We start from the raw sequence: 72,089 nt of genomic DNA, 5'->3' as shown, positions 1-72,089 counted from the left end.
TCCCCGTCTGGCACTTCTCAAACACCCTTATTCTAACCAGGGTTGGGGTCAATTCCATTTCAATTCCAGTCAATTTGAAAAAGTAAACAACAATTGTTTCATTGAAAAGCATTGAGGAGAATAGGAATTGGAATTTTAGTGTACTTCCTGAAATGAAATGGAATTGACCCCAACCCCGACTCTTACGCACCATGTCAGCTCTACAGCTACAGCAGATCTGTTCCAATATCCACACTAGCTTCCCATTTAGAATGAAGCAATGTATCGGCCGTGCATTTTGATCAGTATGATAGTGTGGTCAATGAAACACATGAAAGAGAGTGAGTGTTATAGCTGGAACAGTTGTTTTAGTCACTCAGAGAGATAAAGCACCAAGACAGTGACAGGGCGCTGAGAAGGAGAGGTAGAAACATCTCAGTCCACCTGTACTGTTACGTGACATGCTGGCTCTAAAAGCGCAGGGAGAGTGTTATAGCTAGCTGAAATAGTTCCTTTAGCCACCGACAGCACAAAGACAGTGACAGAGCACTGAGAAGGAGAGGTAGAAACATCAGTCTGAGACATAGTGCCATGGGCCTCCACTCGTTCAACCATCAGGCCATGACTTAAGAGACGGCGTTACTCAAATCCCCCCATTCTTCATGTGTTGTTACCATCCATTACTGACAGAGCAGAGATTAACATTGGAGCTGGAATCAAGCAGACTGGGTGGAAATTACACGGCCCTGCAGTGACTTTTATGAATGGAGGTTTGAACGCAGATAAGGAATTGTACAATTAGATTCTGAGGAGGAGAAGAGTAAAACACGTCTCTCTCTGTCCTGCCTCCTCCTCCTCCTCTCTCTGTCTCCTCCATTGCTCCCTTTCTCTCACACACGCACACACACACACACACACGCAAACACACACGCAAACACACACGCACACACTCTCCCTCTCTGCTCATATAAAGGAAGCCAGCATTGACTAGTGTAACAGTAAAACTGTAGGAGTGAGTAGTGCTGGCCTGTAAAGTGCTTTTCCCCCATAATGACCTCAGAGACCACGATACACCGGTCCATCTCCAGCTAATGGAGGAAATGCAATTAACCACAACTCAGGCACCTGAGAGGCTGGATCGAGTGTGTGTGTGTGTGTTTAGTTGCTAGGCAACCATAGCCTATCAATGGAGGAGTGTGTAGCTGGAGTGGTTATCTGCTGTGCTCTAGGCACTGGTCTCAGCCTGTATCGATGCTGTCTCCACTATCCCTCCCCCCTCACAACCACCACACCCCCCCACCCCCACCAAGAAGGTACAGCATTACAGCGCCTGTTGCTAGGCAACTGCATACTCCTCTGCCAGCGTGAGTGGTAATTGGCTGGTGGCACAGCGGCGTGTGCTGCCAATGCCAGATCCAGCCAGCTGCACTAGCCTCCTCGTGTTTCATCACTCACCCCGTTGCTAGGAGACCGAGTCAGGCATCCATGCCTCCCGGGACTATAATTGACCGGTGTGTGAGGGAGTGGGCCAGACCTAAATCTGCCTCTCTTGTTTTTAAGGCTAGAGGAAAGGAGAGCAGAGAGGAGAGGGAAGGATGGGGCTAGGGGAGGGAGAGGAGAGAGGAGAGAGGAGATGGGAGGATGGGGCTAGAGGAGAGGAGAGGAGAGGAGAGGAGAGGAGAGGAGAGGAGAGGAGAGGAGAGGAGAGGAGAGGAGAGGAGAGGAGAGGAGAGGAGAGGAGAGGAGAGGAGAGGAGAGGAGGTCCTCTGTAGCTCAGCTGGTAGAGCACAGCGCTTGTAACGCCAAGGTAGTGGGTTCGATCCCCGGGACCACCCATACACAAAAATGTATGCACGCATGACTGTAAGTCGCTTTGGATAAAAGCGTCTGCTAAATGGCATATTATATTATTATTATATATTATGAGAGGAGAGGAGAGGAGAGGAGAGGAGAGGAGAGGAGAGGAGAGGAGAGGAGAGGAGAGGAGAGGAGAGGAGAGGAGAGGAGAGGAGAGGAGAGGAGAGGAGAGGAGAGGATGGGGATAGAGGAAATGTGAACCTGTGATGGGGGATAAGTTGGATGTGAGTGATAGGTACTCTGTTACACACCTTGTACCTCTGTTATCCACCACTCAGCTAGCCTCTGAAGATAAAATGGTCTCTGTTATTCACCACTCAGCTAACCTCTGATGATAAAATGGTCTCTGTTATTCACCACTCAGCTAGCCTCTGATGATAAAACGGTCTCTGTTATCCACCACTCAGCTATCCTCTGAATATAAAAATGGCCTCTGATTTTTAAAGTAGTTGAGTAGTGAATTCCTTATGGACAACCTCAGAGTAACACTAAAGAAGGCTGGCCCAAGCAGGAAGAGGGGGATAGTCCTCCTAAAAACATCTTCAAGCAGGAAGAGGGGGATAGTCCTCCTAAAAACATCTTCAAGCAGGAAGAGGGGGCTAGTCCTCCTAAACACATCTTTAAGGAGGAAGAGGGGGCTAGTCCTCCTAAACACATCTTTAAGGAGGAAGAGGGGGCTAGTCCTCCTAAAAACATCTTCAAGCAGGAAGAGGGGGCTAGTCCTCCTAAACACATCTTTAAGGAGGAAGAGGGGGATAGTCCTCCTAAAAACATCTTCAAGGAGGAAGAGGGGGATAGTCCTCCTAAAAACATCTTTAAGGAGGAAGAGGGGGATAGTCCTCCTAAAAACATCTTCAACAGCTGACACACGTCATCCCATTTGTTTTATTTTATCCGTTCTCCAGCAGCTCGGTTGGTGAGATAGCAGGCAGGTCATTATAAAAGCACTGTAAACCACAAAATGCTTCCTTCCTCTCTTAATTGCATTCTGAAAGCTGATGAAGCAAGTGTAATGTGGATTTGATGGAGTTCTTGAAGAGATATAAAATGTGTGACAAATGCTGGTACAAACCGTGCCTTATTAAACCATCCAAACACACTGGGGAGCTATTATATAGATTATATTATATTATATAGATGATATTATATATAGTGTTGTTATCATATAGACTAGTACAAACCAACATACACTGACATACATGTGATCTACCACTTAAAAGCATTGGCCTCATTTTATGTTTTTACATTGCATAACTCCTCTACAGCAAAACAACCACAAACGGACACATTTCTGATTCACATTGGACAATGAAGTTATGTGAATCTGTTCAGTTGTTATGATCATATCTGAGGAAGTTGCAATGGGAAGACTGTATTTAGTCTGATGTCTTTATGAGACTGTATTTAGTCTGATGTCTGAGACTGTATTTAGTCTGAGGTCTTTATGAGACTGTATTTAGTCTGATGTCTTTATGAGACTGTATTTAGTCTGAGGTCTTTATGAGACTGTATTTAGTCTGAGGTCTTTATGAGACTGTATTTAGTCTGAGGTCTTTATGAGACTGTATTTAGTCTGATGTCTTTATGAGACTGTATTTAGTCTGATGTCTTTATGAGACTGTATTTAGTCTGAGGTCTTTATGAGACTGTATTTAGTCTGAGGTCTTTATGAGACTGTATTTAGTCTGAGGTCTTTATGAGACTGTATTTAGTCTGAGGTCTTTATGAGACTGTATTTAGTCTGATGTCTTTATGAGACTGTATTTAGTCTGATGTCTGTGTTATGCGATCTAGTTGGGATGATTGGTGGATGTGTGTGACATCTCCTTGGAGAGGGAGGCAGCTGGCAGGGTGTAAATATAGAGGTACTTCCCATTAAGCAACACCACTGGCCTAATTATCACACATACACACATGCACGCACGCACACACTCACTCACACACACACACACACACACACCTCCCACCAGTATCTCTGCCCCTGTCCTCCTCCTCCTCCTCCTCTCAGTTTCTGCCCATTCAGCAGGATAAGAGACTACTGGGAACCCCTCCGCATCCATGAAAAACACATTACATACACACACACACCTAACATATCTCGCTATCTCACTCCCACACACACACACGCCTATCACACACACAAATGCACACACAGACGCATACACACACAGGGGCGGACTGGAACCAGAAATCAGCCCTGGCATTTCTAACACACCGGACCATTTTTTTCCTTGAGGCCCCAACACCAGACAATATTTTTCTTCGAGGCCCCCACACCGGCAATGTTTTTCCATGAGGCACCCATTATTTGACAAATGATCATTTTGCACAAAAAAACCTAAGTCAGACAGGACCAATGGGCAAGAAATGGACCAGCCCTTCTGGCATTTGCCCAAAATGCCAGATGGCCAGTCCACCGCTGCAGACACACACCCCCTCCTAAATGGAAGTCTCCTATCAACATAGCTGCACGTGAAACACAGTACGATGGAAATATGGAGTGGATGCTTGCTATAACCATCCATATGATTGGTGGATAACTGTTAAACATGCGTGTGATTGGTGGATGAGTGATAAACAGCTTTGTTTGTTTCCGTCCTCAGGTGAGAAGCCCTACAAGTGCTCATGGGAGGGCTGTGAATGGCGGTTCGCCCGGAGCGATGAACTGACAAGACACTACCGCAAACACACTGGCGCAAAGCCTTTCAAGTGTAACCACTGTGACAGGTATGTCAAAACACACTCGCATCACACACACACACACACACACAGGCAGCAACACAAGCCTGTTAAGTGTATCGACTATGATGCATTACACAAGCTCACTGTTTGGCAAGGTAGTTACAGTACTTAACAGACTGATGTTGCCAGCCCTAGTAAGCAACACTGTAGTAAAGGGCATATAATACTCATGTCAAGTTGAGACCATAAAGATTGGAAAGGTACCCGTCATGTTGGGAAGACTTGAAGGCCTTAAAATAGGCCTAAAAAAGCCTACATAAAAAATTACCATTTTAAACTTTACTCAGAAATTCAGTGCAGGGTCACGTCTAGATTCCTGTGTGTCTCCCTTCTGCTCCCAACTGTTTGATTAGATTTTATTAGGATCTCTTTTAGCCCACCAAGGGCTAGTCTTCCAGAGTCCTTAAGAAATGTAAAAACATACAGAAATGTAGAAGAACAACAGAAGCTAAGTAAAAACACAAACACAGATCCACTGTCCAACTGTTCAGTGCCCTCAGGTTATACTGTTGTCTATAGAAGCCTATATTACCATGGCAACTGTTCAGAGCCCTCAGGTTATACTGTTGTCTATAGAAGCCTATATTACCATGGCAACTGTTCAGAGCCCTCAGGTTATACTGTTGTCTATAGAAGCCTATATTACCATGGCAACTGTTCAGAGCCCTCAGGTTATACTGTTGTCTATAGAAGCCTATATTACCATGACAACTGTTCAGAGCCCTCATGTTATACTAATGTCTATAGGAGCCTATATTACCATGTCAACTGTTCAGAGCCCTCAGGTTATACTGTTGTCTATAGGAGCCTATATTACCATGACAACTGTTCAGAGCCCTCAGGTTATACTGTTGTCTATAGAAGCCTATATTACCATGGCAACTGTTCAGAGCCCTCAGGTTATACTGTTGTCTATAGAAGCCTATATTACCATGACAACTGTTCAGAGCCCTCAGGTTATACTGTTGTCTATAGAAGCCTATATTACCATGACAACTGTTCAGAGCCCTCAGGTTATACTAATGTCTATAGGAGCCTATATTACCATGGCAACTGTTCAGAGCCCTCAGGTTATACTGTTGTCTATAGGAGCCTATATTACCATGACAACTGTTCAGAGCCCTCAGGTTATACTGTTGTCTGTAGAAGCCTATATTACCATGACAACTGTTCAGAGCCCTCAGGTTATACTGTTGTTTATAGGAGCCTATATTTCCATGACAACTGTTCAGAGCCCTCAGGTTATACTGTTGTCTATAGGAGCCTATATTACCATGGCAACTGTTCAGAGCCCTCAGGTTATACTGTTGTCTCAAGCAGCCTATATTACCATGACAACTGTTCAGAGCCCTCAGGTTATACTGTTGTCTCAAGGAGCCTATATTACCATGACAACTGTTCAGAGCCCTCAGGTTATACTGTTGTTTAGAGGAGCCTATGTTACCATGACAACTGTTCAGAGCCCTCAGGTTATACTGTTGTCTCAAGCAGCCTATATTACCATGACAACTGTTCAGAGCCCTCAGGTTATACTGTTGTCTCAAGGAGCCTATATTACCATGACAACTGTTCAGAGCCCTCAGGTGATACTGTTGTCTATATAAGCCTATATTACCATGACAACTGTTCAGAGCCCTCAGGTTATACTGTTGTCTCAAGCAGCCTATATTACCATGACAACTGTTCAGAGCCCTCAGGTTATACTGTTGTTTATAGGAGCCTATATTACCATGACAACTGTTCAGAGCCCTCAGGTTATACTGTTGTCTATAGAAGCCTATATTACCATGACAACTGTTCAGAGCCCTCAGGTTATACTGTTGTCTATAGGAGCCTATATTACCATGACAACTGTTCAGAGCCCTCAGGTTATACTGTTGTCTATAGGAGCCTATATTACCATGGCAACTGTTCAGAGCCCTCAGGTTATACTGTTGTCTCAAGCAGCCTATATTACCATGACAACTGTTCAGAGCCCTCAGGTTATACTGTTGTCTATAGACGCCTATATTACCATGACAACTGTTCAGAGCCCTCAGGTTATACTAATGTCTATAGGAGCCTATATTACCATGGCAACTGTTCAGAGCCCTCAGGGATATACTGTTGTCTATAGGAGCCTATATTACCATGACAACTGTTCAGAACCCTCAGGTTGTACTGTTGTTTATAGGAGCCTATGTTACCATGACAACTGTTCAGAGCCCTCAGGTTATACTGTTGTCTCAAGCAGCCTATATTACCATGACAACTGTTCAGAGCCCTCAGGTTATACTGTTGTCTCAAGGAGCCTATATTACCATGACAACTGTTCAGAGCCCTCAGGTTATACTGTTGTCTCAAGGAGCCTATATTACCATGACAACTGTTCAGAGCCCTCAGGTTATACTGTTGTTTAGAGGAGCCTATGTTACCATGACAACTGTTCAGAGCCCTCAGGTTATACTGTTGTCTCAAGCAGCCTATATTACCATGACAACTGTTCAGAGCCCTCAGGTTATACTGTTGTCTCAAGGAGCCTATATTACCATGACAACTGTTCAGAGCCCTCAGGTGATACTGTTGTCTCAAGGAGCCTATATTACCATGACAACTGTTCAGAGCCCTCAGGTTATACTGTTGTCTCAAGCAGCCTATATTACCATGACAACTGTTCAGAGCCCTCAGGTTATACTGTTGTTTATAGGAGCCTATATTTCCATGACAACTGTTCAGAGCCCTCAGGTTATACTGTTGTTTATAGGAGCCTATATTTCCATGACAACTGTTCAGAGCCCTCAGGTTATACTGTGGATGGAGGGAGGGAACGAGGGATGGAGGGATGGTAGGGTGGAGGGCGGGTGGCATGACAGACCTGTGGTGTGCCAGCTGGTGTTGTGGCCCCTCGTCATGACTCATACCACCATCTGGTCTGACCATAACCCCCTTCACTCCCCACCCCCCTCGCTCCTGTCCAACAGGTATGACAGTGAGGCAGATGACTGGTGGCTCATCTCAGTGTGTCACCTCACCTCCCTGTCCTGTGTGTCTCCAACATCTCCATGAATCCAGACGTATGAGCCAGACAGGGACCTGTGTGTCTCCAACATCTCCATTCATCCAGATAGCTTCTGTTTTTTTCTGTTCTGTTCTGACTGGTGATACAAGGAGGGTAGATGGATCTAGTCATGTAAGGTTTAAATCTAACTAGAATTAGAATGACTTCAGTATGTATTCTAATTCAATGAAGCACCCAGGCAAGTTACAATGTTATCACAGTGAATGGATACGAAGACTGCTTCAAATTGCAATGTAACGCTAAATAGCGATATATATATATATATGTAACGCATGAATCTTTCCTTATTTGTAGCAAATAGGAAAGTAATGCACGAGTAAAGAGTAAGGAGTTATGAATATGATCAAATAATATATTTGGTACATAATGTGATTTCATGTTTTACTCTGTTGACTTTGGTCTCGTACAAATATAGTAGCTCAATTTCAATATGTTATACTAGTTTAGTTCTAATTTAGAGCAAATGTTGTTTGTGTGCATTTCTTATACATGCAGACAGTTCAACTAATTGTGCCTTAATGTTAGAGCAAATGTTGTTTGTGTTGGTTTTCCATCACTGGTTCAACAAATCAATCTGCAGCTTCCATTCCTATTCATAACGCAGCTGCAGTCATTACCGGCCCTGTTGAAAATGTTGATTTAAATGTTGATTATGAATTAGTCATACATGTTTAATTGCATGTGCATCAGAATTGCCTTGACGCACATTGACTAGCTAACAGCAGCAGTTAGACTGATGACTCAACAATAGTTCCTCCTGCCATGGCAACAAGCTAACAACATCATTTCTGTCTATTCTACAGATGTTTCTCACGATCGGACCACTTGGCGCTACACATGAAAAGGCATATCTGAGGAGGTGGAGGGAGAAGAGCGGGAGAGGAGGAGGACAGAGAAAAGAGGAGAGGTGGAGAGGGGAGGTGAACATCATGGCTGTCTCTGTTGTGTTCAAAAGGGAACTGAGAGAGTTCAATCAAAAGCTTGGTTGCATCAGATCAAGGATTGGATCAGCCTTGGGAGACATGGGAGTGAAAGACAAACGGATAGTGTCCGTGGGGCTGCATTGGGCACATAATCATGGCTTTTGTGTGCAGCAGACAAACAGACAGTCTGGTCTAATGTTGTTCCCCGAGCAGCTCTGCCTCACCCGAGTCCTGGAATTCTGATACTGCCAGATTGTGATTCTGCCTCGAGACAGTAACACAGGACTGACAGACGCTTGTGTCGTATAGAGAGTAAAAGGGTTGTCGTCCCGTTTTCTGTTGCTCTCTCGAAGGTTATCTTAGAGTTTGGACAACTGCAAGCCAGCCCTGTCAAACTCCTATTGTAAGGGGTCAAAGGTCAACCAGAAGACATTGACCCAGTCCCTGGTCAGACACCTGATGACCACAATGAACTATAATATTCATACTCCTCCTATTCTCCAGATGCACTCCTCTCTGGCTCCTCTCTGGCTCCACTGTCTCCCTCTGTCTCCCCTCTGTCTCTTCTCTGTCTCCCCTCTGTCTCCTCTCTGTCTCCTCTCTGTCTCCCTTCTGTCTCCCTCTGTCTCCTCTCTGTCTCCTCTCTGTCTCCTCCCTGTCTCCTCTCTTTCCTCTCTGTTTCCTCTCTGTCTCCTCTCTGTCTCCCTCTGTCTCCCCTCTGTCTCCCTCTGTCTCCCCTCTGTCTCACCTCTGTCTCCTCTCTGTCTCTCCTCTGTCTCCTCTCTCTCCCCTCTGTCTCCCTTCTGTCTCCCTCTGTCTCCTCTCTGTCTCCTCTCTGTCTCCTCCCCGTCTCCTCCCTGTCTCCTCTCTTTCCTCTCTGTCTCCCTCTGTCTCCTCTCTGTCTCCCTCTCTCTCCCCTCTGTCTTCTCTCTGTTTCCTCTCTGTCTCCTCTCTGTCTCCCCTCTGTCTCCTCTCCTTCTCCTCTCCATCTCCCCTCTGTCTCCTCTCTGACTCCTCTCTGTCTCCTCTCTGTCTCCCCTCTGTCTCCTCTCTGTCTCCTCTCTGTCTCTTCACTGACTCCCTCTGTCTCCTCTCTGCCTCCTCTCTGTCTTCCCTCTGTCTCCTCTCTGTCTCCTGTCTGTTTCCTGTAAAACAATCAAAATGTTTTACAGGAATGGACTCCGCTCTGTCTCCTCTCTGAGTTCCCCTCCACAGCTGCGCAGCGACACTTTTGAAACTTTTGTAAAAAATGTTATTTGTAAACCCTTCAGTCTTGAACTGGAAAGTCTTGAAACTCACCAAACGTTGGCTTCGACACATACTGTTCTGGTATGGACTGCCATATGCACAGGCGAAAGACAAGTAGCGAAACAGCTACCGAAGCACAGACTGCAAAGGATATCGTAAATGATGTGTACAGGTTACTTAATTTATTTTCTAAAATCTCTTCCCTTTCGCTATATGTTTTGCTAAGAACAATTCATTTTGGAGCAAACAGATCCTGAACAGCACCCCGCCATCAAAACCCAAGCCTATGAAAGCTTCAACATGCTTGAAATGATACCTTGGTCTATGGGAGTACTTGGCCAAACCCCCTACAGAACTACAGAGTGCAACTACCAGTCAAAAGACAAAACTAGAGCCGTTCAGATATCTTTAGCCAGAGTCAAAAGCATACAGAGAGAGACTTTGTCGGCCTCTCACATATCCAACAGACTTCTGCTCGTGTCTACAGTTCATTTCAATAGGCCAAGATGCTTCTACTCAAGGTGGGATGTGGGAAATGTATTTTGATGAAGGAGGATTCTTCTTCTTACAGTTCATGTACACTCAAGGTTTCTTGGAGGGTGGGTGAGAGGGTGGCTCTTTCTAGAGCGAGTAATTGTGAATGTACTGTTGTCTGTCTGTGCATGGCATTAGCACCCAGAAAGGACTTGGTCAGTGGGATTGTTGTGCAGTCATATAGGTGGGACTGGTAAGCACAAGCCAGGCAGTGTGATTCACTTTCATTTGTAGTCTTCTCTTCCCCATTATCATCACCGTCGTCTTTCCTCACCCTGAACTGTCTAGGAATTGGCAGATGCAGAAATGCACACATCACTTGGCGAAAAAGACAGACAAACATTAGCTCGTTGTTGAATTTTTTTGCTAGCCCCTTGCCAATTGCCATCTAGACATCTGCTCTGTTAGCTGTTAGCATCATTCAGCGCTAGCCCCCCAGAGCTGCCCACTGACTTGGCTGACATTGGCCAATGGGAGGGCACGTTGACAGCAGGGTCATCGAGGTAATGAGGAGTGAATTCTGCTCTCTCAGCAGTGCTGGTCAGCGCCGGTCAGCCCTCTAATGGGACGCAATGGAGTGAGACTTCACCACTACTCTATTGCTCTCTCTCCCTCTCTCTCTCCCTCTCTCTCTCGCTCCCTCCCTCTCTGTCTCCTCTCTGTGGTCATACTACTGAGAGGTCACATACATTGCCCCACTGACCACTGACCGACACGTCCCGAATCCCAGCCCTGGCATTAGTTTGCTAGAAAGTGTCAGCCTCCTGTCCTGCTACTCGCAAATACCAAGGAATAAAAACTCTGGGGTCATGTTCAGTAGGGAGGAAATGAATCGGAGTGAAACAAGCTACCACCTGAACATACCGCATGGACGTTTTAAAACCTTTTGCTACAGTGTTCCTGGATGAACACAAACCAGACCTCCAGCCCCATCTAGCTTAGCCGGGCACAAACACACGCAGGGAGGTTGAATGCATTGCACACGTGGTCTCAATGATTTGTATAAACTACTAGGAAGGGACCAAAAGAGGAGCCTGGTAATAATGTTCTGTGTATGTCAAACCTATACCACACTCTCCATTGAGGTTTACTGTCCAATATCCTTGTGTTTGATTTGTTCCAATAAACCAGCATGAAGGAACAAAAAATGCACAGACAATGGCGGTTGATCAGAATCAGAACCAGGTTTATTGTAGGAAACACAGCAAGAAACAACCAACAGTCAGACATCAAAAGGTTTACAGTAGTTGGGCCTGTGATTAATGTATCCTCCATTTGCAGCTCGCTGTGTTCAGACCTTTCAGTATTCTAGGGTGAAACCGTCAAGACAACAACTTAACTAAATGGCCTTATGTAGGTTTTGTAGTTGGGGACTTTCTCTGCAAATACTGGCTACCAGTTGATTACTGAAATGTTGATTGTGGTATAATCTTTTAAAATCGTTCAACAAGATTCACTGTGCACCTGAACAGAGATCCCTTTGGGGCGGCTTATCCAAAGTGGAGACAAAACTAAGATTCATTCATCCCCTCATCGCTTCAGTCGGTATAATTCAGCACTACAATATGTTACGACATGTGTTTTAGTTGTGGGTAGCTATACTCTGCATCTGGATGTATGACAGGTGTTTACTGATCCACTCATCCTCAACTTAAAGCCCTCTCCCATGTCAGCTGTCTGTCCACCTGTCCTGTAAACACAACTTTGGATGTTGCGTCCCAAACCGTCTCCCTGAAATATGACGATGCACACACCAGTGTTGATGAATTTCCTGTTTCCTGTTTGTGATCAGAGACACGTCAGTAATTTAGTAAAAAACATTCACAGAGAACTACTGAAACCAACTGAGAAAACACTTCACATTTGCTTTGTGTGTCTGCAGTCTACAAGTCCTTTTTACTTGTCTTTGTGTATCAGAACTTGGTTATACAACAATTGCTTTCACTGCTTTGTGTGGGAGTAAATGAAAATGTATTGTATACCATCTTTAGTGAAACAGCACTTCAAAGATGTTCCCTTTTTCTACCAGCACCCCCCTCCCATATTCCTAACAACTGTTTTCCTCTGTCATCCTTTCTCTCTCTCTCTCTCTCTCTCTCTCTCTCTCTCTCTCTCTCTCTCTCTCTCTCTCTCTCTCTCTCTCTCTCTCTCTCTCTCTCGCTCTCTCTCTCTCTCTCTCTCTCTCTCTCGCTCTCTCTCTCTCTCTCTCTCTCGTCTTCTCTCATTCTCCTTTTCTTTGCTGTACAAAGTGTTTTCTAAGTTATTATTTGTATGATGTTAGTATGACAATGTTCTTTATTATGGAAAAAGGAAAGATTTATTTTTGTTACTGGTTTGTTTCATAATTCTTTTTTAAAATTGGTATTGTAATATCTCTATGCAAGAACTGTTCAGTGAATCATTTGTATTTAAGAATGTAATATGTGTAATAAATAGTAGAATCAGACTGGCCAGTGGTCTGTCTTTTCTTGGCTAGTCCCTGTAAATACATAGTAGAATCAGACTGGCTAGTTGTCTGTCTTTTCTTGGTTAGTCCCTGTAAATACATAGTAGAATCAGACTGGCTAGTTGTCTGTCTTTTCTTGGTTAGTCCCTGTAAATACATAGTAGAATCAGACTGGCCAGTGGTCTCTCTTTTCTTGGCTAGTCCCTGTAAATACATAGTAGAATCAGACTGGCCAGTGGTCTCTCTTTTCTTGGCTAGTCCCTGTAAATACATAGTAGAATCAGACTGGCCAGTGGTCTGTCTTTTCTTGGCTAGTCCCTGTAAATACATAGTAGAATCAGACTGGCCAGTGGTCTCTCTTTTCTTGGCTAGTCCCTGTAAATACATAGTAGAAACAGACTGGCCAGTGGTCTCTCTTTTCTTGGCTAGTCCCTGTAAATACATAGTAGAATCAGACTGGCCAGTGGTCTCTCTTTTCTTGGCTAGTCCCTGTAAATACATAGTAGAATCAGACTGGCCAGTGGTCTCTCTTTTCTTGGCTAGTCCCTGTAAATACATAGTAGAATCAGACTGGCCAGTGGTCTGTCTTTTCTTGGCTAGTCCCTGTAAATACATAGTAGAATCAGACTGGCCAGTGGTCTCTCTTTTCTTGGCTAGTCCCTGTAAATACATAGTAGAATCAGACTGGCCAGTGGTCTCTCTTTTCTTGGCTAGTCCCTGTAAATACATAGTAGAATCAGACTGGCCAGTGGTCTCTCTTTTCTTGGCTAGTCCCTGTAAATACATAGTAGAATCAGACTGGCCAGTGGTCTGTCTTTTCTCGGCTAGTCCCTGTAAATACATAGTAGAATCAGACTGGCCAGTGGTCTCTCTTTTCTTGGCTAGTCCCTGTAAATACATAGTAGAATCAGACTGGCCAGTGGTCTCTCTTTTCTTGGCTAGTCCCTGTAAATACATAGTAGAATCAGACTGGCCAGTGGTCTGTCTTTTCTTGGCTAGTCCCTGTAAATACATAGTAGAATCAGACTGGCCAGTGGTCTGTCTTTTCTTGGCTAGTCCCTGTAAATACATAGTAGAATCAGACTGGCCAGTGGTCTCTCTTTTCTTGGTTAGTCCCTGTAAATACATAGTAGAATCAGACTGGCCAGTGGTCTCTCTTTTCTTGGCTAGTCCCTGTAAATACATAGTAGAAACAGACCGGTCAGTGAAATAAAAGTGCTGAAAACATGTTGTCTCACTATTTAAAAAGAAGATGGAGAACAAGCTATGGGATGAAAGATACTGGAGTTTTGGCATGGACACAGCTGACTAGTGATAGCTAACACTACCTACAGTAGCAAAGGTATATATATAAAATGTAATCCCTTTTTTTATATATACACTACCGTTCAAAAGTTTGTGGTCACTTAGAAATGTCCTTGTTTTCGAAAGAAAAGCAGTTTTTTTGTCCATTAAAATAACATCGAATTGATCAGAAATACAGTGTAGACATTGTTAATGTTGTAAATGGCTATTGTAGCTGGAAACGGCTGATTTTTAATGGAATATCTACATAGGCGTACAGAGGCCCATTATCAGCAACCATCAGTCCTGTGTTCCAATGGCACGTTGTGTTTTCTAATCCAAGTTTATCATTTTAAAAGGCTAATTGATCATTAGAAAACCCTTTTTCAATTATGTTAGCACAGCTGAAAACTGTTGTGCTGATTAAAGAAGAAAAAAAGAAAAAGAAAAAGAAAAAGCAATATCTCAGACTGCCCATCTTAATCTTTTCTTTTTATTGGCCAGTCTGAGATATGGCTTTTTCTTTGCAACTCTGCCTAGAAGGTCAGCATCCCGGAGTCACCTCTTCACTGTTGACGTTGAGAATGGTGTTTTGCGGGTACTATTTAATGAAGCTGCCAGTTGAGGACCTGTGAGGCGCCTGTTTCTCAAACTAAACATTCTAATGTATTTGTCCTCTTGCTCAGTTGTGCACCGAGGCCTCCCACTCCTCTTTCTATTCTGGTTAGAGCCAGTTTGCGCTATTCTGTGAAGGGAGTAGTACACAGCATTGTACGAGATCTTCAGTTTCTTGGCAATTTCTCGCATGGAATAGGCTTAATTTCTCAGAACAAGAATAGACTGACGAGTTTCAGAAGAAAGTTATTTGTTTCTGGCCATTTTGAGCCTGTAATCAAACCCACAATTGCAGATACTCAACTAGTCTCAAGAAGGCCTGTTTTATTGCTTCTTTAATCAGCACAACAGTTTTCAGCTGTGCTAACATAATTGCAAAAGGGTTTCCTAATGATCAATTAGCCTTTTAAAATGATAAACTTGGATTAGCAAACACAACGTGCCATTGGAACACAGGACTGAAGGTTGCTGATAATGGGCCTCTGTACGCCTATGTAGTTATTCCATAAAAAATCTGCAGTTTCCAGCTACAATAGCAATTTACAACATTAACAATGTCCACACTGTATTTCTGATCAATTTGATGTTATTTTAATGGACAACAAAATTGCTTTTCTGTCGAAAACAAGGACACATTTCTAAGTGACCGCAAACTTTTGAACGGTAGTGTATATTTAATCGATACTTGGAGTCAAAATTCTAAAGGCACTCACACATCTGAGCTATCTTTGTTGCAGGTGCATGGTAACAGTTGAACAACATGAGAGAAAAAAGAAGTCAAAAATAGATATAACATCGTCGAAAAATAGTATTGTGATATGTAACTGTATCAATGTTTTTTTTTTCAGCACTAAAGGAAAGTTCAATTCAGTTCATTCCAAAAAAGGTAAATGGACAGAAAAAAAAAAAAGATCATCCAATAGGAAATGCAGGAGAGTCCATCAAAGAGGGACAATATCACAATCAGCAGTCAGCACCTTGGTGATGAGAGGACTATGTCCATGGTGATGAGAGGACTATGTCCATGGTGATGAGAGGACTATGTCCATGGTGATGAGAGGACTATGTCCATGGTGATGAGAGGACTATGTCCATGGTGATGAGAGGACTATGTCCATGGTGATGAGAGGACTATGTGAGAGGACAGGAATTCACTTTTAATAATCCAAAGGAACAGGTTTTCTATGGACAATTACTGAATTAGGCCTATTGACTGACAAACATTTCAAGTCATGCTTTCTCTTCTTCCCCTTCTCTGATAATTGGCGTTCGCACAAATTTAATGTGAATGCTGCCACCTACTTAAAGGGAGAATCCACTCAAAAACGATATTTTGGTATTTGCACCATCATGATGATGCGGCCAATGACACTTTGCTTCTTCAAAGTCCAATATCTTGAAAACTTGACTGCTGACATTCAAAACATTTTGGGACTGTATTAACAGTGGACTAATAATACAAATAAAATAAAAACTTTTTCCAGTGGAGTTCTCCTTTAACATTAGAATAATTCAATTATACAAGCTATGCTGCAATGTTCTGCTCGGTCAATGCACCTCACTCCAGCACAAGCGGCTCCTAAGATCTCATGCTTTCTCACACCCATAGAGAATGATAGAGGCCTCTAGTGGCCAAAATGCTGTATTAGCATGGGCAGCACCATTGAGGGCTTCCACCATTTTAATGTAGTCAACTGGGTGGGACTTCCAACTTCACTGGATGATCCCTCCTGGTGACCATTTTGGAGTCATGTCTAACCCGTAAATCAGGAGGGTTCAGCCAATCGTGAAGAAGAAAATATACTACGGTACTTTAAAATGGAGAAAATCTCGATGGCGCTGCCCATGCTGTCACGGACGCTATATTGGCACAGATACAAAGATGAGTCTTCTGTCTATCTCTATGCTCACACCTTGGTGGCCATTTTGGTCCCTCTTCCTAATCACGTTCTCTCCCTGCTTAAAGTGGCAGGTTCATGATTTGACTAATCAACCGTCAATATGGGAATAGGCCTACATGCACTCTTATATCAGTTCATATAATTTCACATTCAATATGGAGACGTTGCAGTCCACTGTCTTTTTGAGGCAACGGAAATGTATTTTTTTCTACTTTCAACCCAACCCCCCCAAGACACAGACTGAGACCCATGATGGATTAATTACAACTGTTACTAACCAAGGTGATGACATATCTTCCATTTCTTCTCCTTTTGACTGTGACTAAATGATAAAAGGGTACTCAAATAACTAAATCGTTAATTAGGGTGCAATTAACGTGCTAGTTAATGAGCCTATAGAGTGTATTAATTCTACTTATGTCTGGCAGTGAGCTACTCCATAAGGTTTTCTCATTTAATGCCCTTAATTGAAATGGGCACCCTCATCAAGCAGCCTCCATGTATCTGTCAGACTTAATGTGCCTCTACATTACAGACAATCACCACCCACCCCCCTCGTACCTACTGCCCATTGTACCTACAGTAGATCTATCTATTGGACAGGTTATGAAATTAGAAATTAGAGACTCATTTTTCAACCACTGTCCCTCATATCCCATGAGTAGTTTTTAATATTGAGGGATACCCCTATCGTGTCAGAAGTTTCTTAGTGATGAATGACAATGAGTGCTTTTATGTTAAAAAAGAGGGGACAAGGTTTGAATATTGCTGTCCATCAATGATTCCCAACCAAATGTAATGAGCATGAGGAATTTTTACAAAACCAATGGATGTATGTTGCCATAAGAGTTGTACAAGGTTGGTAGAATCTTATTCAGAATGATTCACAGCTGTAATGGCTGCCAAAAGGGCTTCCAACAAGTAGTAACTCTGGGGTGTGAAGACAAACGCAATCAAGAAATATTTTGTATTTATTTTTTATTCATTAGGAAAATGTTCTATATGTTTCTTTTTTCTATAGGTTCTGTAGATCTGTAGGAAAAAAATCTAATCCCTTTTTAGATTTAATTTTAAGGCAGCAAAATGTGAAGACTGTGCAAGCGGTGTGTAGACTTTCACTAGGCACTGTAGATGTGAGAGATATCCCAAGACACAACAAACATTGCCCCGGGCTGGACAAGACAACCCGTGAGATAAAACAGTTTGTTCCAGTTGAGAATGCATCAATGTAATTTTCCCACCAACAATTTTCTCCCTGCCTCACAGAACGGAACAGTCAGATCCTCAATGACAAACACAGAAGCTTTCACAGAAGTGTGTTTCACCACCCAGTTTACCCTGCGGTCCTTCTGCAGTTCTCTAATAGTGTCTGACAGCTTGGGGAAACAAGCTAATCCATCGAGGCATGGAGAGAAACGGAGGTGGATTCCATCTCCAGCTTATTGAATTCGATGCTGGGGATTCCTAATTGGCAGAACTGCATTATCTATAAGTAGCTACATTATTTTTTGACCCTAATGCTTTGGTGTTCTTGTAAAGAAGATGGCTATAGCATAACATTGTCCGAAGGGAGAAGTCAGTCTGATGTCAGGGCTGTACATCAGGTAATGCCCACCTAAACCCCAGAACACCAGACCAGATTTGTTATTCAGATTGGTCAATAGGCTACATGATGAAATTTTTCCTAGTTTGATCGATGCGATGAGTTGATTGAAGGAGTGTTTTATTGATGAAGGAGTGTTTTATTGATGAAGGAGTGTTTTTTACATGGACCTTGGTGTGTGTTCTTCCCTTTCCCTCGTCTATCTGCCAGGCAGTATAAAATGTGACAGGGAAAAAAAGCTAGCTAGCTAGTGTTTACCTCTCTCCCAGTCTTTCCTAACCTGCGGGCATATTGGCTCGTCTGTGACTCATCCTCTGTCTAGACCGGACTATTCAACACACCAACACCCCAGGACTGTATTGGAAATGTTGACATCGATTCAAAACAGGCTGCCTAATCACAGTTCTCAGCCACTGAGAAAACGCAGCTAAAACATCTACGTGACAAATTAAACTAATCCCTACATAGTGCACTACTTTGGGGGGAAAGGATGCCATTTAGTCTGCAGTGTGCACTGTGGGAAATTCTGAATGACCAGAATGAGTAGGGTGACCGTGGTAGAAACAAGCTAGAGTAATAGTTTAAAAAATCACTACAACTCTACAAAGATCCCTGGTTTAAGAAAAAACAGCCCTGACACAAACCCTATTGGCTGTACAACAGAACAATCATTAAGAGGTGCCAGGTGTCTGTAGGCTGTTGGCAGTGCCAACGGTTTAGGTGACATTATTGTCACATCTGGCAGTGTTTACCAGCCTACCAAGAGGGAGGTGGAGTGGAGATTTCCCCTCCCTGTAGCTCCTTCCATGTTACAGCTTCATTATGTTCTGACACTAGTGTCTGGTGTTTAATATGCTCTGACACTGGTGTCTGGTGTTCATTATGCTCTGACACTAGTGTCTGGTGTTTAATATGCTCTGACACTGGTGTCTGGTGTTTAATATGCTCTGACACTGGTGTCTGGTGTTCAATATGCTCTGACACTGGTGTCTGGTGTTCAATATGCTCTGACACTGGTGTCTGGTGTTCAATATGCTCTGACACTGGTGTCTGGTGTTCAATATGCTCTGACACTGGTGTCTGGTGTTTAATATGCTCTGACACTGGTGTCTGGTGTTCAGTATTCTCCAACACTGGTGTCTGGTGTTCAGTATGCTCTGACACGGGTGTCTGGTGTTCATTATGCTCTGACACTGGTGTCTGGTGTTTAATATGCTCTGACACTGGTGTCTGGTGTTCAATATGCTCTGACACTGGTGTCTGGTGTTTAATATGCTCTGACACTGGTGTCTGGTGTTTAATATGCTCTGACACTGGTGTCTGGTGTTTAATATGCTCTGACACTGGTGTCTGGTGCCGAGATGATTCGCTAGTGAAGAGTACCAATAGGCCTGTAGGGAAAAATAAAGATTGCATTATTGAAAAGGATGATGTACATGAATAAGCCTTCTAATAAATGTATTGCTTTAAAAACATGCAACAAATATACGTACAAGAACAAACTTCTTGGCAATCGCATTGTATTGAGTATCAGTAGTCTATTAAGTGTTTGGTTTGCTAGAAGGGTGGATTTTGCCTGTCTGTGGCCACCAGCTTAGGAGGTCGGTGAGACGGTCACCCTCCTCACCTCACAGCTTTGGATTTCATCACCGACTCCAATGGATTATTTTGTGCACCGCTCGGGGCAACGGGAGCTCTTAGATATGTCCAGTTATTGAGAATATGTCAGCGTGGCCCTCTGTAATTAAAGCCTAATCATCCCGGTGAATTCCGAGTGTGATCCTCATCAACGTTTCATTAGTCTCCACCTGGCTCTCCGACGCCCCTCACCAGCCCACCTCATTCTGCTGCTTTAAAGCAGCAATTTGTAACTTTTTGGGTGACCCGACCAAATTCACATAGAAACGTGAGTTATAGATCAATCATTATCATTGACAGCAAGTCTCTCTGTGCTATTTCTATGCTTCCCTTTCATACGTTTTGTTTTGACTTTCGGTTTTGTATACCAGCTTTAAACAGCTGAAAATACAATATTTTTGGTTATTGAAAATATATTTCACAGCGGTTTAGATGGTACAATGATTCTCTACATTATACATGTTTTGTCACATAAACTTAAATTAGACAAACTATTAGAATTTTAGCAACCAGGAAATGGCGGAGCATTTCTGCATATTGCGCCTTTAATACTGGGTTATACTAGTGTTCATGAACCTGGACCATCTGACCCCATAGAAAGGCAATGGTGTGGAGTGTTAGCACACATACACTCACACACACATCTGAACCATTTGAGAGGTCCTGAGGAGAAAAGCTGAATTTATGAGGTGAGAAATCAAAGGGAACACCTGGAACATGCTTTGAGAGATTGTTTGTGACATGAGGGACAACAGGCTATGCGCTGCATGGGGTTGACTGACAGCCTAGACAGAGTAGCCACCTGAATGTGCAGTAAGAGATGGTAGCCACCTGGATGTGCACTAGGAGATGGTAGCCACCTGGATGTGCAGTAGGAGATGGTAGACACCTGGATGTGCAGTAGCAGATGTTAGACACCTGGATGTGCAGTAGGAGATGGTAGCCACCTGGATGTGCAGTAGGAGATGGTAGCCACCTGGATGTGCAGTAGGCGAGGGTAGCCACCTGGATGTGCAGTAAGAGATGGTAGACACCTGGATGTGCAGTAGGAGATGGTAGACACCTGGATGTGCAGTAGGAGATGGTAGACACCTGGATGTGCACTAGGAGATGGTAGCCACCTGGATGTGCAGTAGGAGATGGTAGCCACCTGGATGTGCAGTAGGAGATGGTAGCCACCTGGATGTGCAGTAGGCGAGGGTAGCCACCTGGATGTGCAGTAAGAGATGGTAGCCACCTGGATGTGCAGTAGTAGATGGTAGACACCTGGATGTGCAGTAGGAGATGGTAGACACCTGGATGTGCAGTAGGAGATGGTAGACACCTGGATGTGCAGTAGGAGATGGTAGACACCTGGATGTGCAGTAGGAAAGCCGGTGGGTTGGTGGATGAAGACAAGGCAGTGCTGCTGCTCTGTGGGGCCGTCTGGCCATCATGCATTATGTAGGACCCTGTCTCCATCTCACTACCTCTCCCTCTCTCTCTCTCTGTCTCTCTGCAGTAAGAATAGATCAGCTCTCAGGTCTTTTTCTCATGATGCTCCTCCCACCACCTCTGTCTTGACTCTTTCCCAGGTGTAGCAGGCTACGGATGCTAGGCCTACCTCAAGAGCTAGATCATTCTCCTCTGAATTCTTCTATCGTAATTAGGTAAAGCATGCATGCATGTGTGTGTGTGTGTGTGTGTGTGTGTGTGTGTGTGTGTGTGTGTGTGTGTGCACGCCAAATGCAGCGAATGTGGAAAATTTGACAAGAATTTATGGAGATTTCAAGCATCATCCAAACAATCTTGCACTTGGATGTTAGTTTTTTTTTAAGGTAAACATTTCCTTTTCTGTAGGCTCCCCTTTTTACAATGAGTGTACTTTGCGCAATAGGCAAAGTCTATATCAGCAGAGATATAAAGATGGGGCATGGAGCCGGACTGGCTTCATGCTGAAGGGTACAGTATTGCTGAGTGTTGGCGTGAAGGCTACAGGGAGTTCACACACAAACGCCGTCCTGGAGCAGTTGCACAGTGGGGGCTCATCAGAGAAACACTCCAGTCTTCCACTCATTGCCAGCTCAAGGTCAGTCACTGTTTTCTGAATGTGTGTACGTGCGTGGGGGTGTATAGACTATATGGCTCAATCTATCTATTTTTTATTTATTTTTAAAGCTACTGACCCCCTTAATAAAGATGATTGTCATAAATTGGTTTGAAGTGTAAGTTTCCCTTAGGATTTGCACCAGCTGCCAAAGCTCAGGGTTAATTTCTTTTAAAACACAACTCATTTTGTGTCTGCAATAAAGGGATGTTTTTTATGGCTTGTGTAAGTTAGAGAGGAAGATTAGACAGATAAAGCAAATTAAATGGGCATCTTGAGCATTATAAAAGGAACAGAAACTCAATAACCCCAGCACAGCATTTCCCACATTACAACATCAGGGCTTTCTCTGTTGGAATACCAAAACATGCCTCCTTCCTCCCTCAATGTGATCACCAATCAGAGATTAGATAAGTGAAAGTATCTAGCCAATAATCACAATATAACACTCTCTTGGGTATTGCTTTAGTGGAGACCTAAATAAAAACCTATCCCTTTCTTTCAAAAGGGAAGAAGGATGTATGTATTTTTTTATGTATTCCAACAAGGCCCAGATTGTGGCAGCTTCCTATTGCTGATTTGCAGCTTGAGTGTGGCAGCAGGTCTATACAGCATGCTCAGAGACAGTGTTCTACTGCCCCCACAGGTCTATAAAGCATGCTCAGAGACAGTGTTCTACTGCCCCCACAGGTCTATACAGCACGCTCAGAGACAGTGTTCTACTGCCCCCACAGGTCTATACAGCACGCTCAGCGACAGTGTTCTACTGCCCCCACAGGTCTATACAGCACGCTCAGAGACAGTGTTCTACTGCCCCCACAGGTCTATACAGCACGCTCAGAGACAGTGTTCTACTGCCCCCACAGGTCTATACAGCACGCTCAGCGACAGTGTTCTACTGCCCCCACAGGTCTATACAGCACGCTCAGAGACAGTGTTCTACTGCCCCCATAGGTCTATACAGCATGCTCAGAGACAGTGTTCTACTGCCCCCACAGGTCTATACAGCATGCTCAGAGACAGTGTTCTACTGCCCCCACAGGTCTATACAGCACGCTCAGAGACAGTGTTCTACTGCCCCCACAGGTCTATACAGATATGCTTAACACCCACGGCCATCCTACAATCTAAACTAGATGCCCTCAATCTCACACAAATTATCAACGAACCTACCAGGTACAACCCTAAATCCGTAAACATGGGTACCCTCATAGATATCTTCCTGACTAACTTACCCTCTAAATACACCTCCGCTGTCTTCAACCAGGATCTCAGCGATCACTGCCTTATTGCCTGCGTCCGTAACGGGTCCGCGGTCAAACGACCACCCCTCATCACTGTCAAACGCTCCCAAAAACACTTCAGCGAGCAGGCCTTCCTAATTGACCTGGCCCAGGTATCCTGGATGGATATAGATCTCATTCCGTCAGTAGAGGATGCCTGGTTGTTCTTTAAAAGTAATTTCCTCTCAATCTTAAATAAACATGCCCCATTCAAAAAATACAGAACTAAGAACAGATATAGCCCCTGGTTCTCCTCAGACTTGACTGCCCTTGACCAGCACAAAAACATCCTGTGGCGTACTGCATTAGCATCAAATAGCCCCGCGATATGCAACTTTTCAGGGAAGTTAGGAACCAATATACACAAGCAGTTAGGAAAGCAAAGGCTAACTTTTTCAAACAGAAATTTGCATCCTGTAGCACTAACTACAAAAAGTTTTGGGACACTGTAAAGTCCATGGAAAATAAGAGCACTTCCTCCCAGCTGCCCACTGCACTGAGGCTAGGAAACACTATCACCACCGATAAATCTACAATAATCGAGAATTTCAACAAGCATTTTGCTACGGCTGGCCATGCTTTCCACCTGGCTACCACTACCCCGGCCACCAGCTCTGCACCCTCCGCTGCAACTTGCCCATGCCCCCCCGCTTCTCCTTCACACAAATCCAGACAGCTGATGTTCTGAAAGAGCTGCAAAATCTGGACCCCTACAAATCATCTGGGCTAGACAATCTGGACCCTTTCTTTCTAAAACTAGCCGCCGAAATTGTCGCAACCCCTATTACTAGCCTGTTCAACCTCTCTTTCGTAACGTCTGAGATCCCCAGAGATTGGAAAGCTGTCGCGGTCATCCCCCTCTTCAAAGGGGGTGACACTCTAGATCCAAACTGTTACAGACCCATATTCATCCTGCCCTGCCTTTCAAAAGTTTTTGAAAGCCAAGTTAACAAACAGATCACCGACCATTTCGAATCCCACCGTACCTTCTGCGCTATGCAATCCGGTTTCCGAGCTGGTCATGGGTGCACTTCAGCCACGCTCAAGGTCCTAAACGATATTATAACCGCGATCGATAATAGACAGTACTGTGCAGCCGTTTTCATTGACCTGGCCAAGGCTTTCGACTCTGTCAACCACCGCATTCTTATTGGCAGACTAAATAGCCTTGGTTTCTCAAATGACTGCCTCGCCTGGTTCACCAACTACTTCTCTGATAGAGTTCAATGTGTCAAATCGGAGGGCCTGTTGTCTGGACCTATGGCAGTCTCTATGGGGGTGCCACAGGGTTCAATTCTTGGGCCGACTCTTTTCTCTGTGTATATCAATGACGTCGCTCTTGCTGCTGGTGACTCTCAGATCCACCTCTACGCAGACGACACCATTTTGTATACATCTGGCCCTTCATTGGACACTGTGTTAACAAACCTCCAAACGAGCTTCAATGCCATACAACACTCCTTCAGTAGCCTCCAACTGCTCTTAAACACTAGTAAAACTAAATGCATGCTCTTCAACCGAACGCTGCTTGCACCCGCCCACCCGACTAGAATCACTACTCTCGACGGGTCTGACCTAGAGTATGTGGACAACTACAAATATCTAGGTGTCTGGTTAGACTGTAAACTCTCCTTCCAGACTCACATTAAGAATCTCCAATCCAAAGTTAAATCTAGAATCGGTTTCCTATTTCGCAACAAAGCCTCCTTCACTCATGCTGCCAAACATGCCCTCGTAAAACTGACTATCCTACCGATCCTTGACTTCGGCGATGTCATTTACAAAATAGCCTCCAACACTCTACTCAGCAAATTGGATGTAGTCTATCACAGTGCCATCCGTTTTGTCTCCAAAGCCCCATATACTACCCACCACTGTGACCTGTACGCTCTTGTTGGCTGGTCCTCACTACATATTCGTCGTCAAACCCACTGGCTCCAGGCCATCTATAAATCACTGCTAGGCAAATCCCCGCCTTATCTTAGCTCATTGGTCACCATAGCAACACCCACCCGTAAAATGCGCTCCAGCAGGTATATCTCACTGGTCATCCCCAAAGCCAACACCTCCTTTGGCCGCCATTCCTTCCAGTTCTCTGCTGCCAATGACTGGAACAAATTGCAAAAATATCTGAAGCTGGAGACACTTATCTCCCTCACTAACTTTAAGCATCAGTTGTCAGAGCACCTTACCGATCACTGCACCTGTACACAGCCCATCTGAAATTAGCCCGCCCAACTACCTCATCCCTATATTGTTATTTATTTAGCTCATTTGTACCCCAGTATCTCTATTTGCACATCATCTCTTGCACATCTATCATTCCAGTGTTAATACTAATTGTAATTATTTTGCACTATAGCCTATTTATTGCCTTACCTCCATAACTTGCTACATTTGCACACACTGTATATATATTTATTTCTGTTGTATTTTTGACTTTGTTTTGTTTTACCCCATATGTAACTCTGTGTTGTTGTTTTTATCGCACTGCTTTGCTTTATCTTGGCCAGGTCGCAGTTGTAAATGAGAACTTGTTCTCAACTGGCTTACCTGGTTAAATAAAGGTGAAATAAAAAAATATATAAAAAATATAAAAAAAATGCTCAGAGACAGTGTTCTACTGCCCCCACCTGGGACTCCCTAAAAACACGCCCCTTCGATACAGTTACGACTGGAAGTGACTTTTCATGGCAGGTTAGGATGAAAAGTCCTAACCTAATTATCCTAACCTGCTACGTTAATTATCCTAACCTGCTGCGTAAGTTCTCTTAACCTGCTATGAAAAAGTAACTTCTGGTTGTAGCTGTAACGAAGTGGCTTGTTTTTAGGGAATCTCGCCCCCACCTGGGCTAAGAAGCTGGTTCCCCTTCTTTTGGAATCAGATGGCAAAGCACAGTCTTTGGTTTCATTTAAGAATTTCCAACAGCCTCACAAAAATGTGTTCCTCACAAAAATTCTTAAATATATCTGGCCCATGGTTAGGAAACATTTGGAATAGATCTCTTGATTTATCACTAGGGTCTCCCGAGTGGCGCAGTGGTCTAAGGCAGTGCAGGCTGTGCCACTAGTTCGAATCGCTCCAGATTCTACAATAAGTTCTGCTGGAAATACAATTCTGTTTTTAGCCTACTGCTCATGCTTCCTAATGTATAACAAAGATGTTGTAGTATCTGTTTATAAGATGTCTTTGATTGACAGCTGTTCATATTCTCGGCTGACACTTTTATTTAGGACTACATTTCGTACACTTCCGCTAATGTTCGTACTTGTCGGGTTGCTTCGTTTAGCATTTCGGCATTTTTCGTTCAGATTCGAGCCCTGTCGATAGAAATGATTTTCGTCGTCTCCCTCGTTCTCCGTGTTGTTGTTCATCTCCGTGACGCGACAGAGGTGTAGCCTGACGCGGTCTCTTACGTGTCGGTCTGAATAAAAGTGGAGCTCGGAGGACCCGGGAGTGACGAAGCGAGTCTGTGTCGGGTAAGCATCCGATGCGGAGAAGGGGATAGAAAAAAGCCCTGGTGTGTTGGAGAAATCGGTCCAAATCTAACAAAGAGATCATGGCGGCGGTTTTGCAGAGCTACACGATGTTGAGTCAGTCTACAAAGCTAGCCGGCCAGCTATGTGAGAATGGTACTGGAAAAATGGGAGTGAGGCTTGAGTCCTCGAGGAAAGATTGCAACCACAGTAATTATAGTATCAGCATGTTGGCTAGCAGACCTAATTTGGCCATCTAGCTAGCTACATAGCCTGCTGGCAATCGTTAAAAACGTGTAGGTCCGAATGCCTAGCTTGCTAAGCTAACTAGCGGTATAGAATGTTAGCCCAGCCCAACTGTCTGGCTTAGCTACAGACATTTCTCTCCCCAAAGAACTAGCTAACGTTAGTTAGCTTGCAAGATAGTCAGTCTGTGCAAGCACAGCGTGGTTAAATGTTGAATAAGCGTACTACTTAGCAAACGTAGATAAATATCAATTCAACTGTCATAGTTAACCAAATAAAAATGAATTAAGAGGAAATACTCAAGACTTTACCGCATGGGACACATTTTTATATCTACGTTAACTAGCTAGGAGCTATAGCTAGTTAGTCAGGTTAAGTCGATATTTGCTAACTACCACACAGCTTTGATATATCAAGCAACAATATGAACATGACTACATTTCGTACCATTTGGTTGAAACTGAATGTTTTTTCTTACAATCTATTAGTATAACTAGGCAAGTGTCAGCTAGCTACTGACTTATCTTTGTAGCTAAAATTGCTATATACTTATGCTAGCTAGCTACCTGGAAAAAGGCGGCAATAACAGGGTACCTTGTTAGGAAATGTTGACATGTACTGTAGATTATACCGTACATTGAAAATGCACTTTTAAAATGTATAATCATTACCTTCATGCAATGTTGGAACTTATTATCTAGATATACATTGAGCAACACACTCATGCACGATGTCTACGTAGGAGGGAAATTCCAATAAAGAACACATTTTTACCTTAGTAACGTTACTTATTTGTGGTTTGGGATAGTATACCCCATACTTTCAGATAGTCACACGTATTACTACATGTCTGGTATAGCCTACAATCAATCACCTAAACAAATAACAACCTGGTCGTGTATAAAATAGACAGGGGCACAAAAGCCACGGAAACATCACATAGTCAGTGCATAACGTCACTTAAATCAGGCATCTCCAACCCTGTTCCTGGAGAGTTACTGTCCTGTAGGTTTTCACTCCCAACACTGTTTCTGGAGAGTTACCGTCCTGTAGGTTTTCACTCCCAACACTGTTTCGGGAGAGTTACCATCCTGTAGGTTTTCACTCCATCCATGTTCCTGGAGAGCTACTGTCAAATCAAATTTTATTGGCCACATGCGCCGAATACAATAGGTGCAGACATTACAGTGAAATGCTTACTTACAGCCCTTAACCAACAGTGCATTTATTTTTTAATAAAAAAGTAAAATAAAACAACAAAATAAGTGTTGAAAAAAAGAGCAGAAGTCAAATAAAATAACAGTAGGGAGGCTATATATACAGGGGGGTACCGGTGCAGAGTCTATGCGCAGGCACCAGCTAGTTGAGGTGGTTGAAGTAATATGTACATGTGGGTAGAGTTAAAGTGACTATGCATAAATAATTAAGAGTAGCAGCAGCGTAAAAAGATGGGGTGGGGGGGGCAGTGCAAATAGTCCGGGTAGCCATGATTAGCTGTTCAGGAGTCTTATGGCTTGGGGGTAGAAGCTGTTGATTAGTCTTTTGGACCTAGACTTGGCACTCGGGTACCGCTTGCCGTGCAGTAGCAGAGAGAACAGTCTATGACTAGGGTGGCTGGAGTCAATTTTGAGGGCCTTCCTCTGACACCGCCTGGTATAGAGGTCCTGGATGGCAGGAAGCTTGGCCCCAGTGATGTACTGGGCCGTACGCACTACCCTCTGTAGTGCCTTGAGGTCGGAGGCCGAGCAGTTGCCATACCAGGCGGTGATGCAACCAGTCAGGATGCTCTCGATGGTGCAGCTGTATAATCTTTTGAGGATCTGAGGACCCATGCCAAATCTTTTCAGTCTCCTGAGGGGGAATAGGCTTTGTCATGCCCTCTTCACGACTGTCTTGGTGTGTTTGGACCATGATAGTTCGTTAGTGATGTGGACACCAAGGAACTTGAAGCTCTTGTTCCACTACAGGTTGAGAACAGGTCCTGTAGGTTTTCACTCAAACCCAAATCTAACGCACCTGATTCTAATAATTAGCTGGTTGATCATCTGAATTAGGTCAGTTACAAATTGGGGTTGGAGCGAAAACCTACAGGATGGTGTCTGTCCAGGAACAGGGTTGGAGTGAACCTACAGGAGGGTATCTCTTCAGGAAAATGTTCGGAGTGAACCTACAGGAGGGTATCTCTCCAGGAACAGGGTTGGAGAACCCTGAATTAAATCCATACCAAAATCCAGTGGTTTACATTTTGTGTGTAAAACGGACATTCACAGGCTCTCCAGAGTTCTCCACCCTCCAATCCAGCCAACTAAATGACCATGGAAGCGGGCGCCGATACACAGCAGGGTGGTGACACAGCTGTTTCTGAGTCTGAGGCCCAGCAGATCACACTGGCCCAGGTACATTACCCTCATCAACGTTGCCAGACACTTGAATCAAATTAAACTTTATTGATCCTCAGGTGGAAATTCTTTACGAGGGCCTAATTTCTGCGTACATGTATGAGTCTGTATGGCTGCGTTTACACTGGCAGCCCAATTCTGATGATTTTTCAACTCATTTGTCCTTTGACCAATCACGTCAGATCTTTTTTAGAGCTGATATGAATGGTCAAAAGACAAATTGGTGAGTGTAAACGCAGCCATACAGACTTCTTAAAGCTGGCTGCCCGGTCAAACTGAGCAATCGGGGAGAAGGGCAGGTGACCAAGAACCTGCCTGTGTAAATGCAGCCTGTGTGTATAGGGGGCCTCTATAGGTGGGCTGCGTTAAGCAGGGCACAACGTTGTAGAACGTTCAGATATAAATAAGTTACAGTATGTAGAACAGCAGAACTGTTCTCCGTCGACATGAAGAATAATCAATCACTTCTATTCAGTTCTATTCATGGTCTTTGATTGTACCCATTATGTGCATGTAGGCTATACCAGTAGATTCATAAGCTAAAAGATGGACCTGGGCCCGGTTTCCCAAAAGCATCTTAAGGCGAAGTTCATCGTTAGAACCATAGGATCCTATTGTTCTAAGATGAACTTAGCCTTAAGATGCTTTTGGGAAACCGTGGACCATTATAATGTGCATGTATAGGCTACGTTCATGAGCCGTTTCTAATTGTGTGTCTGCTGCAGGTGTCTATGGCTGCAGCACAGGTCTCCTCCAGTGGCCCTACAGTCACCCTAGTGCAGTTACCCAACGGTCAGGACGGTTCAGGTTCACGGGGTCATCCAGGCCTCCCAGCCCTCGGTCATCCAGTCGCCTCAAGTGCAGACTGTCCAGGTGGGCCCCATGCCTCCCTCCCTCCACTACACTAGTCTTATTGTGATATATATAGGAAGGTACATGCAATAGGCCTTGGTAATAAGCAGCAACAGGTCTATATTTGACCTGCACTGTTGGAGCTTGGAGCTTATGAATTTCACTGTACCCTGCAATTAGTGCCTTCGGAAAGTATTCAGACCCCTTGACTTGTTCAAATTTTTGTTACGTTACAGCCTTATTCTAAAATTGATTTTTTTTTTTTTACATTCCTCAGCAACCTACCAATCTACACACAATACCCTATAATGACAAAGCAAAAACAGGTTATTTGAAATTTTAGCAAATTTATCACACACAAAAAACTGAAATATCTGATTTACATAAATATTGCTATGAGATTCGAAATTTAGCTCAGGTGCATCCTTTTTCCATTGATCATCCTTGAGATGTTTCTACAACTTGATTGGAGTCCACCTGTGGTAAATTCAATTGATTAGACATGATTTGGAAAGGCACACAACTGTCTATAAAAGGTCCCACAGTTGACAGTGCATGTCACAGCAAAAACCAAGACATGAGGTCGAAGGAATTGTCCGTAGAGCTCCGAGACGGGATTGTGTCGAGGTACAGATCTGGGGAAGGGTACCAAAACATTTCTGTTCCTTATGTTATACAGTACCAGTCAAAAGTTTTAGAACACCTACTCATTCCAGGGTTTTTCTTTATTTTTACTATTTCCTACATTGTAGAATAATAGTGAAGACATCAAAACTATGAAATAACACATATGGAATCATGTAGTAACCAAAAAAGTGTTAAACAAATCAAAATATATTTTATATTTGAGATTCTTCAAAGTAGCCACCCTTTTGCCTTGATGAAAGTTTTGCACACTCTTGGCATTCTCTCAAGCGGCTTCATGAGGGAGTAACCTGGAATGGATTTCAATTAACAGGTGTGCCTTGTTAAAAGTTAATTTGTGGAATTTCTTTCCTTCTTAATGCATTTGAGCCAATCAGTTGTGTTGTGACCAGGTAGGGGTGGTACACAGAAGATAGCCCTATTTGGTAAAAGACCAAGTCCCTATTATGGCAAGAACAGCTCAAATAAGCGAAGAGAAATTACAGTCCATCATTACTTTAAGACATGATGGTCAGTCAATCCGGAACATTTCAAGAACTTTGAAAGTTTCTTCAAGTGCAGTCTCAAAAACCATCAAGCGCTATGATGAAACTGGCTGTCATGAGGACCGCCACAGGAAAGGAAGACCCAGAGTTACCAGCCTCAGAAATTGCAGCCCAAATAAATGATTCACAGAGTTCAAGTAACAGACACATCTCAACATCAACTGTTCAGAGGAGACTGTGTGAATCAGGCCTTCATGGTCAAATTTCTGCAAAGAAACAACTACAAAAGGACACCCAATAAGAAGAAGAGACTTGCTTGGTTCAAGAAACTCGAGCAATGGACATTAGACTGGTGGAAATCTGTCCTTTGGTCTGATGAGTCCGAATTTGAGATTTGTTTCCAACCGCCGTGTCTTTGTGAGACACAGAGTAGGTGAACGGATGATCTCCGCATGTGTAGTTCCCACCGTGAAGCATGGAGGAGGAGGTGTGATGGTGTGGGGGTGCTTTGCTGGTGACACTGTCAGTGATTTATTTAGAATTCAAGGCACACTTAACCAAAAAGTAATAAAGGGGAGTATATATATAAAAAACATGGGGGATTGGAAGTGATGCAGACAATTACATTGATAGAAGTTACAATCCATCTGCAATATTAAGCTGATAATGAAGCCCCGGGAAAAAGAAAAAAAAAGGAGAGTGATGGAGTGCTGCATCAGATGACCTGGCCTCCACAATCACCCGACCTCAACCCAATTGAGATGGTTTGGGATGAGTTGGTCGGCAGAGTGAAGGAAAAGCAGCCAACAAGTGCTCAGCATATGTGGGAACTCCTTCAAGACTGTTGGAAAAGCATTCCAGGTGAAGCTGGTTGAGAAGAATGCGTGCAAAGCTTTCATCAAGGCAAAGGGTGGCTACTTTGAATAATCAACAATCTAAAATCTATTTTGATTTAACACTTTGTTGGTTACTACATGATTCCATATGTGTTATTTCATTGTTTTAATGTCTTCACTATTATTCTACAATGTAGAAAATAGTAAAAAAATAAAGAACAACCCTTGAATGAGTAGGTGTGTCCAAACTTTTGACTGGTACTGTATATAAACTCCCAGTCATTTATTGGCTAAAAATAAAGGAGGCACAGTGATGCCGAAACGTTGGTGTTTTCCAATAAATTACTGGAGGTTTATATATAGTGTGTGGCTCTTTATTTATTTTATAGCTTACATTTTATTTGCTGTTAGTCAGCACCTCCACACAAAATGATTTTCTCTTAGACTTCCTTAATTTATAAAATACATTTTCCCAAGACAAATATGATTATTCATGTTCTGAATCGTTCAGTGAGGTCTTTCTCTAACATACACTGCTCAAAAAAATAAAGGGAACACTTAAACAACACAATGTAACTCCAAGTCAATCACACTTCTGTGAAATCAAACTGTCCACTTAGGAAGCAACACTGATTGACAATACATTTCACATGCTGTTGTGCAAATGGAATAGACAACAGGTGGAAATTATAGGCAATTAGCAAGACACCCCCAATAAAGGACTGGTTTTGCAGGTGGTGACCACAGACCACTTCTCAGTTCCTATGCTTCCTGGCTGATGTTTTGGTCACTTTTGAATGCTGGCGGTGCTTTCACTCTAGTGGTAGCATGAGACGGAGTCTACAACCCACACAAGTGGCTCAGGTAGTGCATCTCATCCAGGATGGCACATCAATGCGAGCTGTGGCAAGAAGGTTTGCTGTGTCTGTCAGCGTAGTGTCCAGAGCATGGAGGCGCTACCAGGAGACAGGCCAGTACATCAGGAGACGTGGAGGAGGCCGTAGGAGGGCAACAACCCAGCAGTAGGACTGCTACCTCCGCCTTTGTGCAAGGAGGAGCAGGAGGAGCACTGCCAGAGCCCTGCAAAATGACCCCCAGCAGGCCACAAATGTGCATGTGTCTGCTCAAACGGTCAGAAACAGACTCCATGAGGGTGGTATGAGGGCCCGACGTCCACAGGTGGGGTTGTGCTTACAGCCCAACACCGTGCAGAACGTTTGGCATTTTCCAGAGAACACCAAGGTTGGCAAATTCGCCACTGGCGCCCTGTGCTCTTCACAGATGAAAGCAGGTTCACACTGAGCATGCGGATGCTTTAGTCCAGGTCTGGGAGGAGATCCCTCAGGAGACCATCCGCCACCTCATCAGGAGCATGCCCAGGCGTTGTAGGGAGGTCATACAGGCACGTGGAGGCCACACACACTACTGAGCCTCATTTTTACTTGTTTTAAGGACATTACATCAAAGTTGGATCAGCCTGTAGTGTGGTTTTCAACTTTAATTTTGAGGGTGACTCCAAATCCAGACCTCCATGGGTTGATACATTTGATTTCCATTGAAAATGTGTGTGATTTTGTTGTCAGCACATTCAACTATGTAAAGAAAAAAGTATTGAAGATTATTTCATTCATTCAGATCTAGGATGTGTTATTTTAGTGTTCCCTTAATTTTTTTTGAGCAGTGTATTAACATTATATCCAAAAAGTCAGATTTCATAACCTAATACATCCGATAATAAGCACTTAGCTCTGTTGACATAAGCGGTGCAGGTTTCTCGTAACACATTTTTAGAAATTTACATTTTGTGGTCAAAGTTTGTTTCCGTGGTTCGCAAAAAGCTAAATTAGCATGACACGAGCTGAATTAAATGTAAAAGGCTTTGAAATAAAAGGCTTTGTATACCCTTAGTGCGCCATTGACATTTCAGAGATACGCTTGTTTTTGTGAGATATCTGCGAAGAATTACAGGAATTTCAAACTAATATGAAAAGTGTATATCCATCTTACCTCTATTGTTTTGTGTCGTGCGGATTCTAGAAGAAAGATGACGAGTTCAACTGGAAAGTGATCCTGTCAGTTAGCCAGTAGCCTTCATTCCTGCACAGAATCCAGCCTAGCTGACGCCATGCAATTTTCCAGATTTTTAACCACTTTTTTTTCCTCTGGCCTCCATTGATTTAGTCGCCCTAATTCTGGCCATCCTACAAGGGTAAACCCTCCAATAACTTTTGAACAGATTATGATAGAGACTTGAGGGTTGGACCATTGGTTTTCTTAGAGGAGGATCTACACAATTAACACCATTTTACCCATTGGTCAAAATATGCATTTTTGATTGGACACCCTATAAACTGCAACTCTTGTGTTTGACCGTGTGTCAGATTTCTACAGTTGCAGAGGATTCCCAGGACTCCCAGGAGTCGGTGGACAGTGTGACAGACTCTCAGAAGAGGAGGAGATTCTGTCCAGACGCCCTTCCTACAGGTACCACTCCTCCACAGGGCCGCTCTCTCAGCCTCAGGGCAGCATTAAATGATCCCAATCTGGCAACATTACTGTCATGTGGACTCAGTGTTGCTAGATAGGGATTTAAAAACTAAATACAAAATGCAGATTGGGTGCCATTTTGGCTCTGGGCTGTGAATGAAATCTGACAACACATTGTTGACAGAGTCTGAGACATTGGTTGGGATTGTGTTTGTTGTCCCTTGCAGGAAGATCCTGAACGACCTGTCGTCCTGACGTGTCGGCGGTCCCGCCCGATCGAGGAGGAGAAATCGGAGGGCGACTCGACCCCCGCCATCACCACCGTTACTATGCCCACATCATGCCCCATCTACCAGACGGCCAGCGCCAGTACAGTACGTTACCCCTCCCTACTCACTCCCAATGGTACAGATCTAGGATCTAGATCTGCTTCCCCTCCACCAATCCCCTTGAGGGGAAAATGCTAAACTGACCCAAGATCAGCATCTAGGGGCAACTTCCCCCGTACTCCAGTTTCATCATGGCCATATTTGAAGCGTGCCTGGCTCGTTCTAGTTTGTCCAAGGCATACTTACTTTATATTTGATGAGTCGTGTATGGTCAATGACTATAGTGGAAATAGGGTCATGTTCAGTAGGGATATTTTTTTTAAACTGAATGAAACAGGAAGGTACTACCTGAACATGTCCAATAATGACAGATGTTCATTTTCTGTTGCAAAACGTTTCTCTACGGTTTGCCCTGCTGAACATGACCGAGCAGACCGCTGAAATGTTCCTAACCTGTCCATCATCCACTAACCCCGCCTCCTCCTCGGCAGTCGCCATCACCCAGGGCGGCGCCATCCAGCTGGCCAATAACGGTACGGATGGCATGCAGGGGATGCAGACGCTGACCATGACCAACGCGGCGGGCGCCCAGCAGGGCACCACCATACTGCAGTACGCTCAGACCTCCGATGGACAGCAGATCCTGGTGCCCAGCAACCAGGTGGTAATGCAAGGTGAGAAACTCTTGGACCACGGGCGGCCCCACCCTCGTTGAAGTTGCAATTCTTATGGGGTGCCCGTCAGTTGTTCATCAGCTAGTACATTCCCACGTCTAAACAGAACAGTTTTTTCTGCATGACTGGATCTCATGCAGTCACACATAACACAAACAACTCCTTTATGCCTACAATCAGAATTTCTTGACGTAAACGCTAACACGTAATGCTACGATCCCTTCTGTTTCCCAGCTGCCTCTGGAGAAGTGCAGACCTACCAGATCCGTACAGCCAACACCAGCAGCATGACTCCTGGGATGGTGATGGCCTCCTCTCCAGCCCTGTCCGGCCAGGAAGGCCCAGAGGTAGTCGTCACCCGCAAGAGGGAGGTCAGACTGATGAAGAACAGGTAGGTGGAGTAGAGGCCATAGATACTATAGCACTGTTAGCTAGGGTTATGTTGATCACTTTAATGAAGGGTGTTGGGTGAAATGGTAGCCTATATCCTATAATGTAAATTTATCATATTGTTTATATGGAACTCCTACTTATAAACCTACGTAATAAAGTTGAGGTAATGTTAAGTGAACACATGAGTAACATGATGATGATGTTAAGATTTGCTTAGCTGAGGCAGACATACAGTACTGTGTGTTTGTGACAGGGAGGCGGCCCGGGAGTGTCGCCGGAAGAAGAAGGAGTACGTCAAGTGTCTAGAGAACCGTGTGGCCGTTCTGGAGAACCAAAACAAAACCCTCATTGAGGAACTGAAGTCACTTAAAGACTTGTACTGCCACAAATCAGAGTAGTGCCCCCCAGGCCCTGAGTGGTGTGTCCCCCATGTACAGAGACTCACCACAGAGCCATGCATCTGGCACCACCCTCCCCCCTTTCTATCTGGGTTTTCTTTTTAAAAAGCGCTACCAGTCTAGAAGACCTACAGGAAGAGGAAAACCAACAAGGAAAACCTTACACAATTTCTCCACTTTTTCATGAGTACTCCTAAAAATGACCTAATTATTACCCCTAAAAAGGATGCCCTCATGAGTACCCCTAAAAAGGATGACCTCATGAGTACCCCTAAAAAGGATGACCTCATGAGTACCCCTAAAAGGATGACCTCATGAGTACCCCTAAATGGATGACATTATGAGTACTTACCATCATGAGTACCCCTAAAAAGGATGAGGTGGAGCACGCACTGTTTCTCCACCAATAGAATGGGGCCCCTAGTGGAGTGGAATGTGGGATCTTACAGTGGAAGGTATCATGTATATCCACTACACTGCTGCTAACTAACCAGTCTCAAGATGTCAGATACCAGGAAAACACCAGCCGTGGAGGACTAGGACCCCTCTGCCCACCATTAACTACCCTATAGAATTATTCTGAGTTTGGCCTGTCTGCCTGCGCCACACGTTGGAAATGAATTTGGAAAGATTGTCATCTTTTTGAGTGCTACACTATTTAGTATTTAGGCTGATGATTGGTTTAACTCTTCTGTTACTTACGCTTTATGTGGACTGTAGATCCCAACCACTGTCATATGAAATGTATTATCTTTGAGCTTGAGTTGGGTTATCATGTATTGCATTTTTCTGCTTGCAAACTTTTGTTATTCTGCTTTGTGTTACCAGCCTTGCTAAGTTGGGGGAAAACACATCTGGTGGCTGTTTTGGGGTAGGGGTAGGAGATGGATCGTGGGTGGATTGACTGTATCAACTAACAGGCATTAAAAAGGTAAACTCAGCGATATTACTTAGATGCAGAAAGTAAACAGCATAGTGGGTAAATTTCCGCAACAACTAAGAGCGTTGAAGAGCGAGGCTCAACTTCTCCGCTGTTTTGGTGCCCTGGCTACCACGCTGTATACAGCGTGAAGAGAACCTGGGCACATGCGCAGATACTGTGCGAGAGCCGAAGTGTTGCATCTCGCTCATCTCAATATCTCTGGTGCTGCTCGTGGCAAAGTCATTTCGCTGAGTCTACCCTTTTTAACGAGTTGTGCTAATGTATACTACCATGCAGCTGACAGGAAGAGTTCTGAAAAATGACTGAAGGGCAGGCTATGGGTGTTGTATAGTGTGTTTTTGGGCATTCATGTAATGTATAATATGTCTGAGGTAGAGTGTGTTTGAGCCTCCATGTTTGTTTCTCGATGGCCTGAACAGGCATGAGGCATAATCATATTGGAGGATGTCCGAACTTCCACTTAACTTAGTCATCATGCGTTGAAGTCAATGGGAGACTAAAGTGAACGTTAAGATTAGCCCCACAATCCCACTTGTTCATCTGTTGTGCCTCAAACACTTCTGACAGGACAAGGGATTAAGCATTTTTTTAAATCATGTGGTTAAAATGGACAATTTGCTTGGATCTGCAGTAATGTCGTAGACCAAAATTTTCAGATCCATCGCTGACATTGACTGAAAAGTCAACAAACGTGGGATTACACCAGGGGCGCGTTCAGCAGCTCACAACAATGTGGAACAGATAGAAATGTTCAGCTAGAACTGTTTTGTAGAACAGACATGCCTTTCTGACATGTGAAATAAGGATTAATGTCAGCTCTATTCACTATTTTTATCTGCAACGTTCTATTTGCTTACTGAACCCAGTCTTCTGTTTGATTGGACAACAGAATGCCATATTGTATTATTTTGTTTTTACATAGCCATCTGTCAATGTATATGCATCTTATTTTTAAAACACTTGCCATTTCTGTTCATATTTTGTAAACATTGTATTTCTGAAAAAGCAAAACAATTATATTAGTTTTCTTCAACTATTGTTTTTGGCAGCTGTTAATAAATGTGTTTCTGGTATTATTTTTCAGATGTCTTGATTTGTTTTCAAATCCATTTTATTAAAAAAAGGAAGAATGAAATGAAGACATTAATTACAATCACCCATAGTAGCGCCATGCTTTCTCCCTACTGGACACAACCCTGCATCGAACAAAACCATCCTCCCTCAACCATCGCACTGGCTGTCCATTCATTAGTTGCTCCCTGAACGGTTGATGATTGACAGCACCTTGATCCATCCACTGTGATTCAAATCCCTCACATCCCCCATCATTCAATGGTTCCTACAGATCTCTCCTTGCTGGAAGCTTCACAGCCTTGTAGATGTGAATGTCTCTTTCCTTGTCATAGTGCACCTCCTGTACTGTGAAGCTCTGCTTCATCATGCTCAGGAAGTTAGTGTCTCGCTCGTAGCGAATCTTACAGGCCAGTAGCACTACACTACTCTCTGAGCTGAGGTACTCCATAGTTTGCAGTAATGATGGAAATGTGTCTTCCAGGTAAACAATGTCTGCTCCCAGCACTATGTCAAAGCCTCCTGTGGGATAGCGCTCCAATCCCTGGCCCCAGGTCAGTTCTGAGACCTCCACTGCTCCTAGCTGATCCGGGGAATGTTCTCTTTCACATTGGCTGCAAGGAAGCCCAAGGCAGGCTCGCGGTCTGTGATGGTCACTTTTTTGGCACCTTTTGGAGGGAAGGCTTGCATGGTTAGCACATGTCAATATAAAAATGTGACTAACAATTAGTTCTAACGGTTGAGCCTGATCCACACTGTAGGGCCGACCCAAACTGTTCTGGCTCTGATGGTTTCTTTTCACATTGTCCTTTCCAGAACAGTTCCAGCAACTATATAAACTCAGCAAAAAAAGAAACGTGAGACGCCTAAGACAGCGCTACAGGGAGACGGGACGGACAGCTGATCGTCCTCGCAGTGGCAGACCACGTGTAACAACACCTGCACAGGATCGGTACATCCGAACATCACACCTGCGGGACAGGTACAGGATGGCAACAACAACTGCCCGAGTTACACCAGGAACGCACAATCCCTCCATCAGTGCTCAGACTGTCCGCAATAGGCTGAGAGAGGCTGGACTGAGGACTTGTAGGCCTGTTGTAAGGCAGGTCCTCACCAGACATCACCGGCAACAACGTCGCCTATAGGCACAAACCCACCGTCGCTGGACCAGACAGGACTGGCAAAAAGTCGCGGATTCACGTTTATCGTCCAAGGAATGAGCGTTACACCGAAGCCTGTACTCTGGAGCGGGATGGATTTGGAGGTGGAGGGTCCGTCATGGTCTGGGGCGGTGTGTCACAGCATCATCGGACTGAGCTTGTTGTCATTGCAGGCAATCTCAACGCTGTGCGTTACAGGGAAGACATCCTCCCTCATGTGGTACCTTTCCTGCAGGCTCATCCTGACATGACCCTCCAGCATGACAATGCCACCAGCCATACTGCTCATTCTGTGCGTGATTTCCTGCAAGACAGGAATGTCAGTGTTCTGCCATGGCCAGCGAAGAGCCCGGATCTCAATCCCATTGAGCATGTCTGGGACCTGTTGGATCGGAGGGTGAGGGCCATTCTGGGAACTTGCAGGTGCCTTGGTGGAAGAGTGGGGTAACATCTCACAGCAAGAACTGGCAGATCTGGTGCAGTCCTGCAGTACTTAAAGCAGCTGGTGGCCACACCAGATACTGACTGTTACTTTTGATTTTGATCCCCCCCCCTTTGTTCAGGGATACATTATTCAATTTATGTTAGTCACATGTCTGTGGAACTTGTTCAGTTTGTGTCTCAGTTGTTTAATCTTATGTTCATACAAATATTTACACATGTTAAGTTTGCTGAAAATAAACGCAGTTGACAGTGAGAGGACGTTTCTTTTTTTACTGAGTTTAGTAATCAGGCCAGCCCACTTCAGCTCATCTTGGTTTGGCCCTATAGTGCAAGTCTCCTACCAGTTTCCCTGTGAGTTCTTACCTAGAAGAGCTGCCACGATGCCCACCAATCCAGTGCCTGCCCCCAGCTCGATGGCAACCTTCCCCGTCAGCTCGACCTGCCCCAACTCCAGGTACATACACAGCACTACCGCCTGACAGAGAGAAAGGAAAACATACAGAGGTAGATAAGATCGGAGAGTATATTATCGGTAAATTGTGGCAGAATCAACAGTATAATAGCTGGCTACATCTTTGTCACACTGAAGAAGACTACATGTCATTCAACGGATAATTGAATAGTTCATCTTGGAAATAAAATTGTAATTTATGAAAAAAATCCGGCAAAGCATGCACAGTTGTACACCAACGATGGTCACTCACTGCATCCCAGACGACAGCAGCTACCCCGAGTTTATTCCAGTCCTGGGTTAGTCTGACATGGTGGTCAGCAAAATGGAACTCGGCAGACGAATTATGTAGTTTGGAGAGCGCGGGCAAATTATTCACATTGTATGGTACAAGCGCCATAGTCAAAAGAAGACCATGGAAATGTAATATAATAAATAACTTTCAGGAAGCTTGAAATTCATACCACGCTGAACGATTTCTTATGAGGAAGTGGAAAAATCAATGTTCTCGCGATAATAAAATCGTACAACTGACACTTGTCAAATGACAATGTTCACCAATCTCTGTCAAGTAACAATTATTAATTTTGATAAACAGCCAATGGTAATTGACGTACATCAAAATGGGCCGTTCTTGAGGGCGTTCCTTCCTAGTTGGCTTTGGCTGGAGTGGGAATCAGCTGTTAGCAAACTAGCGGTCTCAAATCTGAGCATTAGACATTTCTGTGTACGGTGAACGGCCATACCTGGGACATTTGCTTAGACGAAGGAATTCGGCATATTCTCAGACTGCAATGCACCGCAAGAATAGCTAGATCAAGTGGACCGGCAGAAGTAGCCAGTTAGGAGTAGGCAATTAGCTGAAGCCTGGATTAGCGTTAGCCATAGGGCTAGCTAGCAATAGCTTGCCAGCTAGCTGCTACTAGCTAGCAAACTACGTCTGGTTTACGAAGACCAGATTAATGGTGTTTAACGTTGTATCGGCTGTCTGGCTGTCTAGCTAGCTTGCTAGCTAGCTAGCAGTTTAAGACCGAATGTAACGTGTTGCCATTAAAAGGGTTAAACCAGTGTCCTAGCGTTGCCAGCCTAGATTAGTTTACAGTGGTCAAGCCTGTATCTGGCCGACGTATCAATGCGCTACTCGCCATGCCTCTGCGCACACGCCCTGAAAAGGATAGGGTTTCAGTTGTTCAGTTTGAATGGTGTGTAGTAGATATGAACCCCAATATGTGGCTGCTACTCATGTATTTAAAATTGAATGTTTCATTTTGAGTCCAGGCATCACTGACAGGGGTTCTGTCTGTTATAGACGAGTGAACGGTTTTCTTTCAGTTTTATAGGGTGTAGTCAGTGGTAGGACTTTAGCCAATTGTTCAATCATGGGGGCTACAGTGTCATGCTGCATGTCCCCCGGTGGGAGTCCAAAGCTTGCGAGGAGAGCCGTCGAGCTCGACGACTACCCAATAACCACCACCGCCGACGACGTAAGCGAGGACACGGGCACCTATCTGCAGCACATCAGCGATAGAGAGGTCCCGGATGGTAGGTGTACTATTCGGATAAGCTGGAGTGGAGGGGTATGCGTCATGGTCGCGCCTCTCTGAACAGGCAAGACGCTGCACTACTGATTGTGCAGTCGTAATTTTGTTTCAGCTATTCCAAGATATCCTGCGGAGTATCTAGCATTGTTTTTGCTTCATCTATAGCCTGCGGAGTATAGTGAGTGTCATGATGTCAAGTCACAAGGTGCATCCCTGGAAGTTGTGATCTGTAAACAGTCAGTATCATACTGTATCTCACTCTGCCTTTTTAAGATTCAAATGGTGTATATAGTTGGGATACGTGTGCATTTCTTGTGGTGTTCATGTTATAGGCTAAGTGGCAGGTAGCTTAGTGGGTAAGAGCATTGTGCCAGGAACCGGAAGGTCGCTGCTTCTAATCCCGGAGCCGACTAGGTGAAAAATATGTAGATGTGCCCTTAAGCAAGGCACTTAACCTTAATTGCTCCTGTAAGTCGCTCTGGATAAGAGAGTCTGCTAAATGACTAAAATGTAAATGTAAGTGTGTATTTCTTGTTTCTTTCAGAATTGGCACAGGAGTCCAACCCATCCGATAATGCCAGAGCCAGCACAATCTTCCTCAACAAGTCACAGACTGATGGTAAGTGGCATGGGGATCTTCAACTTCTCATGGCTGACCCTCTGGACCAAACATGGAACGGCGCAGATAAAAATGTCATGAATAGAGCTGACATGATTTCTTATTCTACATGTCAGATGCATGTTTGTTCTACATAATATATTTATATCTGAACGTCCCCACAACGTTGTGAACTGCAGATCACGTCCCAGGTCTGATATGGACAACAAGAGATTCTGTCTGATGGTCAGCGTGAGATAGTTATTCAACACATTCAATTAACTACCTGACCTAAGATTTGTCTGACTTTTTTTTCCTCCAGTGCGGGAGAAAAGGAAAAGTAACTACTTAAGTAATCACGTGAGTAAATCCATCTTTCCATTCAAGCGTTAGTGTGGCTACCCATGGACATCCACTGATACTTATGGAGAAATGTCAGGAAATGATGCTATATTTTTCCCTGTTTCATTGACTAACAACTACTCCCTTTTTCTAGATGTCTCCTGGGTTGCTATCTAAAAGTACAGCTCCTGCTCCACAATATTCCTTGATGATAGCACGGTCAGCCTGCCCAACCTGAAGAGTACGGTCAAATGGTGAGTGTCCTCCTTACCTTACACACACAGACACAGACACACACACACCACGACAGAGGAGAAAAGAGGCCATCATTGTAAGGACTCACTGTCTTGTCTCTCTCTGTTCCAGTGTCACGTTGGCTATATACTATCACATAAAAAACAGGTAGGTTTTATCTGTGCCATATTCATTTCATGAGGAAAACTGAGAAATATTCATATATTGACGTGGTGAGCTAAATGGAGGAGTTTTGTGTTGATGATTTGTGTGACGACATAGTAACATGGTAAGGAAGGTGTGTTGATTTGTGTGACGACATAGTAACGTAATGGAGGTTGTGTTAATGTATGATGACTTAGTAATGTAGTAATGGAGTTGTTTTAATGTGTGATGACCTAGTAATGGAGGTGTTAATGTGTGATGACATAGTAACATAGTAATGGAGGTGTGTTAATGTGTGATGACATAGTAACATAGTGATGGAGGTGTTAATGTGTGATGACATAGTAACGTAGTAATGGAAGTGTGTTGATGAGTTGTGTGATGACATAGTAATGGAGGTATGTTAATGACATAGTAGCATAGTAATGGAGGTGTGTTGATGAGTTGTGTGATGACATAGTAACGTAGTAATGGAGTTGTGTTGATGAGTTGTGTGATGACATAGTAACGTAGTAATGGAGGTGTGTTGATGAGTTGTGTGATGACATAGTAACGTAGTAATGGAGGTGTGTTGATGACATAGTAACATATTCTGGGAGTTGTCTTTCTCTGTGTGTGGGCTTGTAGCAGTAGACTTAACTGTCTTTTCTTTTTTTTCTCATCAGGGATTCAAACCGTTCTCTGGACATTTTTGATGAGAAGATCCACCCATTAACGGTGAGTAGGTGGAAGTAGAGACTGTATGTCCCTGTGTGTGTGTGTGTGTGTGTGTGTGTGTGTACACACCAAGCCCCCTGTCAGACTGACTGGCGAGGCCTCCTCTTCCTCAGAGGGAGAAGGTTCCAGAAGACTACTACAGCGTGGACCCTGAACACAAGCTCATCTACCGCTTCGTCCGCACGCTGTTCAGCTCGGCCCAGCTGACCGCTGAGTGTGCCATCGTCACCCTGGTACGTATGCCACCAGTCAGTTCACCTATCACAGGATACCACCAGTCAGTTCACCTATCACAGGATACCACCAGTCAGTTCACCTATCACAGGATACCACCAGTGAGTTCACCTATCACAGGATACCACCAGTGAGTTCACCTATCACAGGATACCACCAGTGAGTTCACCTATCACAGGATACCACCAGTGAGTTCACCTATCACAGGATACCACCAGTCAGTTCACCTATCACAGGATACCACCAGTGAGTTCACCTATCACAGGATACCACCAGTGAGTTCACCTATCACAGGATACCACCAGTGAGTTCACCTATCACAGGATACCACCAGTGAGTTCACCTATTACAGGATACCACCAGTGAGTTCACCTATCACAGGATACCACCAGTGAGTTCACCTATCACAGGATACCACCAGTCAGTTCACCTATCACAGGATACCACCAGTCAGTTCACCTATCACAGGATACCACCAGTGAGTTCACCTATCACAGGATACCACCAGTGAGTTCACCTATCACAGGATACCACCAGTCAGTTCACCTATCACAGGATACCACCAGTGAGTTCACCTATTACAGGATACCACCAGTGAGTTCACCTATCACAGGATACCACCAGTCAGTTCACCTATCACAGGGAGTTTCACTCTGGGCATGCTCAGTAGGCAAATGTTGTCATGTTGAGAGCTGACATAAGAGAGACTCTTGTTCTACATGATATATTATTGTCTCCTGCTGAACACCTGGCCCTGATAACTGTGGTCCGTCAGTGTGTGTGTGTGTCCTGTATGTGTGTTACTGATTACTGTGTGTGTGTCTGACGAGACTGTGTCTCATTACTGTGTGTCCATCCTCTCCCTAGGTGTACCTGGAGCGTCTGCTGACCTATGCAGAGATGGACATCTGTCCGTGCAACTGGAAGCGTATCGTCCTGGGAGCCATCCTACTGGCCTCCAAGGTGTGGGACGACCAGGCCGTGTGGAACGTAGACTACTGCCAGATCCTCAAGGACATCACCGTGGAGGACATGTCAGTGTCCCCCCTGGCTGCTCACCTTTAAAAGCTCTCCCCCCGAACCCCACCTTTAGGCATCATATCTGAGGTTTGGATAGGTGTAAGCAATAGGGCGACCATTCCAGCTGGCCTGTCAGAGTGCAAGAGGGAGTGACTACCATCATCCTTAAACCTATCCAATGCTCTCAGATCTACACAAGTGCTTAGGGCAGGGGTATTCAACTCTTACCCTACGAGGTCCCGGAGCCTGACCATTTTCTGTTCTACCTGATAATTAATTGCACCCACCTGGTGTCCCAGGTCTAAATCAGTCCTTGATTAGAGGGGAACAATGAAAAAAAATCATTGGAACTGGCTTGGAGGTCCACAGTTGAATTTGAGGGGTGTAGGGGTAGTTTTGGGATTCAGGCTGTGGGTCTCCTCAGCCGCTGGAGGGTCGTAAGGCTCCCCTTCTTTTTGTTGTTGTTGTACCCATTTTTCTCCCAATTTCGTGATATTCAATTGGTAGTTACAGTCTTGTCCCATCGCTGAAACTCCCCTACGGACTCGGGAGAGGCGAAGGTCGAGAGCGTCCTCCGAAACACGACCCCACCAAGCCGCACTGCTTCTTGACACACTACTTGCTTAACCCGGAAGCCAGCCGCAACAATGTGTCGGAGGAAACACCGTCCAGCTGGCGACTGAAGTCAGCTTGCAGGTGCCCGGCCTGCGACAAGGAGTCGCAAGAGTGCGATGGGACAAGGAAATCCCGGCCGGCCAAACCCTCCCCTAACCCGGACGACGCTGGGCCAATTGTGCGCCGCCTCATGTGTCTCCCGGCCACGGCCGGCTGTGACACAGCCTGGGATCGAACCCGGGTCTGTAGTGACTCCTTAGACCGCTGCGCCCATAAGGCCCCCCTTCTTACCACTGTGTGTTTCTTACTGGCTGTAGGACAGGCTACAGGGCTCTTTGTGACATCCTTGTTCAAAGGACTATATTAATACAATTTAATAGATTGATGCCTCTGACAAAGGTCTCCATAGAAATGTGGAACTTTGCAAGTAAGCACTGTGCAGGAATGTATTGTTTTGGCTCACCCAAGAGTGAACTGTGAATATCCTCATATAAATCAATATTAGGAGGCGCATAGTTAAATTGGAACGTTGCCATGTGGGCCAAAACAGGTTGCTATCACACATCTCATCCGCTCATGTCTCTCTGCCCAGGTACATCTCAAAAGTCTATCCTCCATTCCTTGCGTCCTCTGTCCTCAATTTCTCCCCGAGAACTCGCTTCCCGCTGACATTTTTAAAGGAGAGTATGGAGGATAAGACTTCTGAGATTCACCCTCTACCTCTCTCTCTACCCCCCACAGGAACGAGATGGAGAGGCACTTCCTGGAGCTGCTTCAGTTCAACATCAACGTGCCAGCCAGCGTCTACGCCAAGTACTACTTTGACCTGCGCTCCCTGGCCGATGACAACAACCTCAACTTCCCCCTGGAGCCACTTGACAACCAGCGAGCCACCAAACTGGAGGTGAGGAGAGCTTCTAGTAGAGCAGGAATACAAACACTACTACTTGGCTAGAGGAGAGCCTTTTGATGGTAGTCCTGGTTGACTTAGGTCCTGTCCAGAAACAACCCCTACTCCCTAGACACATGTAGATAAACAATTGCATAGGTGTTAGAAATATGGTAGTAGCTCCACTCTGCCTTCTGATTGGCTAGGGGGAATTTTCACCATGTTTCTTATACCAATCTACACAAGTGCCTAGTTGGTAGGGGCCAAAGTCTATGATCTTTATGTCCTTATGATTGAACTGTTGAGTGGCCTTGGGGTTAAATGTAATAAGTGTTATGTTGTTCCCAGGCTATCTCCAGACTGTGTGAGGACAGATACAAGGATCTGGGCAAGGTGACCATAAGGAAGTCCCTCAGCGCAGACAATCTTGTGGGTGTCCGAACCACCCACGCTGTGCTGTCGTAAATCTGGACCTGGGACTGCTACACACACTGGACAGGCGGAGGATGAACCGAAGGCCTTCTGGTCTCTTTTCCCAATCCCCCCCCAAACCAGACATTCACACTGGCACCATCCACACACACAGCCGGTCCCAAATCACTTCCTACCCCCCCTGCACTGCTTATACTTACCCAGACCCTCCAGATCTACAAACATGGAGGGGTTAGGGAGTGACTGACTGACACCACACACTGACCATGGTGATGAAGCCTCCAACTACCCTGTGGTGTAGTTTGGCAGACGGACGGACGGACAGAGTGACGTAGAAGGACGGTTTTCTTTGCTTACTGTGTAGGCCCTTTAGCTGTGGAATGTATCAGTTTTTAATTGAACATATTTTCAGTTGCTGTTTATTTCAAATAAACCGTAATAAACTAGAAATTCTATGTATGGTGTCTCGTTTCTAGATGAGATGTGAGCTTTAGAGCAGGAACTCTACCTAATATGTACAAGACTAGGGCGTGGTATCCGACCTGGGAACAAATCTTTCAAATACTTTGTGTTTGCTTTAGCCTGCCTGGAGTACCAGATGGGTGGGGTTGGCAGTTTTTCAGCTATTCTATTGGTTTCATGTGCCAGGCAAGCTCAATCAAGCCCTGTATTTGAAATGATTTCAGTATTTTCCCATAGTGCCTGCTCTACCACTTTGGTTTTCATAGATCTGACAGGACTAGACTGGAGAAGTGTATGCTCTATAAGTGGTCTGGTGGTTTTTAGAATCAGACCAACCCACAGCACGTGACAGAACATCTTCCCTCTACACTGTAGGCTCTAACAAATTCACACAAACTCCAATTCAGTTTTATTCTCTACCTGGGTTAGAGGCAACATAGTTGAACATGCCAGAATTAGACAAAGCAATATTTTTAAGGAGAACCACACATGTACACTGATCCACTCAGTTGAGTTATTAGGTATTTCTAAAACTTTTAATGTAGTTAGACAAATGGGACACTAATATAACCATTTAAGTAATGGAGAAAATGATATCCCAGTGTCGCTTTTAAGAATTGGATCATGGTTAACACACGTGCAGAGAAAAACACAAGATTGTCCTTTCACAATAGTCCAGTGCTGCTGTAATTACTAGAACACACCACATGGGGGCAGAAGAGGCTGCAACACTGGTCTCCTCTAAAATGGGAAGTTGCACCTTTTAAAGAGGCACTCCAGTCTCCCTTTCACCTCATTTTACACCTGATCTACTTAAAAGGCACGTCTCAATAGGTGGTCCAGGTAAGTCATGACATAGTGGGGGGAGGGACCTCTTTTGTTCTCTGTTGCTCCACAAGCAACACATGACATCATGGATTCCCATCAGACCACATGACATCATGGATTCCCATCAGACCAACTCCTTGAATGCTCTACTCCTTGAAGTTTGCAGTTGTCTAGAAAACATTTTTGCAAAACATTTTTTTTTTTAACCCTTTACTGTGTGTACTTTACTGTATTTATACTTGGGATATCGCTTTTCAGCAGGACAAGTTCCAAAAATATTATTTTTAGTGACAAACAATTTCTCTCAATTCATCTGATACAGATTAAGACAAACTCGATTTTTTGAGAGACTTTATATTAATTCTTCACATAAGCATAAATTGAAAGGGGAAATTCCTTCATCCTAACAAGACCTTACCGTGTCCATAACAGCGAGTGAAATATCTCCTACAACAAGAACCATGTCCCTTTAGGATGGCCATTTTTAAATAAAATGACAAATAGCAATTCTCCATCTTCTTCATACGTATAAAATAGAACTGTTAAGTGGCTCAGGCATGGTATTATGTCCAGGTTAATGACATAACTGTTGATTATTGGATTCCTAACCATCTAAGGTTCTGGTTAAGGACATACTAACAAAAAACATCATTTAAAAACATCCTAGAGACACATTCACTGTACATGTTTTTTTCTCTGAACTTGAGAACACACCATTTAAAACAAGTTTCAACTTTAGGGGAAATCTCCTGCAATGAGTCTAGAATGAGAACTAGGACATATAATATAAAAATAAGAGTTTTTCTCTATATTCCCACACAACTCGCTTTAAAACGTGTCCTTATGTAAAGACAATACTTTTTACATAATTTACAATCCTTTCAATAAGTTAAATGAACATCCATCTAGTTTCTTCCAACAGCCACTGTATGTGTAGCAACATGAGTCTGACAAGCGCCCGTCTGGTCACACAGATGGATGCGACAGGGACTTGTGCTCAGACTGCAAGCGGAGCAGCCCAGTGTGTGTCGTGAGGGATGTGCTGGCCTCGCTGTACACTGACGCGCTGGAGGGTTTGTGGCCCCAGCAGGGACACGAACAACACCTCCCCAGGAACCTCCTCCACGACTCCAGGGTCTTCCCCGACCACACCCACACCCCTGAGGTGATCCCCACCACCAGGCTCATAAAGTACTTGAGCATGAAGATGGCGTGGTCTGGCCCTAGGCCTAGCCTCTGTCTCTCAGCCTGGCAGGAGCAGGAAAGTCCCCTGTCCCACTGGGGCCTGAGGTGCTGCTCGTACACCAGACAGGCCACCACCACTGCGGCAGGGACCGTGTAGAGGACGGTAAAGAGGCCCAGCCTTAACATCAGCTTCTCCAGCTTGTCTGTCTTGGTCCCCCCCTGCTTGATGGCACTGCGGATGCGGAACAATGATACAAACCCCGCTAGGAGGAAGAGGGAGCCTGTGAAGAGGTAGACCACCAGGGGAGCAAGCACGAAGCCCCGCAGGCTCTCCACGCTCTGGTTGCCCACGTAGCATATCCCTGCCACAGGGTCTCCGTCTGCGGCGCTCAGGGCCAGCACAGCGATGGTCTTGACGCTGGGCACCAGCCAGGCGGCCAGGTGGAAGTACTGCGAGTACCCGGCGATGGCCTCGTTGCCCCACTTCATGCCCGCCGCCAGGAACCAGGTGAGCGAGAGCACCACCCACCAGATGGCACCGGCCATGCCGAAAAAGTAGACCAGCAGGAACACCAAGGTGCACAGGCCGGCAGGGCCCGACGCGTCGTACAGCACGTGCCCGCCGTCCTCTGAGCACGCCACCCGCTCGTGGCCCGCTGCCAGCCGCACCATGTATCCCAGGGAGACGAAGAGGTAGCAGGCAGCCAGGTAGACGATAGGCAGCTCGGGGTAGGAGAAGCGGTCGCGGTCCATCAGGAACGTGACCACCGTAGTTAAGGTCGAGACGAAGCAGAGGACCGACCACAGGCCAATCCAGAGGGAGGTGAAGGCGTGTTCGTCCGGGGTGAAGTAGGGTTGATGACAGGGCTGGGCGCAGTTCTCCACGGGGCCTGTGTGGACGCGGCGGCCGTACAGTGGGTGGGCCTCATTCTTGACGGACACCAGGGGGTGGCGGCAGCGGCAGTCGCGTTGTTCACAGTCCTGGTGGTGGTGATTGTGGTGGGGTTTGGGCAGGAGAGGCGGCCTGCGGCGGGCTGGGTTGCGGTGGAGCACGGAGGGGGCCTTGGGGGTAGGCTTCGGGGGGAAGGCCGGGCCTGGGGACAAAGTTGTGATGTCACTACTGTTCCGGTCCATACAGAGGCGATCAGCATCACCCAGCTCTGGCAGCCCCTCGCAGCTCATCCTCTCGGGCCATTCAAAACCATACTGGCTCATCAGGGGGGAGCAGCCACGCTTGGCCCGCTCGCACACGGAGCGGCACGGGGGCAGAGGCTTGCGATAGTCCGGGATGCAGATCGGAGTGTACATGCTGCAGAGGAAGAAGAGCAGGTCAGGGGAACAGTGGATGCGCACCAGCGGCCAGAACTGGTGCACCTCCAGCCCCACCTCGTCCTGAGTGTCATGGTTAAACTGGTTGGGCATGTAGGTGAGGTTGTAGCCAATGCCCTTGCACATGGGGACCGTGATGGGTTCACACACGATGGCCTTGGAGGCGGCGCGCACCGGTTGTGCGCTCATCAGCTGGAGCAGGCACAGAACGCAGATGTAAAGAGGGCATTTTCGCGTCATGGTCGCCATGGAAGCTCCTCCAATGCTGTGGATTTCCACAGAGAGAAAATCATGAGATTATTGGATAGGAAAGGCGCTCTGAACGTTTGAAACATTTTATTACTGTTTCTATGTTCTATCAATAATATATTCAAGCACTTTGGATGTGCGCCTTATTCACTCAAACTTAAAGGCTAAGAAATAGTGATGAAACAAGTTGATAAAATTGATAACTCACCAAGTCGATCACACGGGAAAATGTAAGCTACCTCATCAATATCCAATGCCAATCAGAGAGAGAAGCGCCATCTGATTATCTTGCCATCACTGAAATTCACTCCCCGTGTTCGTTTAGAAAACGCGCCTCCGGTGCAATCAAATAAAGTCAATTTCGACACCGGTCATTTCGACTCGACAATTCAGACGGAATTTGCAGGCAGCGACGCCTAATCCTTGTGCCACACTTTTTTCCCCAACAATATTTAGTGAAACAGCTTTCTCTTTTGTGATAAATAAATAAATAAAATAAAAAGATATACAATCCACTCCCTCATAGGTCTTCTTGCTCAAGCTGCTAACTGTGCTAAACCGTACTGATTGACCAACAACACCTTGGCCGCATTCTCTGGACGGCCGCGCCCACAGGCCTGCGTCTTCTCCAATAGGAATCTGCTTACACGGTGACCGACTGAATCATTTCATTCTTTACCATAACCTACTTATCAGCTAATGTAATATCTTTCGTTATTTATACAGGCCTACAATCTATATAACATCACCAGTAAAGTCAGACAATGTTTAAAATAGTGTTGTGACTAACTCAATCCATGAATTCCTTTTACCATAACCTTGTCAGACAATTTAATATAGCCTGACCTGTTTTTTTTTAAATAGTCTGACCTCACCACTACAATGTTTATCAAAAATAGTGTTTAATTGCTAGTTAATGTGAATTTCAATTTAGATTAAAAAAAAGATGCAACCCAGGATTGTGCCCCATTATACACTGAGAATACCAAACATTAACCCAGGATTGTGCCCCATTATACACTGAGAATACCAAACATTAGGAACACCGTATGTGTGTCTGTCTGTGAAAGGACGACCCTATGGGCCACGCTGTTTGGCTATTTGGTCTCTGTCTCTCTGTCTCTCCTGCTGCCTTCATTGTCCAAGGGCCTTTTGTTTCTTTTTCTAATGGCATCTCTCAGAACTCTTTTCGTTAGGAGACTAAATGAGCGCCTGATTGCGCTGCGGGCCACTGGAGAATCACAAAGAGGGCTTTGCGGCTCGCTACAGTTGAGCCATTGTGGACACGGCCCCTGGACTAATTGGCGTTGACAATTAAGCATGTTGGAATACAAGGTCTCAGCAGAGGAGGGAGGGAAGATGAGGTGGTTAGACAGTTCAGTACATGTAGTACAGTATTCACACAAGCAGACACATCACACACACAGAGGCAAAACACACACAGACACACACAGAGGCAAAACACACACAGACACACACAGAGGCAAAACACACACAGACACACACAGAGGCAAAACACACACACACAGAGAGGCAAAACACACACACACACAGAGGCAAAACACACACACACACACACAGAGGCAAAACACACACACACACACACACACACACACACACACAGAGGCAAAACACACACACACACACACACAGAGGCAAAACACACACACACACACATACATTCAAAACACACACACACACACATTCAAAACACACACACACACACAGAGGCAAAACACACACACACACACACACATTCAAAACACACACACACAGAGGCAAAACACACACACACACACACACACAAAGGAATTGTGGGAAACTGAAAAAGGACAAATCAATATCCTGTTCACTCAGAGCACACACACATTATACAGGACAGTATGCACACACATACACACATGCACTTGCATCATAAAAAAATCAATATACAGTTCACTGAGGTGAAATCACACAACAGGCCACAGTGAAGACTGAAGTGCTCTACAGTTTGTGTGTTACCAGTAGTAAAACCAGTAGGGAGTAGGGTGCTATTTGGGATGCAGTCAAGTGTACTCTGGTAACACACAAACTGTAGAGCACTTCAGTCTTCACTGTGGCCTGTGTGATTACACCAGTAGTAAAACCAGTAGTAAAACCAATAATGTAGGCCTATATGATGAAAGAATGGTAGCTGTCTGACCTCATGACGTGACAACTCTAGGTGAGCTCAGGGAAGATTGAGGGACAGTCTCAGTATTCACAGGGAAAGGATCTACAGTAAACATGAGTGTGGAACATTCACACACAGCCATTCATTGTGTTCAAGTCTGCTTGGAACATGGTGATATCATTTGGCAAAGAGGCTCAAAGGTAGAACTTGAGATTTAACAAGCGAGCAACAATGCCCTCATGTGCCATTCTGACTGATTTATGGGTACAGTATGTAGCCCATGGTGGCGACCCAAATGATTCTCTATATAGTGCACTACTTTTGACCTGGTCCCATAGGACTCTGGTCAAATGTAGTGCACTATGTAGGGAGTAGGGTGCTATTTGGGATGCAGACAAGTGTACTCTGCAGCCAATACCAGCGTTGGGGTGATTAGTGGACTATTTATGTATGTCTCTAGGGTGTGTCAGACACAAGTACTGTATGCTATTAGTCATTGAACAACTCCACATCCTGGACTGCAGCTGATAGAATACAATAGAATAGGACTTTATCAGTCTTCTACTTCTTGTCTGCCTCCTCGTTGTGCTCCAGGGCACAGCGGCAGGAGACGGTACCTCAGAAAGCTCCAGGGCACAGTGGCAGGAGACGGTACCTCAGAAAGCTCCAGGGCACAGCGGCAGGAGACGGTACCTCAGAAAGCTCCAGGGCACAGCGGCAGGAGACGGTACCTCAGAAAGCTCCAGGGCACAGCGGCAGGAGACGGTACCTCAGAAAGCTCCAGGGCACAGCGGCAGGAGACGGTACCTCAGAAAGCTCCAGGGCACAGCGGCAGGAGACGGTACCTCAGAAATGCCAGGGTCACTGAATGACAAAAACACTGAAATAAAAGTACCTAATTAAGTTTGCTGAAGATGACGCTGTGATGCAACTGAGCTAACTGAAGAACAGGAGGAACAGTTTGTCAGGGAGAGGGAGAGAGAGGGGGGCAAACTTCCCAGAGTAGCGAGAGAAGAGAGGGCAGGCTTTGATGTTGGAGCGACGCTGTAGTGTACACCTTTGATTCAAACATCCCCCGTACACCATAACAACTCGTTCACTCCCATCCTCCCCCTCCTCCTTCCTCCTTCCTCCTTCCATACCTTACCTTCAGTATCACTTCCTCCATCCCCATTTCCCTCCAATCCTGTTCCATCCCTTACCTTCAGTACCACTTCCTCCATCCCCATTACCCTCCAATCCAACCTTAGTCTGATCGTTGTTTGTTCAAGGGCCAGCAAACCCCCAAGTGTTTTTCTCCTTTCATCCATCCTCCATGAATAAGAACCCTTTGAGTTCACCTTTGATGAGGCCTTAAAACACGGCATCACGCCATTTATGTAAAAGGTTCCACATCACATGCATGTTTGTATGTGTACAGGGACATCCATTTGACATCAAGGCATCAGGGACATAAAATTATGGAGTTGTACAAATGGTTTGATCAGCTGCATAGATTCCCCCTGAAATGTGTCTTTTGATAACATCTGAGAAGGCTTATATTTCTTTGAACATGAACATACATACACACTCTCATACGAACAGACACACACACACACACAAAACGCTGTATTGTTGGTGTTGCAAATGTGTTTCTAATTTGTTCTCCCAACACTTCTAATGATATAATTAGATTTACTGATTGACAGAGAGGGACGAGGCGAACGGTCATCAGTTTCCCCAAGGCTTCAGCTTGACCAGAGAACAGCAACAACCCCTACAGCCTCTCTCCCCTCAGTAAGGCGACTCGCCAGGCCTGCCTGATGGGGGAGGAGAGGAGGATGACAGGGTTAGGCCAGGGGGAGGCTAGGGAAAGACCCTTTTTGTTTTGTTGTTGTTGTTGTACTAATTTGACATTTGACAAAGTCCTGTGTCATCAAGTTCCTCAAGTGTGGTAATTAAGAGTGGCAGGTCACTCCTGAAAGAGGCCTAAAAGCAGACAGGGTCTCTGCCAATCAGCTGCAGGCAGGGGGTGGAGGGGGGCTGTGGTAGACACACAGGACTCTCCCTCTCCCTCCCCTCTCTCCCTCTCCCTCCCTCTCTCCCTCTCCCTCCCTCTCTCCCTCTCCCTCCCCCTCTCTCCCTCTCCCTCCCTCTCTCCCTCTCCCTCCCTCTCTCCCTCTCCCTCCCTCTCTCCCTCTCCCTCCCCTCTCTCCCTCTCCCTCCCTCTCTCCCTCCCCCCCCTCTCTCCCTCCCCCCTCTCCCCCTCTCTCCCTCTCCCCCCTCTCCCTCCCCCTCCCTCTCTCCCTCTCCCTCCCCTCTCTCACTCTCCCTCCCTCTCTCTCTCTCTCTTTCCCTGGGAAATTGTTATTGAGAAAGAGAGAGAGAAATATATTTTATTTCAGTTCATGAAACATGGTACCAACACTTTAAATGTTGCATTAATATTTTTGTTCAGTATAAAAATGAAATCAGACGTAGTGCATACATTGCACACTATGAATATTCAGTTATCTGGAAATTCTCATGTAATAACAATCGGATAAGCCTTTATAACCTTTAAATGTATATTATTGTATATGAATTGACTGTAATTTGCTCTGGAAAGATAAGTATCCTCATACCTGCCTGTGTGTCTGAAGAGAGAGAGAGAGAGAGATGAGGGGAGAGAGAGAGAGAGAGAGAGAGAGAGAGAGAGAGAGAGAGAGAGAGAGAGAGAGAGAGAGAGAGAGAGAGAGAGAGAGAGAGAGAGAGAGAGAGAGAGAGAGAGAGAGAGAGAGAGAGAGAGAGAGAGAGAGAGAGAGAGAGAGAGAGAGAGAGAGAGAGAGAGAGAGAGAGAGAGAGAGAGAGAGAGAGAGAGAGAGAAGAGAGAGAGAGAGAGAGAGAGAGAGAGAGAGAGAGAGAGAGAGAGAGAAGATTTTGTTTACTATCTACTTCACTTGCTTTTGGAATGTTAACATACGTTTCCCATGCCAATAAAGCCCTTAAATTGAATTGAAAGAGGACAGGACAAAGAGAGAGAAAGGGGAGAGCACAGGAAAGAGACAGGGAGGACAAGAGAGAGAGAGAGCGAAAGAGAGCGAGAGAGAGAGGCTAGCATTTTTCAAAACGAGTCTAGCATCACTCAACAGTGAATGTTTTTTCTGTTGGCTCACTGACCGCCAGAGAAACATTAGCCCACCCTGGTTTCTGCTTAAGAAGACAAACACACACCAAACAGTAGCAATACAATAATCACCCCCCTCTCCCCTCCCTCCCCTCCCTCCCCCCGCCATTCTCATTGTCTTGGTGTGTTTAAGAAAAGCTGTCTCTAATGAGGGGCTAATAGGTGGGATTGGGCCCCAATTCAGGCCCTCTCTCGTGGGTATTGTTCATATTGTAACGGCTGCCTGGGCTCCAGCTGTAGAGCCTGCAGGTAACATATTGTTACCCCGACCCACATACATATGAATGGGAATGACATGCAAATCTATCAGGCTAAAACAAGGATTATTTTGTATTTACAGTCAATGACAATCAAGAGGTAGAGAGGGATGTTGGTGGTGTGGGGGTGGTGTACACTGAGGATGCTTAGGAAGGGATATGTGTTGTTGTAAGAAGTAACAGGAGGAAGTGGGACACTGGGACATGTAATAAGATGGGAAATTGGACACTGTGTTCCCTACCTTAGTCCCCTAACTTAGTCCCCTACTTTATGCTAACCTTATTATAATTTCTTACTCCCTCTTCCCAGGTCTTCTCTCTCTCTCTCCCCCTCTCTCTCTAATAATAATAATAATAATATGCCATTTAGCAGACACTTTTATCCAAAGCGACTTACAGTCATGCGTGCATATATTTTTGTGTAGAGCACTACCTTGGCGTTACAAGCGCCGTGCTCTACCAGCTGAGCTACCCCCCTCTCCCCCTCCTCTCTCTCTCTCTCTCTCTCTCTCTCTCTCTCCCTCTCCCCCTCTCCCCCTCTCTCTCTCTCCCCCTCTCTCTCTCTCTCTCTCTCTCCCCTCTCTCTCTCTCTCTATCTCTCTCTCTCTCTCCCCCCCTCTCTCTCTTCTCCCCCTTGTCTTTCATTCTGCCCACCTCCACTGTCTACATTAGTGTTGTTTGTAGGCTGGCTAGTCTTTCATCTGTCCAGTGTTTTTATGTTCTGTGCTCTTCAGCACAAAGGCTCCCTCTACCTCACCTCTAGGTTGGTTTTGATGAGTACACCAATTGTAAAGGGGGTCTCCATAGAACAGGTGCAGGAACCTCCTCTGTTCCTGACTGAAGGTGCACAGACACAGTCACACACAGGAGTTACCAGACAATGCAAGCCAACCACACGCTCCTTGGGATTTGTAAGGAAGTGCTAGATGCTTATTTGGTCAGCGTAACACATTTGTTATTGTGGTTATAGAGTAGAAGATAAGTCAATTAACACACAGAAATATTTAAGAGGGCCAGTTTGCAGTTCTGTTGTACTTTGCATAACTAAATACTGTAATAGTTACATATATACACATATTGTCACATATTGTCACATGTAGTCCTTTCTCCTGCTTTTTAAATCATCTGTGTTTCCATTTCTTGATGCAGGGCAGACTTCCACAACAGGCCTTATCTCGTCTAGTTTCTGCTGGCAATGCCCTGTGATGGCTATGGCTCTGACAACGAACAAACAGCTCCACCGTGTGGTAATAAGGTGCACACACAGCATTCTGGTCAATAATCTACCACTCCAAAATTGTCAGTTGTTGGCTATTTAGAATACTGAAAAATAACTGCTTGTTGTCCAGGGCATGTCCCAGAGGTGGTCCCACAGTCAGCTACTAGTCTTGTTCCAACGCAGTAATAATTCGTCACATTCAACTAATCAACTTTAAACACTTGGTTAGTTAAATCATATCTGTTAATGCAGTTTGAAGAAAGACTAACTAGTGTTAGTTCAATCCGTGTTTACCATGTCTTAAATAGCGCATTTCACCAAACTGTGAATCACTGAGTCACTTTCTCAATTCTTTCTCACTTTCTTGTACTCACATCCTTCCATATCCTTGTCTGTACATAATGCCCTGAATCTATTCTACAACGCCCGGAAATCTGCCCCTTTTATTCTCTGTACCCAACGCACTAGAAGACCAGTTCTTAAAGCCTTTAGCCGTATCCTTATTCTAGTCCTCCTCTGTTCCTCTGGTGATGTAGAGGTTAACCCAGGCCCTGCAGCCCCCAGTATCACTCCTACTCCCCAGGCGCTATCATTTGTTGACTTCTGTAACCGCAAAAGCCTTGATCAGAAGCCTCCTCCCTAAGTTTGAGCTATTCACTGCGTTAGTACACTCTGCCAACCCTGATGTTCTAGCAGTGTCTGAATCCTGGCTTAGGAAGGCCACCAAAGATTCAGAAATGTCTATTCCCATCTACAACATTTTCCGTCTAGATAGAACTGCCAAAGGGGGCGGGGTTGCAATCTACTGTAGAGATAGCCTGCAGAGCTCTATCATACTATCCAGGTCTGTGCCCAAACAGTTTGAGCTTCTACTTCTAAAAACCCACCTTTCCAGAAATAAGTCTCTCACTGTTGCTGCTTGCTACAGACCCCCATCAGCCCCCACCTGTGCCCTGGACACCATATGTGAATTGATTGCCCCCCATCTATCCTCAGAGTTCGTATTGCTTGGTGACCTAAACTGGGATATGCTTAACACCCCGGCCGTCCTACAATCTAAACTAGATGCCCTCAATCTCACACAAATTATCAAGGAACATACCAGGTACAACCCTAAATCCGTAAACATGGGCACCCTCATAGATATCATCCTGACTAATTTACCCTCTAAATACACCTCTGCTATCTTCAACCAGGATCTCAGCGATCACTGCCTCATTGCCTGCGTCCATAATGGGTCCGCGGTCAAACGCACCACCCCTCATCACTGTCAAACGCTCACTAAAACACTTCAGCGAGCAGGCCTATCTAATTGACCTGGCCCGGGTATCCTGGATGGATATTGACCTCAAACCGTCAGTAGAGGATGCCTGGATGTTCTTCAAAAGTGCTTTCCTCTCCATCTTAAATAAGCATGCCCCATTCAAAAAATTCAGAACTAAGAACAGATATAGCCCCTGGTTCACCCCAGACTTGACTGCCCTTGACTAGCACAAAAACATCCTGTGGTGTATTGCATTAGCATCGAACAGCCTCCGCGTTTTGCAACTTTTCAGGGAAGTCAGGAACCAATATACACAATCAGTTAGGAAAGCAAAGGCTAGCTTTTTCAAACAGAAATTTGCATCCTGTAGCACTAACTCCAAAAAGTTTTCAGACACTGTAAAGTCCATGGAGAATAAGAGCACCTCCTCCCAGCTGCCCACTGCACTGAGGCTAGGAAACACTGTCATTACCGATAAATCTACGATAATCGAAAATTTCAACAAGCATTTTGCTACGGCTGGCCATGCTTTCCACCTGGCTACCCCTACCCTGGCCACCAGCTCTGCACCCTCCGCTGCAACTTGTCAATGCCCCCCCCCCCCGCTTCTCCTTCACCCAAATTCAGATAGCTGATGTTCTGAAAGAGCTGCAAAATCTGGACCCCTACAAATCAGCTGGGCTAGACAATCTGGACCCTTTCTTTCAAAAATTAGCCACAGAAATTGTTGCAACCCCTATTACAAGCCTGTTCAACCTCTCTTTCGTATCGTCTGAGATTACCCGGGAAATTGGAAAGCAGCCGCGGTAATCCCCCTCTTCAAAGGGGGTGACACTCTAGATCCAAACTGTTACAGACCTATATCCATCCTGCCCTGCCTTTTGAAAGTATTTGAAAGCCAAGTTAACAAACAGATCACCGACCATTTCGAATTCCAGCGTCTTCTCCGCTATGCAATCTGGTCATGGGTGCACCTCAGCCACGCTCAAGGTCCTAAACGATATTATAACCGCGATCGATAAAAGACAGTACTGTGCAGCCGTCTTCATCGACCTGGCCAAGGCTTTCGACTCCGTCAATCACCGCATTCTTATTGGCAGACTAAATAGCCTTGGTTTCTCAAATGACTGCCTCGCCTGGTTCACCTACTTCTCAGATAGAGTTCAATGTGTCAAATCGGAGGGCCTGTTGTCTGGACCTCTGGCAGTCTCTATGTGGGTGCCACAGGGTTCAATTCTCAGGCCGACTCTATTCTCTGTGTATATTAATGATGTCAATCTTGCTGCTGGTGAATCTCAGATCCACCTCTACGCAGACGACACCATTTTGTATACATCTGGCCCTTCATTGGACACCGTGTTAACAAACCTCCAAACGAGCTTCAATGCCATACAGCACTCCTCCCGTAGCCTCCAACTGCTCTTAAATGCTAGTAAAACTAAATGCATGCTCTTCAATCGAACGCTGCTTGCACATGCCCACCCGACTAGAATCACCACTCTCGGCAGGTCTGACTTAGAATATGTGGACAACTACAAATACCTAGGTGTCTGGTTAGACCGTAAACTCTCCTTCCAGACTCACATTAAGCATCTCCAATCCAAAGTTAAAACTAGAAACGGCTTCCTATTTCGCAACAAAGCCTCCTTCACTCATGCTGCCAAACATGCCCTTGTAAAACTGACTATCCTACCGATCCTTGACTTCGGCGATGTCATTTACAAAATAGCCTTCAACACTCTACTCAGCAAATTGGATGTAGTCTATCACAGTGCCATCCATTTTGTCACCAAAGCCCCATATACTACCCACCATTGTGACCAGTACGCTCGTTGCCTGGCCCTCACTGGCACCAGGTCATCTATAAATCACTGCTAGGCAAATCCCTGCCTTATCTTAGCTTATTGGTCACCATACCAACACCCACCCGTAGTATGCGCTCCAGCAGGTACATCTCACTGGTCATCCCCAAAGCCAACACCTCCTTTGGCCGCCATTCCTTCCAGTTCTTTGCTGCCAATGACTGGAACGAACTGCAAAAATCTCTGAAGCTGGAGACTCTTATCTCCCTCACTAACTTTAAGCATCAGTTGTCAGAGCAGCTTACCGATCACTGCACCTGTACACAGCCCATCTGTAATTAGCCCACCCAACTACCTCATCCCCATATTGTTATTTATTTTGCTCATTTGCACCCCAGTATCTCTATTTGCACATCATCTTCTGCACATCTATCATTCCAGTGTTAATACTAATTGTAATTATTTTGCACTATGGCCTATTTATTGCCTTACCTCCATAACTTGCTACATTTGAACACACTGTATATATATTTTCTGTTGTATTTTTGACTTTATGTTTTGTTTTACCCCATATGTAACTATGTGTTGTTGTTGTTTTTATCGCACTGCTTTGCTTTATCTTCGCCAGGTCGCAGTTGTAAATGAGAACTTGTTCTCAACTGGCTTACCTGGTTAAATAAATACATCTTCCGACTCTTTGTGTCCCCTCTCCTTGCACCCTTCTCAAAACACATTGGAGAAGGACTGAAGGGAGGGACCCCCTGCTCCAATACGCTCGAGCAGGAGGCAGGGAGATGGGATGCGAGGAATCGAGGTAAAATGAATTGAGTCTGCCTGTCATTTGACTATACTGTCCATTTATAGTTTTCTTCTACAGCTAGTTTATCTTCACCACTAGATGGCAGGCTTACCCTTCTCAATATACCGCATCAGCTGTAGACACCTCCAGTAGCAGACAGACAGACAGTCAGACAGACTCAGTTTTAGATTTATTTTAAGTAACTACATGCTACTATTCACTAGCATTATCTGATATGAGTAAAGTGTAACTAATATAGTACACTGCAAAAAAATAAGGGTGCTTTGCAGTTCTATATAGAACCTTTTTGAGGGTATGAAGCGGGATATTGAACCCTTCAGCTTTATGTAGGATTACGGCACAATTAATTCTATCAGGAATTACACAGGCACATGGACTCTGGGCTCTATCTAGATGTAAATAGGACCACTGCTTGATAAAGCACTATCGAGACCAATGGTCTTTCAAACAACAGTCACTAGACGACGACCACTCCATCTAAAAAATAAAAAGATGACGAAATGCATACATTGCACACTAAGAATATTCAGCTGTCTGGAAATTCTTTATGCTCATGGAATAACAATCGGATAAGCCTTTATAGCCTTTCATTGTATATTATTGTATATGAATTGACTGTAATTTCCTCTGGAAAGATACGATAATCGACTAAAATGTAAATGAAACTTTGTCCAAAGTCACATATGTTTTGATGGAGAACTGCACTACCCATTGGTTTTATACCTGCCTGTGTGTCTGAAGAGAGAGAGAGAAAGAGGAGAGGACAGGAGAGAGAGAGAGGGGGGAGTAGCCTAGGCTATGTATGTGGCATTGAGGAGCAGAGCGCAGCAGCACTGATGCTGCGATGCGCACGTTGCAGCCGTTAAAATTCATCGTGCATTCCAGTACACCAATGTTGTCAAAGCATAGCCTACCATTCATCATCTTGCTACCACCCACTGCAATCGGATTTTACTTTCCTTCTTCTCTTTGTTTATGACCATTTGAGTGGTCAATCCCGTGGTCTCAAAGTGGAGCCCCGAGGATCTCGGATTGGCGCGCTCATACAGGGGCTCGGAGGCGCGCCCGGGACTTCCAGATTTTTGCCCGGTTTCGTCTCAGCGGAGACCGATGCCTCGAATCGCCGAGACCGGAGAGGGTCTCAAAGGTCTAGGACGCCAGCGACGAGGGGTCGTCTGGCGCCACAGAACACCTTCCTAGACACAATTGCAACCCGTTTTGATGGGACCCGTAAGTAACCACTCCACGTGCGCGTTTTTAGCCCGGTGATGCGAAGACCCACAGAACGCTCTGTGCGTAAAGTCCAGGAAATATAAAGTCTAGAAAAATAACTATACAACCCCATAATGTAGCATTATATTATGAGAAAGTGTCTCAAGAACCTCCCTGACCTGATGTGTTCTGATGCGTTGATGTTGATGTTTATCTAGGACAGGGCTGTTCCTGGAGAGATACCATCCTGTAGGTTTTCACTCCAATCCTGTTCATGGAGAGCTACCATCCTGTAGGTTTTCACTCAAATCCTGTTCCTGGAGAGCTACCCTCTTGTAGGTTTTAACTACAACCCTGTTCCTGGAGAGCTACCCTCCTGTAGGTTTTAACTACAACCCTGTTCCTGGAGAGCTACCCTCCTGTAGGTTTTCACTCCAACCCTGTTCCTGGAGAGCTACCATCCTGTAGGTTTTCACTCCAACCCTGTTCCTGGAGACCTACCATCCTGTAGATTTTCAATCCAACCCTGTTCCTGGAGAGATATCCCCTGTAGGTTTTCACTCCAACCCTGTTCCTGGAGAGCTACCCTCCTGTAGGTTTTCACTGCAACCCTGTTCCTGGAGAGCTACCCTCCAGTAGGTTTTCTCTCCAACCCCAGTTGTAACTAACCTGGTTCAGTTTATCAACAAGCTAATTATTAGAATCAGGTGTGCTAGATTAGGGTTGGAGTGAACATTTACAGGACAGTAGCTCTCCAGAAACAGGGTTGGAGAACTCTGGTCTAGGCTATATTCCAAATGCACTCCGCACAAATGATTTGATGCATTCATTAATGCATTAATTAACATCGTTTGACGTTTTTCAAGCTTCATTTGACATGATTGTAGTGTCAAAGAGCTATATATCACATCCCAGGAGGCAAACTCCTCTTAATCCTCATATAGATGTGTTTTACCAATACTAATAAGATAGATGACTAGCTGAACTAGGGGTGTATTGAATGACAGATCACCTGGGATATGCATACAGGCTACATGAACTTCAATATACAATAAGACAGATGCACTCTCCCAGGTGCCAAATAGGTAGCCCTGTCTTGCAGTCAAATGACCAAATCGCCCTCTAGTGGCCTCATGGGTGGAATGTTATTAATATTATTCATAATTTCATAATTAATCAATATTATAAAATAAAAAAATCTTAAACGGTTTTGTTATATTTCAGTGTTGTGTGATGTATATAAAGTGTAATATTGGGATACAAACTCAAAATGTAATACATTTCAACTCTATATCTGACATGGTACAGGTGTCTTCTTTTTTTAAGCCCATAACCATGTGTGTGAGGTGTATACTTTTGTTTCAAAGTAGATTTGTTTAAGACTACCAAGAAACACTCTGTGTGACCCTGATTTAGCCCACTGCAGTAAAAGGTTAATTAGCAAAGTCACGTGCATTGGATTTCCCCATGTCTTTCAAACTCCATAATATTACAGTGTGTGTGTGTGTCTGTGTGTGTCTGTGTGTCTGTGTAGTGTTTGTGTGTGTGTGTGTGTGTGTGTGTGTGTACCATTCCCCTGCAGTCTCTCATAGGATGGCATGGGAACATCTACCATCAACTCCATATAGCAGCCTAACTGTGAGATTGAGAGATTGATTTCCCATAACTCCTTTGTGTCAATTTGTGGCCAACAGTCTATGGGTGATTAGTGTGTGACAGGTGAGGTAGTGGTGTAGGTAGGTGTTGCCATAATATGTCAGTCTCAGGACGGCTTCAAAGCCCAGTGTAATGGCAGCACTGAGACAGTCTCAGGACGGCTTCAAAGCCCAGCGTAATGGCAGCACTGAGACAGTCTCAGGGCGGCTTCAAAGCCCAGTGTAATGGCAGCACTGAGACAGTCTCAGGGCGGCTTCAAAGACCAGTGTAATGGCAGCACTGAGACAGTCTCAGGGCGGCTTCAAAGACCAGTGTAATGGCAGCACTGAGACAGTCTCAGGACGGCTTCAAAGCCCAGTGTAATGGCAGCACTGAGACAGTCTCAGGACGGCTTCAAAGCCCAGCGTAATGGCAGCACTGAGACAGTCTCAGGACGGCTTCAAAGCCCAGTGTAATGGCAGCACTGAGACAGTCTCAGGGCGGCTTCAAAGCCCAGTGTAATGGCAGCACTGAGACAGCTTTCCACAACACTGCACATGCTGGAGAAGGGTTGAGGTTGTACTTGCTATTCCTCACAGGTGTAGCCGGGAGGCTGTGTTTGTGTTTGTCTCAGAGAGAGAAAACTGAATAGAGAGAGAGAGAGAGAGAGAGAGAGAGAGAGAGAGAGAGAGATAGATAGATAGATAGATAGATAGGAGATAGAGAGAGAGAGAGAGAGAGAGAGAGATAGATAGATAGATAGAGATAGAGAGAGAGAGAGAGAGAGAGAGAGAGAGACATGCCAGGACAACAATCTGTCCCTCAACGTCAGTAAGACCAAGGAGCTGATCGTAGACTACAGGAGAAAGAGGGGAGCGCATGCCTCCATCCACATCCACAGGGCTGTTGTGGAGCGGGTAGATAGCTTCAAGTTCTTTGGCTTACACATCACTAAGGACTTAACATGGTCCACTCACACCCGCACAGTCGTGAAGAGGGCACGACAGCGCCTCTTCCCCCTCAGGAGGCTGAAAAGATTTGGCATGGGCCCTCGGATCCTCAAAGATAGCTCCACATTGATCTGGTACTGGTACTCCCTATATATAGCTGCACATTGATCTGGTACTAGTACTCCCTGTATATAGCTGCACATTGATCTGGTACTGGTACTCCCTGTATATAGCTCCACATTGATCTGGTACTGGTACTCCCTGTATATAGCTCCACATTGATCTGGTACTGGTACTCCCTGTATATAGCTGCACATTGATCTGGTACTGGTACTCCCTGTATATAGCTCCACATTGATCTGGTACTGGTACTCCCTGTATATAGCTCCACATTGATCTGGTACTGGTACTCCCTGTATATAGCTGCACATTGATCTGGTACTGGTACTCCCTGTATATAGCTCCACATTGATCTGGTACTGGTACTCCCTGTATATAGCTGCACATTGATCTGGTACTGGTACTCCCTGTATATAGCCAAAGCTGTACCAGGGCTTCTGACTCTCTTTCATCTTCTCTCTCTCTCTCTCTCTCTCTCTCTCTCTCTCTCTCTCTCTCTCTCTCTCTCTCTCTCTCTCTCTCTCTCTCTCTCTCTCTCTCTCTCCCTCTCCCTCTCCCTCTCCCTCTCTCTCTCTCTCATGCTTCCAACTGCTGGATGATGCAACATCGTACTATCAAGCATAACGATCTCTTCCATTGACATCAAATCAGGAGCCACGTGCCTCAGTGTACCAGGGCTTCTGAATGGCTGTCTATAAGCACAGCACAGTCTCTTCCTCTCGTCTCTGCCTATGACACCTTACTGTTGGTGGCTCCTGGATTGACAGATCTCTGGTTCTTGGTATTAAAGTCCAAGGTAAATGAGATGGATAGCACACCAGAAATAATCTATGTTAATCCATTCATGTGCAGAGATAGGAATGGATTATAGCAGATTATCTTGTAGCGTCCATCTCATTGAGTATGGCTATTACTAGAGTCACCTGTTGTCATGGTTACTGAGGTGGGGTAGTCATTGAGTAAGGATAGGATGAGATGCAGAACCAAAGCTGTGCAGCAACTTCAGATATTACTAGGATCACCTGTTGTCATGGTTACTGAGGTGGGGTAGTCATTGAGTAAGGATGAGATGATATGGGAACCAAAGCTGTGCAGCAACTTTAGATATTACTCGGATCACCTGTTGTCATGGTTACTGAGGTCATTGTTTTTATCCCCATCAGAGATTAAAAGCATGACCTGTTGGCCATTTCCCTCCCTCCCTCCCTCCCTCCCTCTCTCTCTCTCTCTCTCTCTCTCTCTCTCTCTCTCTCTCTCTCTCTCTCTCTCTCTCTCTCTCTCTCTCTCTCTCTCTCTCTCTCTCTCTCTCTCTCTCTCTCCCTCCCCCTTCCCTCTCTCTCTCTCTCTCTCTCTCTCTCTCTCTCACCTCTCTCACCTCTCTCTCTTTCCCTCCCTCCCTCTCTATATTATAGACATTCTTCACAGTGAGTGCCCCAATCCTACAGATCCTATTTCTGTAAAGGACTCCATCATCTCCTGCAGAGTGAGTTGTTCTCCTGCAGAGCCCATAAAGCCCACTAATCAAATAACTCAATTACCCATAGAAATATTCAAGAGGGCATATCTCCGTCAAGCACCAGGCAGCGCCGCTCAAATCCCCCTACTACCCTTGACTCAACCAGACTATTGCATTTATATGTAATTGATGCCTTGACTTCACCATTTGATGCATTCATTCATGCATGAATTAACACAGTTTATTCGGCCACCGATGCCCTTAATTTAAGCCAAGCTATACGCTTTGTTAGATTTGCTCTTTTGTTCCCCCTACCGTACTCAGTCAGAGACACGGCTTGGGGCAAAAACACACCCTCATCGCCCTCACCATCACAAAGTCTTGCAAGTAATCCAGAGAAAAACATTATTAAACTTTTATGCAAAGTTCAAAGGAGGTCTCTTCGATGTTCTTTATCCCAAATAGCATTTGCAGGAGACATGGGTAACTCGTCCCATCTCTCTCTCTCTCTCTCTCTCTCTCTCTCTCTCTCTCTCTCTCTCTCTCTCTCTCTCTCTCTCTCTCTCTCTCTCTCTCTCTCTCTCTCTCTCTCTCTCTCTCTCTCTCTCTCTCTCTCTCTCTCTCTCTCTCTCTCTCTCTCTCTCTCTCTCTCTCTCTCTCTCTCTCTCTCTCTCTCTCTCTCTCTCTCTCTCTCAGACAGTAACTTTGTCCTGGGTAATGCCCAGGTGCAGTCTCTCTACCCCATCGTCTACTGCTCGGACGGCTTCTGCGAGCTGACCGGCTTCGCCCGCGGCGAACTGATGCAGAAGAGCTGCAGGTGTCACTTCCTGTTGGCTCGAAACCAGCGCCTAACCCTCAGATCCAAAACTCTGGACGAGCGGCAGGAATTTAAACTGAGTGCATCCTGTACAAGAGGGGGGTAAGGCAGGGAACCATCTTGGTTCTAGTTGAAGACATTAGTCCTGGTGTGGTAAGATATCTTTGACAGGTCCCTCATGGGTTTTCTATGGCTCTTTCTCAATTCCATCTCTTCCCCTTCATCTGCATTGATTGGCAAAAAAACTTCACAGGTGCAAAAAATTTTTTGTGTAAACTAATCATTAGCGTTTTCACTTGGTCAGTTATTCAGATAATTGCAGATGAAGGAGAGGACAGATTATCAAGGCCATTGAGACAGAGCCTACAGTGAGGAAAAAAGTATTTATCCCCTGCTGATTTTGTGCGTTTGCCCACTGACAAAGAAATGATCAGTCTATAATTTTAATGGTAGGTTTATTTGAACAGTGAGACACAGAATAACAACAAACAAATCCAGAAAAACGCATGTAAAAAATGTTATAAATTGGGTTTGCATTTTAATGAGGGAAAAAAAGTATTTGACCCCCTCTCAATCAGAAAATTTCTGGCTCCCATGTGTCTTTTATACAGGTAATGAGCTGAGATTAGGAGCACACTCTTAAAGGGGTGCTCCTAACCTCAACTTGTTACCTGTATAAAAGACATCTGTCCACACACAATCAATCAATCAGATTCCACTCTCCCCATGCCAAACCAAAGAGCTCTCCAAGGATGTCAGGGACATGATTGTAGACCTACACAAGGCTGGAATGGGCTACAAGACCATCGCCAAGCAGCTTGGTGAGAAGGTGACAACAGTTGGTGCTGTCACGCCCTGGCTCTGGGGACACTGTTATGTTGAGCCAGGGTGTGTAGATCTATGTATTTCATTTCTATGTTGGCCAGTGTGGTTCTCAATCAGAGGTACGTGTCAGCTGTGGCTGGTTGTCTCTGATTGGGAACCACTTTAAACTGAGCTGTTTGCCCACAGTGGTTGTGGGATCTTGTTGTGTTGGTTTGTGTTTACCATTACTGTCACGTTATCGTTTTGTTGTTTTGATCGTTTATCATAAATAAAGAGTATGTTTGTCTGCACCTGCGCCTTGGTCCTCCTCTCTTACCGGCTTGATCGTGACAGAAGATCCCACCAAGACTGACCAAGCAGCGTGTCCAGGAGCCATCGCCAGGGAGATCTCTAGCAGATCTCCTTCGCCTCCTCGACTGGGTCAAGCCGGGTGGGGAAGAGAAGGGCCGGACTTGGAAGCGGAAGGGCGAAGTCTGGCACTGGAGACCTGGTCCCGGTGGGACGCCCAGATTTTGGGCCTAACGCCGTGGGCGCGGGCCAGCAGGAGACCGCGACAGAGCGCCCAGCGGGTTGGCAGAGGAGGCCGCCAGGTTCCGGGGGCCACTGGTCGAAGGGGGATGGAAGATGTAGACGCGGCCGGGGTACTGGGGTGTGTTACCAGTCTCGGCCCATTCCAGATCCCTGCTAGGGGCCAGTGGTGTGTGTCCCCAGCCCGGTCCGGCCCTTGCTGCTTCCCGCACTAAGCCGGGGTGCGCTCGTCAGCCGTCGTCCGTTCCTGCTCCCACGCGCCGCGGTCCATCGTCAGCCCGGTCCGCCCGCTCCTGCTTCCCGCACCAAGCCAATGGTCGCGTCGTCAGCCGGTTCGTCCCCTCCTGCTCCTCAAACCAAGCCAGTGGTGTCGTCGTCGTCCAGCCCGGCCCGTGCCTATTCTCCACACCAAGCCAGTGGTGGGCGTCGTCAGTCGCCCGGTCCGTGCCTGTCCCACTGGTGCCTGGTCCGGCACCGGTCGATGCGTTACGCCGGACTAGAGCAATCCGCTCCATCAGTGTGCTGTCCAGCTCCGGTCAGCGAGGACGGACCCGACCAGGGGTACTTTGGGGGGGGTTGGAGGTGGGGATCGGCCGGATCCCCCACGGTCCCTCTCCTTGGTATTTAGTTGCCGTCGGGTCCGCCCTTTAGGGGGGTACTGTCACCCCTGGCTCTGGGGACACTGTTATGTTGAGCCAGGGTGTGTAGATCTATGTATTTCATTTCTATGTTGGCCAGTGTGGTTCTCAATCAGAGGCAACGAGTGTCAGCTGTGGCTGGTTGTCTCTGATTGGGAACCACATTTACCAGGCTGTTTGCCCACAGTGGTTGTGGGATCTTGTTCTGTTGGTTTGTGTTTGACCATTGCTTCCGTTATTTTTGTTGTTTTATCGTTTATCATAAATAAAGAGTATGTTCGTCTGCAACGCTCCCTTGATCCTCCTCTCTTGCCGTCGTTGACAGGTGCGTTATTCGCAAATGAAAAACACAAAATAAATGTCAATCTCCCTCGGCCTGGGGCTCCATGCAAGATCTCACCTCGTGGAGTTGCAGTGATCATGAGAACGGTGAGGAATCAGCCCAGAGGTACGGGAGGATCTTTCAATGATCTTAAGGCAGCTGGGACCATATCCCAAGAAAACAATTGGTAACACACTACGCCGTGAAGGACTGAAATCCTGCAGCGCCCGCAAGATCCCACTGCTCAAAACACATATACATGCCCGTCTGAAGTTTGCCAATGAACATCTGAATGATGAGGCAACTGGGTGAAAGTGTTGTGGTCAGATGACCAAATCAGCTCTTTGGCATCAACTCAACTCGCTGTGTATGGAGGAGGAATGCTGCCTATGACCCTAAGAACACCATCCCCACCGTCAAACATGGAGGTGGAAACATTATGCTTTGGGGGTGTTTTTTCTGCTAAGGGGACAGGACAACTTCACTGCATCAAAGGGGCGATGGGCGGGGCCATGTACCGTCAAATCTTGGTGAGAACCTCCTTCCCTCAGCCAGGGCATTGAAAATGGGTTGTGGATGGGTATTCCAGCATGACAATGACCCAAAACACACAGCCAAGGCCACAAAGGAGTGGCTCAAGAAGAAGAACATTAAGGTCCTGGAGTGGCCTAGCCAGTCTCCAGACCTTAATCCCATAGATAATCTGTTGAGGGAGCTGAAGGTTCGAGTTGCCAAACGTCAGCCTCGAAACCTTAATGACTTGGAGAAGATCTGCAAAGTGGAGTGGGACAAAATCCCTCCTGAGATGTGTGCAAACCTGGTGGCCAACTACAAGAAACATCTGACCTCTGTGATTGCCAACAAGGGTTTTGCCACCAAGTACTAAGTCATGTTTTTCAGAGGGGTCAAATACTTATTTCCCTCATTAAAATGCAAATCAATTTATAACATTTTTGACATGCGTTTTTCTGGATTTTTTTGTTGTTATTCTGTCTCTCACTGTTCAAATAAACCTACCATTAAAATTATAGACTGATCATGTCTTTGTCAGTGGGCAAACGTACAAAATCAGCAGGGGATCAAATACTTTTTTCCCTCACTGTATATGTTTTCCTTATCTCTGACCTTTGGTTGTCTGTGTGTCTGTCTGTATCTCAGGAGACCAGTTCTGGTGTCTGCTGGACATAGTGCCCATCAAGAATGAGAAGGGAGAGGTGGTGCTGTTCCTGGTCTCCCACAAGGACATCACAGATACCAAGAAGGACGAGGGGGACCATGGACAAGACTCAGACACTGGTGAGGGAGGGAGGGAGGGAGGTTCAGATGAAGGGAAAATGGGAGAGAGGGGGTTGGAGGGAGAGGGAGAGAGATACATTGACAGTTATCTGATGAAAAATGAATAAGCTAATTACAATGCATCAAAAGGATATTGTCTCCCTCCACCCCCACCCCTCGGCCTGCCTGTCCCCAGACGAGGAGACAGGTCTGGAGGTGCACAAGATCACCCGCCCCCCAGGCTTTGACAACAACCGCCGGCGTAGCCGGGCCGTACTCTACCAGCTGTCTGGACACTTGCAAAAACAGGACAAGAGCAAGC

General features: G+C 45.3%; 4 protein-coding genes and 2 pseudogenes across 4 annotated transcripts in view; 4 read left to right on the top strand and 2 right to left on the bottom strand.

The window, feature by feature from the left end:
* LOC123481731 (Krueppel-like factor 7) overlaps positions 1–8,570 on the top strand; it is a 42,484-nt gene extending 33,914 nt beyond the window's left edge. Inside the window, exons 3-4 of the mRNA XM_045206506.1 lie at positions 4,440–4,563; positions 8,440–8,570. Coding sequence (XP_045062441.1) covers positions 4,440–4,563; positions 8,440–8,491 — 176 coding nt within the window. The 3' untranslated portion in view covers positions 8,492–8,570. The remainder of the gene's footprint in view (positions 1–4,439; positions 4,564–8,439) is intronic.
* A 17,924-nt stretch (positions 8,571–26,494) lies between these two features.
* Positions 26,495–36,422, top strand: LOC123481730 (annotated as a pseudogene).
* Positions 36,423–38,434: 2,012 nt separating this feature from the next.
* LOC123481729 (protein N-lysine methyltransferase METTL21A-like) lies at positions 38,435–40,997 on the bottom strand. Its single transcript, XM_045206505.1, is given in 4 exon segments — positions 38,435–39,020; positions 39,023–39,100; positions 40,403–40,514; positions 40,744–40,997. Coding segments are annotated over 4 exon segments (657 nt in total). The 5' UTR covers positions 40,891–40,997; the 3' UTR covers positions 38,435–38,700.
* A 135-nt stretch (positions 40,998–41,132) lies between these two features.
* Positions 41,133–47,732, top strand: LOC123481728 (annotated as a pseudogene).
* Positions 47,733–48,966: 1,234 nt separating this feature from the next.
* LOC121582928 (frizzled-5-like) lies at positions 48,967–52,395 on the bottom strand. Its single transcript, XM_041899092.2, has 2 exons — positions 51,539–52,395; positions 48,967–51,346 (listed from the first exon to the last, which is right to left on the bottom strand). The coding sequence occupies exon 2, from the start codon at positions 51,328–51,330 to the stop codon at positions 49,534–49,536; it is 1,797 nt and encodes a 598-aa protein (XP_041755026.1). The 5' UTR covers positions 51,331–51,346; positions 51,539–52,395; the 3' UTR covers positions 48,967–49,533.
* Positions 52,396–71,622: 19,227 nt separating this feature from the next.
* LOC121582932 (potassium voltage-gated channel subfamily H member 8) overlaps positions 71,623–72,089 on the top strand; it is a gene marked incomplete at its 5' end in the record, with an annotated part of 21,825 nt that continues 21,358 nt past the window's right edge. Inside the window, 2 exons of the mRNA XM_045206401.1 lie at positions 71,623–71,788; positions 71,964–72,089. The exon at positions 71,964–72,089 is cut by the window's right edge and continues 14 nt beyond it. Coding sequence (XP_045062336.1) covers positions 71,623–71,788; positions 71,964–72,089 — 292 coding nt within the window. The remainder of the gene's footprint in view (positions 71,789–71,963) is intronic.

This window comes from Coregonus clupeaformis, chromosome 23, assembly GCF_020615455.1.
Source record: "Coregonus clupeaformis isolate EN_2021a chromosome 23, ASM2061545v1, whole genome shotgun sequence".
Lineage (NCBI taxonomy): Eukaryota > Metazoa > Chordata > Actinopteri > Salmoniformes > Salmonidae > Coregonus > Coregonus clupeaformis.
This window is presented reverse-complemented; position numbering and strand designations above follow the sequence as displayed.

Excerpts from the sequence above, each read along its gene's own strand:
- LOC121582928 (XM_041899092.2), bottom strand. The coding sequence starts at position 51,330 with ATGGCGACCATGACGCGAAAATGCCCTCTTTACATCTGCGTTCTGTGC.